General features: G+C 41.9%; 1 protein-coding gene across 1 annotated transcript; it reads right to left on the reverse strand.

Annotated features, from left to right (window-relative positions):
- Positions 1 to 20,052: 20,052 nt before the first annotated feature.
- On the reverse strand, positions 20,053 to 50,143 carry mvb12bb (multivesicular body subunit 12Bb). The gene is given in 13 exon segments (XM_088993872.1): positions 20,053 to 20,118; positions 20,350 to 20,519; positions 29,466 to 29,527; positions 32,145 to 32,188; positions 36,014 to 36,122; positions 36,646 to 36,685; positions 36,688 to 36,774; positions 37,704 to 37,754; positions 37,861 to 37,902; positions 40,238 to 40,331; positions 47,596 to 47,697; positions 48,700 to 48,774; positions 50,121 to 50,143. Coding segments are annotated over 12 exon segments (918 nt in total). The 5' UTR covers positions 48,751 to 48,774; positions 50,121 to 50,143.
- Positions 50,144 to 72,089: the final 21,946 nt, after the last annotated feature.

The following is a 72,089-nucleotide window of genomic DNA, read 5'->3' on the forward strand; positions in this document are numbered from 1 at the left end:
CTCGAGGCTGGGCAGGTCTATTGTAGAAGGCTTGCTGCTGTCGTTGGGCCGCTTCCATGTGTTCTCGCACTATGGGGTAAATGGCCTTCATCCTTTCCCGCATGTCCCCCACATGCTCGATGAGGGTATGTTGTCGGCACGGCTGCTCTTCCCAAGCCTCTTTGGAGATATCCAGCAGTCCCCGGGGCCTGTAAGAGTACAACAACTCAAAGGGTGAGAAACTGGTAGAAGACTGTGGTACCTCCCTCACGGCAAACAGCAAGTATGGGAGCAGTTGATCCCAGTTTCGGCCATCTTCTTTGATAACTTTCCTCATCATGGCCTTGAGTGTTTTGTTGAATCGCTCTACCAATCCATCTGTCTGTGGGTGGTAGATGGAGGTTCTCAGCTACTTGACCTTGAGCAGGGCACACAGGTCTTTCATGACCTTGGACATAAAGGGGGTTCCCTGGTCGGTCAGTATCTCCTTTGGGATCCCTACCCGGCTGGCGAGAGCAAACAGTTCCTTTGCGATCTGCTTTGTGGTAGCCTTTCTGAGGGGGACAGCTTCTGGGAACCGGGTGGCATAATCCATCATTACTAAAATATACTGGTGTCCCCTAGCACTTTTTGGTAGGGGTCCGACTATGTCCAGCCCAAGCCTCTGAAAAGGGGTCTCAATGATGGGTAAGGGAATTAGCGGGTTTCTGTATGTGGGCTTGGGCGCCACCTGTTGGCACTCGGGGCAAGAACGACAATAGTTATCCACATCCTTGTGCACCCCTGGCCAGAAGAACCGTTGCAAGATTCTCTCTTTTGTCTTTTCCACCACTAGGTGTCCCCCTAGCAGGTGTGTGTGTGCCAAGTCCAGTACTGTAGCTCGGTGTGGTTGTGGTACAAGAAGTAGTTCGCGTACTTCATCATTTTGCTTCGTAACCTGGTATAATAGCCTCCGATCAACCGCAAAATGGGGGTATGTGGGGCTTGTCCTTTCCCCCAGTACTACACCCTCTAAAACCTGCACATTCTTCATGGCGTTAGCAAGGGTAGGATCTTGTAACTGGGCTGTACCATACCGGCCTGTTAGAGGAAGCAGCTTCTGGGTCCCTGGGTTCTCATCACCACTGGAAGCCGGGAGATTTTCTGGCGCTGGAGTTTCCTCGTCGGTCTCTGGGCCAGACTCCGTCTCCGGTGGTGCATTTGCTGTCCCTAGGAGGGCACAGGCTGGGGAGAGTGAATTAGAGGGGTAGGCTTGAGTATTCACTGCACGCGTCTGACCTCTCCCCTTCCGAGGTAGTTGGGCCAGTCTTTCCTGTGTTTCTCTCCACAGGGGGTGAAAGGCCGGGCAGTCGCGTCCAATCAGGAGGCGGACAGGGAGAGAGTCAACCACACCAGCTACCGTGCGGATGATTCCCTTGGTTGTGGTCATGGTGAGTTCCGTAGTGTGGTACTCTCTGGTGTCTCTGTGGACGCAGGAGACTGGAAGGGTTTTCTCCGGAGATAACCTGGTTGGATCGACCAGCGTTTGGCACACCAAGGTGACCAGGCTTCCGGAGTCCAGCAGGGCTTCAACATCCTGTTGATTCACTGTCACCGGACAGGTGGGGGGCCTTGTTAGTGAGCTTTCACTACCCCCCGGGAGGGAGGCATAGTGAGCAGGGTGGGCACTGGAAGAGTCAGCGGTCGGCATGGACTCTTCCGCTGGTTTTCCACACTGCCATGAGATGTGTCCCGTCTCTCCGCATCTGTAGCATCGTCTGGTTTCGGTGCCACTGGGCGTCCGCCACTGCCTGGGTGGACTTCTGACGCTACCTGGAGCAATCTTGGAGGGCTTGGGCAACTTTGGGCGGACCATTTCAGTCCGGGATGGGGGTGTGTTGCCGGTTTCCCTCTTGGTCGTTCGCAGCATCTCCGCTGTGGCCTGGTACTGCTCCACCGCTGCCACTGTTTGACCCGCAGTAGTCAGCGACTGCTGACTGATTATCCTTTTTGCCTCATAGGGCAGGGCTCGTAACTAGCGATCCACGACAATGGCCTCGACCACCTCAGCTGCCGTGCTCCTTTCCGGTTCCAGCCACTTCCGTGCGATGCGGGCCAATTCGTGCATCTGTGCCCGTGGAGGTTGGTCTGGCTGGAAAGTCCAGGTGTGGAAGCGCTGTGCCATCCCGAACTTGGTGAGCCCATGTCTGCTGAGAATTTCAGCTTTTAAATAGTCGTAGTCTTCTGCTCTGTCTGCGGTCAAGTCCAGGACAGCATTCAGCGATTCCCCTGTCAGGAAGGGTGCAAGCAATCCCACCCACTGCTGCTTGGGCCACTTTTCTCGAGTGGCGGTTGCTTCAAACGTATGCAAGTACGCCTCAACATCATCCGTCGCCCCCATCTTGGCTAAAAAAAATATATATATATATATATATATATATATATATATATATATATATATATATATACAGTAAAGTCTCGTTATATCGATATCGGATATATCGATAGTCCGAGTTATATCGATACTATTTCTATGCACGCATGGAGAAAATTACATGCACACAGGGTCGGATATATCGATAGTCCCGGTTATATCGATATTTTTTCGGACTCCCTTGAATATCGATATAACGAGACTTTACTATACAGTAAAGTCTCGTTATGTCGATATCGGTTATATCGATAGTACCGCTTATTACGATACTATTTCTATGAACGCAAGGAGAAAATTACATGCGCGCAGGGTCGGATATATCGATAGTCCCGGTTATATCGATATAACGAGACTTTACTGTACATATATATATATATATATATATATATATATATATATATATATATATATATATATATATATATATATATATATATATATATATATATATATATATATATATTATATATATATATATATATATATATTTCCATGAGTATGTTGCATGCATAATAATTCAGTTCATATACAAAGTGGAAATGTTATTCTTACCAAATGTCATTAAAAAACATTCTCATTTGTTTGTAAAACAGAGATTTTGATATGCCATGAGGTGAGTCAGTGTTGTGTAAATGCTTGGATCCGTGGTAATGGCTTATTTTGGTCTTGTCACCAACAGTTTCTGTGGGACTGTGGGCAGAGGTGTGCAGTGTATCAGAACTGACATGTTTTAATATTCAAATGATTTTCTTTCTGCGCTGACTTAGTTGAAGTATCATGGTAGTGAAATGTGGGCGTCTGGAGTAAAGGCTCAGTGCCTTGATCGTTTTGCACACTGCATGATGAACTTTGAGATGGAAATATTTTTTTTCGAGAGCATGCATATCCACAAGATCTGTCTGATTGTCATGCTTTTTGGTCCCTCAGAGGCAACCAATTGATGTCAAATGTCAACGTCTCCATCAACTTAAGAAAATACACATATTGATTGCATATTAATTGCCTTTATTTTTCATATTTCACTGCAGTCTCCTCTCAAAAAACAAAAAAAGAACAAATACATACATCGGTATAGTATATTTACATATTTTACATGCCTTACATATTAACATATTTGAATCGAAACAATTTCAACGCAGTAAAAAAGCCAAGCGTTTACAAAAACAACTTAGCATGTAATGTTTTTTAATATGTAGCCACTTTTTGCCACTGCATTTGTCCACCAGTATGGTCCATCATGTTGGAGGAATCCACAGTGGTGTTATGCAACAATGCTTCGTTCTGTGCCAAAGTTGTATTGAAACTGTATGAGGAGGAAAGACACATTTGTAATGAAAAAGTTTGGTTGAAGAGATCTCATGCACGTTTCCATTATAATCTTAAGTGCAAAATACTGTACGCAACTATAATAGCAGAGAAGATTTCTATTTTTATTGACACTTCAGCCATTTCAACAGGACATCATTTCGAATATCCAATGTGATGAAAAACGTTTTATCGCCCCCTTCTGGTGATTATACCACACCGAGTACTGTACAGTATCTCCCAAATTTATCTGAGCCATGATCCGCAGAGACTCTATTTCCACTAGAAAAAAAAAACACCAAACACAACTGTCACAAAAGAGTAGGCCCAACGTCATCTTGTCTCAATTCACTTGGAAGTTGATGCACTCAATATTGGATACAAAGCTGATGATGTACTTCCTGGAGGTTATGTCGCAGTCATGGCAACACAAATGAAAGGAAGATAGAATTGTTTGAAATTGGACTGAGTGAAATAATGCACAACGGAATTGATTACATGCCACAGCACAATAGATGATAATATATAAACGTGTAGTCCTTTAAGTCAAAATTGCAATAATTTAACATAAAAAAAAACACACATTTGGAAACAAATATACAAGTCACACAATTCCCATAAACATGTAAAATATAAAATCTGAACTAGCATTATTAAAATTAAACATGCTGCAGTGCTTGACCGCTGCGGTGAACGTTGCCTAAACAGTTGTACTACCGCATTTAAACAGTAGAGAGTGGTATAAGATCACTGGAATAAACGGTCCAGCACTCAGAAAAATAAACGTGCACATTGGATCATATAATGCAGGTTCCCCCAAAACAGGTCATATTGTGATTTTCATCTACTTGACGGATTTGTCAAATATCACAACCCTCTTAGTGAGGTCATGCAGTTCCCCGCCACAGGAGAATTCGGTTTCAACAGCTGGCACACCGAATAAACAATTCCAGTAAATATATGTATGTATGTATGTATGTATGTATGTATGTATGTATGTATGTATGTATGTATGTATGTATGTATGTATGTATGTATGTATGTATGTATGTATGTATGTATGTATGGAGTCCATGGAGTCCATGTATTCAGATGTGGGTGAGTGTGTGTGGATGATGGATGGGGGAATGGGGTGTTATCAGGGCGAGCATGTATCAATGTCTGCCAGTTTTACACATGGGCTGACAGGACAGTGACACACTAGAACATGGGCGGCAGTCACCCAGACGAGCCCAGCTTCATTTCCTGTTTCTGCTCAACTGCCAAAAATATGTGACATGTTGTCTTCATTAATTCCATCTCTATTTGGAGCACTCCCTCTCACACCACGGGCACACTCTGAACCTCACTGCCTCTTCTCAGCAACCACACATTGGAAGAAACACACTTAAACACGCACGCGCTAAATCCCAAAGCAATGCTGAAAATGCTGAAAGGCCATCATGTATATGTGCTAATGAAAATTCTGTCATGTGAGCACAAACACACACACATTCACACACTCCCTATACTAAAATCATTAAGCCAGCTACCACAAACATCTTTCAGCAGAGCCAACCACATAAAGACATCACTTTAAATTGTGTACTAATTAACACTTAAAAAGACACAAATTAGATATGCGTGGCTAAGAGCAATTATAATATCCGCAAGTTTTGCCAGTCATTTGGGAAATGAAAATACTGCCTAATTGCTGGAACCAACAACATTGTAGGTATAGCTTAAATTATGCCTGTTAGCAAATGGTCTTATCTCCAACTGAAGTCTTCGAAATGATGTCAGAGATCACATTATTTTTAAGCATCCATAACTTCAATTGGGGTAGAGATCAGGCAGCCAGAGGCAACATGCTACTTGTTTTGATGTATACATGATGTATCAACAGTATAACAACTTGTGGATGAAAAAAGACTACTGAACATTCTGACACAACAGTGGGTTTTCCAGTCAAATAGTTTTTTTCTCATGGATTCATACATGACAACAATATAATGACACATATCTGAAAACAAGTATTGAATGTACTTGATTGGAAGTGAACAAAATGCTCATTACCATTTGATCATTAACACAATTACCTCCATCAAACAGGAGATTTTGTCTACCGCTGTATGTCTGAAACATTCTTTAGTCCAAATTCATCGAACATTTTGGAGAGGAGAACAAGTCCAGGCATATAATGCTAAATGGTGTTTATTCTCGTGTGAGGGCATTTTAATATAGTTTATATAATCTTGCTGTGAATAATGGCTGCAGGTTATTGAAGGAAATCAGTCATATTAAGGTTTGGATTTTGAAGCCAGTGATCATGATTGTTTGGCCTTCGTGGATGTTTGTGCTCTTCTGATGCTATTCTAGTTTCTTATGATAAGCACCATTTGTGTTATGTTATGTAAAAGTTTCACAAATGGGTAAATGCTTGGGTAAATATTAGCTGGGGTAACAAGAAGAGAGAGAAGTAAAAATAACAAAATTGTGAGGGACGCTTCCACTTGCAAACTAATTATCAAGCTAAGCTGCGACTTCATCCTCATCAGCCAGGCCCCACCATTAATCTTGTGCTGTCGTCCACTTCACTAAATCCAGCGTGTTACACTATCTCACATTTACTTCATCAGCTCTAGTGCGGCTATAATTAATGATTTCTCATGCCCTTCCCTTCCCCAGCTCAGCTCACCGTGTGTCCGCCTGCTAATCACACCCGCTGAACAGCAAAGAAGGAGGCAAGGGAGTGACGAATATAGAGGAAGGAGAGGATGGAGCAGACAGGATGAGCAACCAGGTTGGCCTCACAAGCATGCACAAACACACGTGCACACATGCAGGCACAGTTATAGCCTACTTTGACATTGAGTTTCAATCAGATGACCGTATGACAGCATTGCGACTGTATGATTTGGATACTTTGTGACACAGACAAAGGCAGAGTGCAGAACAGACACCTGGTTTGATGAGGGAGTGTTTGCTCCGTAACACATCTCAAACCCAACAGCACCTGTTCTTTTTACAGTGGTCTGCCACTTCTTGGCACTTCAGATACCACGGCACCGTGTTAACGAGAGAGAAGGGGGGCTACCATCCCACCATTTAAAGCACACCCATATACTGCACAACACACACACACACACACACACACACACACACACACACACACACACACACGCACGCACGCACGCACACACACACACACACACACACACACACACACGCACGCACGCACACACACACACACACACACACACACACACACACACACACACACGCACACACGCACGCACACACACACACGCGCACACACACACACAGACACGCACACACGCATACATACACACACACACAAACACACACACGCACACACACACACACACACACACACACACACACACACACACACGCACACACGCATACATACACACACACACAAACACACACACGCACACACACGCACGCGCGCACACACACACACACACACACACACACACACACACACACACACACACACACACACACACACACACACACACACACACGCAGGATCTTGAGTCCTGCAGGCGACAACGTTGTAAAGAGGAAATTGAGCTTGTTCTCTGTGCGAGCTCACGTTTTAGTGGGCGCTGATTGGGAATTAAAAGAAGATCAAAACATCAAAAACCTACAACATGCAGAGCGATGCTTGATTGAACTGTTTGGTAGAAGAATTAGGGAATAAAAGTCAAGGGCCTTGGAATAATAGACAAAGCTTTTAAGAGGGAATGGCCGCCGAGCCAGGGCATGCTTTTATTCAATTGGGGCTTAGTGGAGCCAACAGGGTCTCGTTGTCTCAGACACTTAATTACAAGCCAAAGACTGTTTGCTTTGCATCCTGGGCCAGCGGCGGCAGCTGCAGCCGAGCGTTGCAGCCTCTACTCACATCGTCCTCGATCCCTGCCAGGGATTCGATTGCAATGCCCAATAAATTGACTTGCTGCATCTGAAATCAAAAGTATGGAGAGGAGGGAGAAAGGAAGTCAAAGAAAAAAAAAAGAACACGGCAGTTAGGCTCATCGCTAAGTAAGCATGTTTAAAATCTTTAATCCTCTCCCTCTATGTCAATACGAACCGGCTATGGTGACAACCGACGCCAGGCAGCCAAATGGACTGCATTGAGCCAGTGATGCCTGAGTGCATGCATTCATCACTCAGGGTGAGCGAAAGGAAAGAACAGCGGATAAAGGGATAGCCGGAGAAAGAAATGTGAAATGAAGGGGTATGGATGAGAAGAATTTAAAGGGCACTGGAGGAATGGGGGAGAGAAAAAGTCAATCTCGAGGCAAAGAAAGCTTAGGAAAGTAGGAGAAAACAGCAACGACAAGTCTGAAAAGAGTAGTGGAGAGATGAAAGTGAACGGGAAAGCGAAGGAAAGTGTTTGTAAAAGAGATGAAAAGTACATTTAGTGGACAAAATGGAATGAGCCCCCCTGTTTTGAAAATGACGTTTCTAAAACGTTTCTATTCGTGGGTTTATGTCTGTACGAATGGACAAAGAGTTGCATAATGCAACAAAAAAGTGATACAGAGTGAAGTATAACTGTAGTCCGTATCAATGTGACCATGATTGCACTGCCAGCTAATTCCTCACTTCTACCGACCTGTCACAATTTAGCATTTTACTGACCACAGAACAAGGATGTACGGATTAAGATACTGTATTTTGTGGTGTATATGGCACGGCCAAAAGCCTTGATTTTCTTCAAAACATGACCCTAATTATTAATATTGTAATATTTAGCCACAACAGGTCTCGCAACGACTGTGAGCAGCCGCCGACTCTATTCCCCCCTCCCGCATCTTGAATATGTAGTGCGTAACGCCCGCCTCTACTGTAACGCCTTATAAGGTGGTGTGCCTTATTTGGACAACTTTTATATATTCTATTTGTAAAACCTTTTTTCATTCATGAAAGTTAGCCTTATAGTCCGCTATAGTCCTTATATATGGAAAAAACTTGAAAATATACCATTCATCGGGGGTGTACTTTATACTTCGGTGTCCCTTATACACCGGAAAATACGGTACATGAAGTTGTTTTCAATCTTTTTTCCACCTCCAGTCACTTAAATTCTTGTTCAGTACAAATAATAAGAAATAAGGTTCGTTATTTAAAAAAATAAGTTACACAACTTTGAACTTTGCAAGGTGGTGATGGCGGCTGTGCATCCCAAAAAGCAGGCAGGAGGGAGCAGGAGGTTGTGTGTGACAAATTGTATTAAAATACAGTCAGCAGGAACAAAATGTAAAACATCAAAATCATCTGAATAGAAAAAATACAAAGTATCAAAAGAAAACCAAGATTAAACAAACAAGGTGAAACAAATACAAGCACGGCATACAATGCATACACAGTGCATACAACTGCATACAATTACATACAAAGCATACAACAATGACCCGACTACGAATGGTCGTGCCGGGAGTCCTTTTGAGTGTCACTGATTGGGAACAACCAGCACCCGCGAGGCAGCAGGCAGGGCTGACAGCGCTACCCGTTGGTCGCCAATCCGAACGTGGCAGTCCGCCACTGATCGGGACGACCAGTACCTGTGCAGGTGCAGGCGGGGCCGACAGCGCCATCCGTTGGTCGCCAACTAGATCATAACTGGCTCCGGTTATCTTTGTATTTGTACTCCATATTCTCGATTTTTAACACAAGTCTGGTATGATTTTACCTCTTTCGATGCATCTGCGAATCGGTGAGTGATCCCAAAGGGATCATCCATGGCTGTAAAAAAATAAGAAAAATATACTTTTGAAATGTGACTTTTTACAGCTAAATTGACCAGGTTTCTGATCATTATTTTGAGAATTTGACTAAAACCATATGTGGCATAATGAAGCAACAAAGCTATCAACATCTCCAGGCTCCTCAGCACATCCCCTCCCACCAGACAAGATAAAAGCCTTTTCTTAGTCTTTGCTTCTCTCATCCAACCCTGCCCTTCCCAACACTCTTCCACTTTAATTACTCTTGATTATTCCTGATTTTGTCTTGTCAGATAGATGCTCACCTCCCAAACAAAGACACACTTACAGCTGGCATAAAAAAAAATGAAAGACAAAACGGCGGATATAAAATTTGCATGAAAATAAGCCACAGCAGTCAGACCACAAAAAAGGTAGATTGAAATAAGGACTTGCCAAAAGCACGATGGTATAATTAGCATTTGACCAAACAAACGAGCTTCAACAGAGCTATAATTAAACAGGCCTGTAATTAAGTGTATGCCCTTTATCATAATGATCGTGGTTAAAATGGTGTGATGGCTGCCAGTTGATTATTAATGGTGCAACCCACTACTGCTTGTGCCCTGCACTGGAATCAAGGTGTCACCACTGTCAAACTAGAGTGCAGGACTTTGTTGATATGAAAAAAAAAACAAAGAAATAAAAAATAAGGGCACAAATTAACATGAGGTGACATGACATACAATGCTTTCAGGCTTAAGGAAAAACCACAGCTGCTTGGCCTCATTAAAAAAAATGGGGCTTCCAACACTTGCCGCAAAGTGCTTTGACAGGGGCCCCAAACATCAGAGGGCTGAACTTCCAACTGCGGTTCTTTACGCACTTGGCATGGTAAAATATATTGGTAAAATACATTTAAAAGTGTAAAGTGAAACTGCTCCTGATTTATGGTTTTGAAGCTAGTGGTTGGTTTTTGGAAATTCCAAATTATGCGTCTCTTTGACAGTGAAATCACTTGCTTTGGGTCTTTGGTCGTGGTCTTTGTAATCTAAGAACGACCCTGGCCAGCTCATTTGTGGGTACACTTGTTTATATTTTGAGTTGAACTGTAATAATACATAAAAAAAGAACCTAGAATGAAAAAAACGGAACCATCATACAGCTGGGGTTCACATCATGAATTTGGGGCAATCTTTATAATGTTTAATCTCCTCCACGTCTTACATTTACAACACACAACAAATTAATGAATAACAATATTATAATAATATAATAATATATAATAATAATAGTTTCCAAATCTGAAGTCAATAATAATGCCTGTTATTGTGGTTTACATATGACAATTTCAATTATGGAATTTCTCAAGTTTGATTTACTTTCGCAGGCCGAATAAAATGACGTGGTGAGCCAGATTTGACCCCTTGGCCTTGAATTTGACACATGTGGTGCATGACATTCATGGCCAATATTTGTGATGGAGTTTGTGTAAATATGTAATACAGTGAGACCTCAACTTACGATCGCCTTATAATACAAACTTTTCATCATACAAACCTCAACTTTATTAATATTAAGCCTCATAATAAGAACTATTTTCATCTTACGCACTTCGGTGGAAGTGTGTATACGTAAATACATAATCTTCTGCGGAAGAACACGAAAGCACACGACCTTCGGCTCTGGCGGAGTGATCTTCGGCAACCGAACAGCGCTCCAGCCGACGCTACTTTGCACACCCCCTCTCATTGAATGCACACGTCCATCGCCTCCTTGCAGCTTTTTGCTTATACTTTTACGATTATGGCACCGAAAAAAACCCACCACTGGCTCGTGTTCAGCCCAAGAAGAAACACAATAAAATCACTGTCGCTGAGAAGAAGGAGATAATTGAAAAACACGAACGACGTGTGCGTTTGTGTGATTTAGCGACAGAGCGCGGCTATGCTAAGTCTACCATCGCTACCATCCTTCGCATCAAAGAAGCTATCAAAGGTGCGTCTGTTGCAAAAGGTGTTTCCATGCTCTTAAAGCGACGGTCTCGGGCAATCGAAGAAGTTGAAAAAGTTCTGTTAATTTGGATTCACGAAAAGCAGTTCGGCGACAGCGTGAGTAAAGCTATTTTATGCGAGAAAGCATGGCTAATTCACGCCGATATCGCCATGCGCTAACCTGGAAGTTCGGCGCTTATTCAGGATTTTAAAGCCCGCAACGGATGGTTCGAGAACATCTGAGGGCGAGGAGGAGAAGGCAATGTTGGCAAAGTGGAATGATGTGCAGGCTTTTACCGAAGAGTTCCATCCAGAAAAGACTGGCTATGACAATCATCAACATGATGAACGATAATGTGATGCCTCAGCCTCGTAACACCTTACAAGTCAGAAAGCAACAGGTGTCAATTAAGAGGTTTTTAATCAGCAAAAAGGATGAGGAGTCTCCAAAGAAGCAAAGAGAAGCCACACCAGAGGTTAAGTTACCAACAGTCATTCTGTGACTCTCCTTCCATAAACCATCAATGACCATCAAAAAGGTAAATACAGCTTTATTTTACAGCACAGTGTATTTCTTTAATTACAGTCCTCATGTAATGTGCCTCTCTTTCCAAACAGCAAGTCCCTTTGACCTTCGACCTCCAACGCCATTCCATCAAGTCATCAATGACCATCACAAATGTAAATAAAGTGACTTTACGATACAATGCAGTGTATTTCCTTAATTATAATACCATAGCACATTTATTATGCATAGGATAAGGTATGTTGTGTGTAGTTTTAAGGCTTATTTAGTTGAAAAGTATATTTTATGGAAACCCGGGAACGGATTATTCCCATTTTAATGGTTTCCTATGGGATTTTTTTTTTCGAGATACACACTTTTCACCTTATACACTCTGTCTGGGAACCAATTAAGTTCGTAAGTTGAGGTCTCACTGTACTATTTTGACTTTGGAAATAAATATTTGCAATACGAAATGATTGGTCTTTCTATTGGTATGGTGTCGCTGAAATTGCAAGAGAACGTGTTGGTACCGTATCAAATGCAAAATATTTGGTAGATCCCATCCCAGGTCGGTATGATGACTGTTCAACAAAAAGAACATTAAACCAAGCAAATACTGGATACAGCACTACTACTGTCAATGGGAGCAGAGAGGGGGAGGGAATATATTTGAATCAATAGATGACCACGGAGTACTGAGATTGCACCGGTTGATGGAGCTGTGTGATGTGAACAGATGGTTACCGGGCACCAAAGGCCAGAGACTTTCCTTATTGCATTTAACCCAGCTTTCACTTTGTATTCCACCGCCATCCATGCTAGTGGGTCTATCCTACATCCAGATGAATGAGAGGGTGCCGAAGATGACTTGGTGTTAAGAAATGCGTATCTGCACCACGGTGAAATCAAACACAAAGGGCAAAAGTAATGTAAATACAATCTTCTGGCCAGAAACTCCATTATAAAGCATGTTGGAGCCACTCAAGTGGCCAGGCTGTGGTCCATTAGCTCATGTTTATCGCAAGATGGAAGGATTGGGTGGTTACTTGGCATGTGGAGTATGTGAGGGCAGTCAATAGGAAAATGTCAGTTCAGATTTTTGGTGCAGTGACGTGATGATGGTGAGGATCATGGCGGTGAGTGCAGAGGTGGCGTTAAGTAAGGAGGACCCCGTGGCTTGAGTGATTGTGGTGCAAAGAACGAAGTCAGCACAGGCCCCGTGTGGATCATTGCCTTATTAATAGTTCCGTCAGGTGCGATGAGCAATGGCCGCATTGTCATCTCCAATCCCTGGGTACAGATGAATGGCTGTTTCAGGGCGGGAAAGGCTCCCTCGTATGCCAGGTGGAGCACTAATCCTTCACCCTTCAGTTGTTGGATGCTCTGTCGCCCAGGACTCTAGTAACACCACACATTGCCTTCTTGGGACTCCCGTAAACACAGCCATAGACACTTGCAAGAATACACACTTTAATGTGTTACATTCAGACACTGACTGATGGGAAAATGGGTGTGCTTGATCGAGCATGAACCATATAACCTGCACCGCTTCTTATGGGTAAAGCTTTACGAATGTTGATGAACTTTTATTTTACACTTCACTAATCCAGCTCAACTGCATGGATTTCCGTCTCGTAGCATTTCCACAGTAATTCTGATGTGGTTTTCTGAATGTTTTTTCATTCTCTTGAGGCAAGGCCAAAACAAACCACACTTAAATGGGTGTTGAAAATGGACCTTGCATTCCTCGGCAACTGAATTATGTACTTCCTCCCTGTTAGAAAAAACAAAAACAAATCAAATATAGTGGCTTGACATTGAATGAATGGTAATGCCATTAATCTGTTACATCCTCTCATAAAAACAGATAAATTGGCAGATAAATAGGTCCACAATAGTATCTATTAGAAAAGCATAGACTGGCAACATGATTAAATGGAATTGAAAATAATTCTATCTTTTTTTCCTCACAATTTCTCCTTTCATGCATGTATTGCAAAGCTCCGGGTAGTTTCCGCCTTGACAACCTGGGATCAGAAAGTAATTTGGATACACTACACTGGAGAACCAGCTCCTCTCTCAGCTTCTATTATTTATCCAATATCAGTCATTCTTCTCAGAGAAATAAAAATATACAACTGTGAATACATTATTGTTGTTTTTTTATCTTTCATGGTTTGTGTTCATATATCAACACCGTCACATGATGCTAATTCTTAGCTGATGGTCCTCCGGTGTTTCCAAATTTATGTTATCATTAACTCATTCGCGGGAAAAATGTGTCCAGTGTCGTGCCAGGTTTTTGTCATTGCCACTCGAGTTGCAGAACCAAAAAGAATATTGAGTGTAAGGAGTATGTAAACATTCAATGCAGGGTAAGAAACCTCAGACTCGCTTCTTTCATCAGGAAGAAATAGTTAATTCCCAAATTATATGGGTTTGGAGTTATATGAGCTTGAAATGAGGGCGGCTGTCCAAAATACAATTCAATACATACATATTGATGAAAATGTTTCTTCAGGTATCTTCAGTCTTCTTTGGAAGAAGTACAGATGACGGCTGAAGAAACCTTTTCATCGATGGACCACTCCAGTATGACTGAGAGCTTACATAGACGTAATAAATACATATTGGTTAATTAACAACAGCTTAAGCTGGAACAAAGCGCTAACATGTACAAAAGGGAAATGCGACCCCCTTGTGAAAGGGAAAAAACATTGCCAGAGGTCTAGTCAGCGCTTTATCGGCACCCAAGCAAGAAAAAAACAAACCCGAACTAATTAATATTTTCAATTCCGGGATGAACTTGTCAATGGCAATGAATGAGTCAAACTACCTAAGGCTGTGCCGCTGTGCCATTGTGAAAATACTGTACAGTACATGTCTTTGTTTGATTTGTAGTTTGGCAATAGATTTTGCATTACAATGGTAAAAAACAGTTGTTTTTTTAAACAAAGTTACCCAATGTGTATACTTTTGGTTTGGAATACACCCTTTTACTGATGTATGTGCAATTTTGTTTTTAAATCCCCATTTTTTCCCATCTCGTGACCCAACATAACCCCTCAACCAATCTTAGCCATTTTTCTGAAAACAATATATTAAAGGTCCAATTGTTTATTGGATTGGATTGGATTTGCCTTTATTAGTCTCGCAGTGGAGAAATTTACATTTCACAGCAGCAAAATATTATTATCTATTATTAAGTACAGTAAAGTCTCGTAATATCGATATAACTGGACTATCGATATATCCGAACCTGCGCGCATGTAATTTTCTCCTTGCGTTCATAGAAATAGTATCGTAATAAGCGGTACTATCGATATAACCGATATCGATATAACGAGACTTTACTGTAATTACAGTAAAGTCTCGTTATATCGATATTCAAGGGAGGCCGAAAAAATATCGATATAACCGGGACTATCGATATATCCGATCATGCGCCGAACTGCATTAAACAAAAGCCGCCAAAAGAGGGCAGCCAAGCGCCATATAAGAAACGGAGCTGGCCATTAGCTCCCTTTTTTATGGGTGAGATATGTTCCCCCAATGTTGCCTCAAAATGGCACATATAATTCTTTAATGATTGTAAACATGTATGCTTTAATCTTCAGAACTACAGTGTATTTGAAACTTATTAATAACTGGATGTGTAACAAGAAAGCATATTATCCGAATCTGAAGCCATTGTTTGGATTTACAAGCAATGCAAGACGTCTTGGCGTGAAGTCATTTTTATTTGCATTTGAATAAAAAGTGACATCGGCTGTCCTTTAATACACAGTATGGAATGTTAATAATTTTCAAAATCATCGCACTTCAGCAGACAAAACAAGAAACATTGTTGCAAAAAACGATTGCATTCATATACAGTACAGTGGGCATGTACATAACACAACAGGGAAACTGCAACGCTTAGATCTTACTGTATTATGTATGCAATTTAAAAAAGTCATCAATCTTCTTCTGCTTCCCATTTTTACCTTTTAACACAAACACTTCAATCTCGTCTGCTACACACGAGCTAGCGTCTGAAAATGAAAATGGCTCTGCTACACGGGTGCTGGGCACATAACCAAGTCACCTGACCAAGTCGACCAATGGCGCGACTGATGGCGTGACACGTAACCAAGACACGTGACCAAGTTGACCAATGGCGCGACCGATGGCGTGTCACGTGACAAAGTCACACGGCCAAGTCGACCAATAGCGCGACCGATGGCGGCTCATGTGACCAAGTCGACCAATGGCGCGACCGATGGCGGCTCACGTAACAAGACACGTGACCAAGTTGACCAATGGCGCGACGGATATATCGATATAAACAACAAAAATGGCCGGCGGGGGATGAAAAGGAGCACCGTAATAACCGGATTATCGTAATAACCGGGTATCGTACTAAACGGTACTAATTATACATAAAAAGACTAGAAATGTGCAAGGGAAATGAAAATAGTATCGTAATAAGCGGTACTATCGATATAACCGATATCGATATAACGAGACTTTACTGGACTTTTGCGAGGTGATTTACTTCACCTGTCAGAGAAAGATATCGGCCAAATGACAGCTCGTATCTTGGGCAACTTGAAAGTGGAGTCGTTCTTTACTAAAGACACATCTTGAATGGCAAATGTTCATGCACTATTGTTAGCATACTAGTTATAGTACTATGTTGGTATAAGATTGGGACAATGTCTCAAAGTGAAAATAAAAGTAGCTTCAACATAATAAAATACCCTATAAAGTATTGTCATGTATGTTACATGAGAAAAAAATTACAAGTTAAGCTACTCAGAAAACATACAGTATTTTTTTTTAAATTCAAAAAGCATGATGTAGATTGCTTTCCATTGCTTCCATGGTTTCAGTAGCCTGGCTAGACACTGCACTATGCCTCATGTCAGTCTAACCTTCAAATTGAGGTGGCTTCTTTATGCAGACCATTGAAATTCTATTTTAGTTGCAGAGCAGACTCTCTGTCACTTTGCAGATAATGGTGAATAGAGGCAAAGTAAGCTGGAAGAGGACCTCCCCATGCCCACTCACAGTCCTTAGCTGCACTCTGACATGAGAAATAGTCCCCAGGCCTGACAGCATCTCGGAGACATATTGTAGTTTATTTTGTCGCCCGAGCATGCCATCTGTGCCATTCCAATGGAGGGTGTGGGCGCAGGCTGTTGAGAAAGGGAAAGGGTGCCAGGCTTTGGGTCCCTCAGTAGCTCCACAGCCACGGCAGGTCATTAGTCAAATTACCTAATGAGAGAGAATACAAATGGCGCTCTACCCTGACAGGAGGAATTTTGGAAGTGTCAGAGCTCCTGACCCATACTACAAGAACAGATGATAGCTCACTGCTATTTTCAGAATCTTTTAATAACTATATGGCTCCATGCAATCCATTATTTCTATTGGCTCACTTCACTGTTTTCATTTTGGCAGAATAGTGTGGCATTGTTGTTCACAATTGGAAGTCTACCTAGTGAATGAATTATTCATTTTACTCAATATTATTTATTTGTTTGTTTGGAGCATCACTCATTATTTTAAAATTCATATTGTTGTGGTCCAATTAATATTATTTTCTTTTCTGGAGGCTTTGGTTTGTTCTGACTTTTTTTTCTTTTTTAGGGTACACACTGAAAATACATATTTTGTCTAGTTGCTGAACTCAATATAAGTGTCTGGATTAAGTTAAATGTTTAATTAAATGTATTGTCTATACCAAGGGTGTCAAACTCATTTCACGTGGTGGGCCGCTTATGGCCTGGGTAGATCTCAAGTGGGCCGGACCATTAAAATGATAGTATACATGATATGAATAACCAAAATATCATGTATTTCATTAGTTTTTGGTGTAAAGAAGCACAAGAACATTAGGAAAATGATCATATTTAATGAACATTCCTTTTACACAACATTTCATTTCATGAACAAATGTGCAATTTACTTTTATCATTGACATACAGTGGGACCTTGGGTTACGAACTTAATTGGTTCCCAGACAGAGTGTGTAAGGTGAAAAGTGTGTATCCCAAAAATTAATTTCCCATAGGAAACCATTAAAATGAGAACAATCCGTTCCCAGCTCGCCATAACACATTATATTCTACTTTCTAATTTTCTAAGCCTTAAAACTACACAAAATATACCTTTTTTATGTATAATACATGTGCTATAGTATTATGATTAAATAAATAAACTGTACTATACAATAAAGTCATTTTATTTACCTTTGTAATGGTCGTTAATGGCTTGATGGAATGGAGTGTCCGGTTTACTCAGCATTAAACACTTGATGAGGAACATAGGCTTCTTTCACCATCTTGAGGAATGATCCCTTACAGGTGTTTTCTCTGTGATAATTGTATCTAGTTCTTCATCAATTGTGATCTGTTTAGCTGGGTTGATAGCTTTTTGCATCAAGTGTACAGATGACTTGTGCGGGTTATTTGTGGAGCCTGATTAACGGGATATTTTAACTGTTTTCTATCCATATTCTGACTATTCTCACACTCTCACACTTGTTTTTTTGTTTCAAGCTCTGTCATCACCCTTCCGTGTGTGTGTTTTCTCACCCTCTCTCTGTCTGCCTGTCTCTTTAATGTTTAACCCCCCCCCCCCACTGCTGGGTTCTTGACCAATCACATGGCTTTAACCGAAGACGCCATTTTGTTTTTTGGAGAATGGCCTCACACTCTCTCTCTGTCTGTAACCCCATCCCCCACTGCTGCGTTCTTGACTAATCACGTCGCTTTAACCGCAGACTGGGGGCGGGGAATAGAGGGCAAAAACAGTGGCCACCATTTTCTTGTTAGGAGAACGGGCTCATTCGCGAACGACACATCACTCATTGTGGCAGCTCCGTGTGTATCCCGAAAAATAGTTCGTATGCCAAGGTAAAATTTTCATAAATGTAACGTTCGTTAACCGAAAGGTTCATAAGCGATGGGGTTCGAACACCGAGGTTTCACTCTATATGCATTAGAACTGATCCCAATGATTCGACAACGGCATAAAACTTTAACAATAAATTGGTATCTAAAAATATAGTAATGCTCTTCAAGATTAAATGAGATTTGTAAAGAAAGGAATTTTTAAACCATTGTTTTTATTCCTTATATTTGGCATCTTTTGGCCTGTACAAGTGCATCAATACCAGGTGTCATGTCCTGACCAGCAGGCACTTTCAGAATGTCATTTAGGTGCTTCTTTGTGAGCTTTGAACACATTTTTGTTTCATTGATATTCATTGCTGAGAAGATTTGTTCCAAACATGCACAAAACTGTAGCAGCCAGGGATGTTAATTTGGGGTACCCTGGTAGTATATACGGATACAATTTGTCCAGACCTACAGAGGCAAATTTGCCCTTCAAATCTGCATCACATTGCAAATCAACTATTTCTAGCTGGATTTCGACTGGTAGATAATGACATTTTGGCTAATGAGGGTGTTGAAACCGCAGTTGAAAAAAAGGACCGCGGTTGAAAAAAACCACAGCTGTTTTCTTCTACGTTGATCAAAAGAGCACCACTGTGTCCCCTAGTGGACAATTAGTAGACCTAGTGGACTTTGAATTGCACCTCATTATATTATGAATTCCATGTCGTCTGTGCTTTTTTCCACTTTTAAATTATCCTGCGGGCCTGATTAAACCTCCTTGGGGCCGGTTCCGGCCCGCAGGCCGTATGTTTGACACCACTGGTCTATACTCAGATAATGTGATGGGGCTCCAAATTATTTTAGTTTACGCAGCCACTTGACAAAATTAAATTGAGTAAATTCAACACACCATATTTTTCTGTGTATAATTTTTGTCTTTGGTGTTTGAACGTAATGCTACACTTTAGGCTTGATGAAAAGGAAACATTGGGAGACACTGGGTAACACTAACGCTGTAAAATAAATGAGTTTTACTATTTGTACTTTAATTAATTCAACTTCTTATCATGGTATTTAGTTTTGATCAATGGGTAATGAAGTAAAAAAATAACATTATAGGCACTAACACTTTACACTAACCATCTAAGTCAGAAATTAAAATTTCCAAATGAGAATTTTAACTTGCTACCTTAGATATGCAAAGTTATTTCCGATGTAGAACTTACTTTGCCATCTGAGACACACATTTCTAAAAATTGGCATGCAGGAAGCGAGCCAGGAAGCAGACCCAGTTGAACTCTGGCCCATCAATCTTCTAGAAAGTGGGCAGAGCCACAAATACCGATGGTGAATTTAATGCTTATTGCTCAGAGGATATGGTAAATTTTGAAACTTGAAAAGCACATAACTAATTATGTTTAAAATAATATTGATGAAAATGCATTCATATCGGGGCGGCCCGGTAGTCGAGTGGTTAGCACACCGGCTGCACAGTGCAGAGGTCGCCGGTTAGCGTCCCGGTCCGGCCTCCCTGTGTGGAGCCTACATGTTTTCCCCGGTTTCCTCCCACACTCCAAAAACATGCATGGCAGGCAGATTGGCCACTCCAAATTGTCCCTAGGTGTGAGTGTGAGAGTGAGGCTGGCAACCAATTCTGGGTGTTCCCCGCCTCATGCCCAAAGACAGCTGAGATAGGCTCCAGCACCCGCCGCAACCCTAATGAGGAATAAGCGGTACAGAAAATGGATGGATGGATGCATTCATATCACAGAAAAAAGCAGAATAATACCAGTGTTTGAAATAACATCTGCCCAGAGGCCTGGGGAATACAACTTTCAAAACGTCTCGGCCCAGGTGGCCGACAATCTATTCAAGAAAAAAAAATAAAAAAATAAAGCAAAAGCTACAGGCAAGCCGCTAAAAGCCACGTGGACTCCTCTTTCTAAGCGCCTTTCCCCTCTCCCGGCAAATTGGCGTTTTCATGTTTATTATGTTTGTTAAAGTCATGATAAGTAAGTGCCTAGCATGCTGGGTCCGAGAGGACAGTAATTTCATCTGTGCTGTACGTCATGCATATTAGCATATTTGACAATAAAGCTGACTTTGACTTTCAAAACTTTCAAGTGCAGTTTTGAAAGGCGCTTAGAAAGAGCAGTCCACGTAGCTTTTAGCAGACAACGCAACGCAAACATTGCATTGTGCACCATGACGACAAACGACAACTGGGGCAAAATTAAGCAAGGGAGCATTTGTGAAGATACTTCCTTAATTTTAAAAAATCCTTTATACTTCGCAACAATGGGTTTTTTTTTTTTGCGATTAGTCGTCTTATTGTGTTACAAGTTATGAAAAATCGTGCAGGCAACTTTATGGCCGGGCAGGCAACTTTTCTGAGTTGTCTGCCCTGGTGTCCGGTAACTTTTTGTCATGAGTTTCAGACACTGATAATACAATTGGAAACATTGTTCAATTTGGGGGATAGACTGTCCCTGGCTCGCTGTTGTCCCATTAAACGGACTACGAGACGTTAATCAGCAATCAGCAACACCATGTCTGTTCCGACACTGCCGTGGCACTGCACCGATACCCAGCTGTGGCTGCTGGTAAATATGCAGCTGAATGTCGATGTAAATGGCCGGCGCCTCTCTGGACAAGTGTAAAAGCTGGCAGAGGACTGACAGTAAATTGCATGTGCCGGATGGGACACAGCAGAAGGCACAATTACACATATTCCTCTTAATTAGCAGTTTTGGGGTAACCTAACCAGTGATGATTCAAGGAATGTGGCGGTCTCCAGAAAGCCTAACAAGAAAGGCCTTCTAATGGTGAACAATTGCTTATGTGGCTCCGGTTCCCCTGAATGAGCGTATGGTACGTGAGCCTTTTTTGATAGCCGGTTTGGCTTGCTTTCGACAATTCCATGCTCTCAGTGAGCAACTTGCCCTCTGTACTGTGGAACAGCAGGACCTGCATGCTTATGGTTGGCATTATTAAGTTCACCGTGCTCATGCTCATAGTACCAGGCAATGTAATGTGGCATCTCATGCGGTGCGTAATGAACGATGCCAGCGTGGTGGTAGGAGGGATGACGGGACGGCCAAAGTCGCCTCCTTGGCAGCCACAAAACTGGGCATGCACTGATTTATCATCCCACAGAACTGATCCACCAATGCCGCGCTGTCATTTATCATTAATTACGCTAATAAGAACATGTTTTTTTCCCAGAATAAACTGGTATTATTATTAATATTAATAGACAATTACGTTTTCTTAACACATTGTTCATTAAAAGCTGGAGTCGAACAATATTTTGATAGAGGATTCGCAGTGTCTTTAGCTGTGTTTGAACTTCCTGACTGCAGATTTTGACATCTGCCGAAGAACTCCTGAGATTGTCATTCGTTCCACATTTAACAGGTCAGCAGAACCAATAACATATCATTAGGGCATATTTGATCCTAAATCTTTAACTCTAATTAATGACTTGACTTTGCAAAATATTTTTTATCAAGTTCTAATTAGATCTGTGATTACAAACGCTACTGTATACGCAGCAAATGACGAAACCACGACAGGCTCATTCATTGAGGCTGTCCATGACTGAACATCACAACTACGCTTAAAGGACAACCGACGGCTCCGGACAAGTTGTGTCCATAATTTGTAAAATGGCTTCAAATGACTTCTACTGGGTGCATTTTAATAAGATTCCACCGCATATAGCTATATTTTACGTTTTACGACTCGCACTGAACATTCAGGAAGTCTTGTTTTTGAGTTGGTGACGACTACGTACGTGACGTCAGAAAAGGACCGCCTCCTCACCGTAAAAAAGACGCATTGTAGCGTCTTTCGATCACGTCAATGTATTTTGCTGTACTGTTTTTTTAAACCATGTCTTACACCCAAAAGCCGCCAGCAGAGGGAGGCAAACTCCATGGAAAGATAGTATCAGCCTGTGGAAACGAGCTGATTCATTCCTCACCGGAGCTGGTCGCCGTTTTTCTGCCTCTTCTTGGGTGAGACATTACCCCCCCGCCCGTTTGCCTCAAAATGGCCCAAATAAATTCTTTAATCGATTGCAAACATGTATGCTTTGCTCATCAGGTCTATTTGAATCATATGCATAACTGCATGTGTAACAAGAAAGCATATTCTCAGAATCTGAAGCCATTGTTTTGATTCACAAGCAACGACGTCACGAAAAAAAAAAGGGGGGGGGGGCTTTCTGAAAATGCCCAATTCGCAGCTCAAGTTTTTGCAGATTTTGGACACTTTAAGTCATTTTTATTGGTGTTTTGCATTTGACTAAAAATATCATACTGCATGTTTTGGGTATTTTAGATGCTATAAAACAGGGGTCGGGAACCTATGGCTCGCGAGCCATATATGGCTCTTTTGATGATTGCATATGGCTCGCCGATAAAACTATATACATATTCTCGTTTTTTTCGCCGTTGATTTCCCGTTGGGGCTGCAGTTGGCGGAAAGCGCAATTTTGATTGGATGACACTGGCCGTCAGTCGAAACAGGTAAACGCCCCTTTATGAGCCCCACGAGTGCACTTCAGCTTGAATTCACCGAAGGATTCATTAGCCTTTGAGGAGAGAAAATGTGCGGATTCGAATTTGCAATGAAACAACACCATTGATGAAACAGTCGAATGTCAGTGACATTTTAACAAGCCCCGTGTTAACGTTAGCATCAACATACGGCTGCGAGAAGTAGATTGCAGATAGCAAGTGTGGAAGCTTATGAGCCGTGCGCAGGCTAGCTAGCAGTAACTCCGCCTCCGGACCGGCAAGTTGAATTTCATTCCGATCGTTTGCCTGGATTTTTACTCATCACGAGTAACGGAAAAACATTCATGTTAACGGTGAGTACTATCACAAAGTTATTTTAAATAATCTATTCTGATATTTTGTTGAAAAGTGACCGCGCGTGTTTGCGTGTGTGTGCGCGCGCGCCCGTGTGTGTGTGCGCACGCCCGTGTGTGTGTGTGTGTGTGTGCGCGGGCCCGTGTGTGTGTGTGTGTGTGTGTGTGTGTGTGGGTGCGCGTGCCCGCGTGTGTGTGCGCGCGCGCGCGTGGCTCTCGCTGAAGAACATTTCTAAATATTTTACTTTTATGGCTCTCTTAGTCAAAAAGGTTCCCGACCCCTGCTATAAAACGTTTTTCTGGTGTCAGTTAAAAAACAAAAAAGTGACGTCGGTTGTCCTTTAATGGAGCTCTGCTTCTATCTCTGGGAGGGATGCAAAGCAGTGGGGTATGAGGCTTTGGAGTCCATCAAGGTCTGCAAACCTTTGAGGCATTTCAACGTTAAATACCAGTTGACTGTTAAATGGGACCTACATGCTTGAGACTATGGTCGATTACTTCCGAATGAGCAAGAAAAAAAAAATGCGGAAACTGAGAACATTAACTTAAAATTGTTCAGGTTTTTCATTAAATTTACTGTCCTAAGTTGTGGTGCATAACTAATCTGTTATAAAATGGCCGACAACTGTAAAGTATACTACCGTATTAACATTTATAGATCCTACATGAACATCTTAATTACAAATACGGACATAAAAAAAAGATATAATACACACACCTGCAGCGTTCCTACTTCCCCTCTAAAAAAACATTGTATGCAAATGAAAATGGCCTCTTCGCTTCCACGATTTACTTTCAATTTGTTCATCTCAAAATCTGCCATGACTTTGTTGCCATTGCGGGTGATTGTCCAAATTGTTGACTTTTCCAATTGGTGGTCATGGCTGAGCTACCTTTCATAAATAAGAAACAATTTCAGCCTTCACACAAAGCGAGATTTGCTTTTTTTCACGTTTTTAGACCACATGCTTAGGACTGTGACATGCGTCTGTGAGTTACGGCAGAAAGTGCATCAATCTACAGAGTCATTCAGAAGTGTTATTAAGCAACAGTGGGGAATCCCACGCTGCATATTTTGTTCATAATCAAAGTCGCGGCGGCAGTTAGCCCCCCATCGGTTTGTTGTCATGAAGGCATTTTCACAATTTTGTGGGAAAACTGGTTGGGATCATGAATTTTAAGTTTTAAGATGTTTGTGAAATGAAAATTCGCCAAATGTCAAAGGAATCAGAACTTTGAAATGTGAATGTTTCAGATAAAATGTAAACTAGGTATTTTTTAAACAATAAAGGAAAACATGTCATACAATCGAGTTATTTTTTTACAATATAAAAACAATTCTTTCCTTTTTTGGAACAAGTGTAATTTCAGCGTGCATCAAATTTCATCCAGCCATCACACTCAATGCTGATTGGTGATGTAAGTGCTAACGTAACATTGCTAAGTGCTAACGTGACAGTTATACTGAGTAGGTTCACCAACATTGTAAAGTCACAGAACTGTGCGACTCGCAGATAGTGCAATGTTCATCTCCTCATAACAGGGGCTTCAAGAAAAATGTTGCCATTTCAGTGCAGAAAGATTCAATGATAATCCATGATTTTGTAAATCAGTGTTGTGCGTCACCATTCATCCAATGCAAGCGCTATTGTCCAGCTGAATGACTCCCGGCTTTGCCTTTTGCTGACCAGGGAAATTAAGAGGCACAAGTTGGAGATTTCTTTTCATGTCTTGATGTAAGCTCTGGCTTGACTTCAGACACCAAGACTGGTTTCATCTGAATCCCATTCCATCGAGACGGAAAGCGCAGCTGTAAATCTACCCATACCTCACCTATAACACTTCCATAAATGATTCATTCAGTCCAGTTGAACTGATGCAAAACAGAAAGTCAGTGAGATGTGGCTGCCCGAGTCATGTCATGAAAAGGATGACAAAAGACAAGGAAGAGAATGACATTCACTAATAAGAGGTTTTCTGGCCTGAGCGATCAAGGATGTATTTCTTCCCTCATCCCTCAGATTAAATACACTAATTGTGATGAAAAGGTTTCTTCAGCCGTCATCTGTACTTCTTTGAAGGTGTCAGATATATATCAGAATCAGAATCAGAAAACCTTTATTCGTCCCACAATGGGGAAATTTGCAGTCCACAGCAGCAATTGAAAAGGGATGGGGTTGGGGTGGGGGTGAAAGGATAGAAAACAAGATATTCTAAAAAGAATATTATATTATATATATAAAAAAAAAATCCGCGTCTCACCCACCATGGGTGGTGTCTGTCCCCCATTTTTTTTGATTGATTGATTGATTGATTGATTGATTGGATTTGCCTTTATTAGTCTCACAGAGGATACGGGATAAGAAACCTCTTGTCAAAATGCTACGCCAAAATATTTTTTTTTTCTCCAAGTTAGTCAATCAAGCCATGATGTAGTCCGGTAGAGGGTGTGGGATGGAGGAGGAGAAAGGAAGTAATTTTGCTTAATCAGTATGCACCATCTGGAACAATTAACCAAATTCCACAGAACTCAGAGCATCAGTCATATTGATTTATTAAAGATCCAGAATTATACAAGTTATAAATCCTTGAGAAAACGGAGGCTGCGCCTGCCTGTCATGACTATTTTAACTTCACATACAGTAGAATATTTGATAAGGCTGGAAAGAGGAGATTAATATATGCAAATTATGTTGAGCATTTAAAAGCCCCCCCAACAACTGTCTTGCATTTTTTTCTGTCTCTTATTACCGGGCTTTATGTTTTATTCATACTCCAACTTAGCTGTCATTCCATAAGCTTGAATATTAGGAGGGTGTTATTAAACAGCATAAAGTGGAGCTTTAATTGGAAAGCGCCATTGCATTTTCCAATTATTTCCTGCAAATTAAATGAAAATGCACACAGTTCAATACAAATTCTGATATTGTTTCCTGAGACTCAAAAATCACTGTCACCCTGTCAAGATATTTTGCAAACCCGGGTTAATTTTGAACCTTCTATTTTTTCTCCTTCCTTTCTCCCTGAAGGAAGAATTGTCTTATGTCTGTTAATTGAACTTCCCCTAATGGATCGAGAAATAATGGCACTCCATATTACTTTAGATGAGGGCCAATGTCAGGATTTATTTTTGATTAATGGAACAGATATGCAAAGACATGACTTTTTTTCCTATCTTTTTTTTTATCAGGTGGATGTTTACTGAATACTTACTTTTACGGTTATCCATTTTTTAATTTGTTGTTGTTTTATTTATACAGTACAGTGAGACCTCAATTTACAAACACCTTATCTTACAAACTTTTCGTCTTACAAACGTCAAATTTCTGAAAATTAAACCTTATTATAAGCACTATTTTCACAATACACACCCACCACAGCTGGCGGAGTGATCTTCGGTGGAAGCACACGACCGAACAGCATCAGAGGTTAAATTACCAACAGTCCTTATAACTCTCCTTCCATAAGCCATCAACAACCATCAAAAAGGTAAATAAAACTTTATTTTACAGCACAGTTTATTTCTTTAATTACAGTCCTCATGTAATGCGCCTCTCTTTCCAAACAGCAATTCCCTTTGACCTTCGACCTCCAACGCCATTCCATCAAGCCATAAAATGACCATCACAAATGTAAATAAAGTGACTTTATGATACAATGCAGTGTATTTCTTTCATTACAATACAATAGCACATTTATTATACATAGAATAAGGTATGCTGTGTGTAGTTTTAAGGCTTATTTAGTTGAAAAGTATTTTTTATGGAAACCCAGGAACGGATTATTCCCATTTTAATGGTGTCCTATGGGATTTTTTTTTTGAGATACACACTTTTCGCCTTACACACTCTGTCTGGGAACCAATTAAGTTCGTACGTTGAGGTCTCACTGTATTTTAACATTCATGTTTTGTTCAGCGTATAATTCATTGAAATATTTCAAGGAGGCTAGTTGGATTGTTTCATTGTATATCATTTTTAATCATAGCAAACTTAATTGGGAAGTTAAGGATCAAAGTGACATGGATACAGAGAAAAAGAACATTTATATGAAAACGTCATAACTTCTGAAATAAACTTTAACTGTCAAGTGAAAAGGGGTATCAAACTGAATGTGAATAGGTTTTAATATTCTGGTAATAAATGTCAAAATGCCTGCACATCACATCCGTACATAATGTGACTGCAGATGACACATTTCACAGACATGGTACCTCTCCTCCCCACAACTCGATTTTTCTTTCATGTGTTGGGTTTTTTGTTTAGTTGGGAAGTGACGGAGGGTTTAATCAAGAGAGCAGGCAATTCATCAATCCAAAAGTAGGCGCCTGTATGAGCCTGACAGAGCGCACATGGTTTTAGAGCAACACGAACCTGGCCAGCTGTCAGCCTGCACATAGAGACTCCCACGCGCCCACACAAACTCACACACTCACACAAACACACACACTCACACTCACACTCACACACACACACGCACACGCACACGCACACACACACACACACACACGCACACAGACACACACACACACACACACACACACACACACACACACACACACACACACACACACACACACACACGTGCACACGCACAGCAGAGCTACTATCACACAGAGTTAACAATTAAATAGGGTGTTGTCTGGAAGGTCATCCAAGGTCTGCAAGGAATCACATTTTTAATGAAGCTAAGTTTTTTTGCCAGTCACATATTGATACGGGGCAAAAGACCTGCTTCTTTTGTCCAATGACACATCGCGTCGGGTTGTGTTAATTAATTCCTGTCACTCACATCCCTTTATAACCAGACTTATTCTTTCTCATTCCTATGCCACAAGTTGTGATTTATTTTCTTAAGTCCAATTCTTTAACAAACATGGCTTTGCGTCCTAGAAGATTGTCCCTGTAAACTGCGGACACTGTACTATGTTTCAAAATTCGATAAATGTGTGCTATTGAATTTAGGACAATAAATGTCTCGAGCATTTTTATTTATTCTTCAAAATATTTTCATCAGGTTTGGTAAAACTACCTCAAGCTCAGGTGTGCCTGTTCTTGAGCAGCAGGAGAAATCCTCACCACATGGTGTCTCTCTCCAGCTGGATAAAAACACACCTTGTTCATTCAGCTCATGTCTTCACACAATCAGGCAGAAGCACAGACTATACAAGGTTCCTGTATTGCTTAAACTCAACCTCTTAAATGCAATAGCCTCACCGTGATTTAAGTCAAAATGTTTCTTTGTCAAGTAATTGAATTCGGGATAAATCATACACCAGCGATGTGATTATTTTTACATATGTTGAGGTTTCTCAGATGCAGATTGTTAGATTTAAAAATTGCACCAAATCCTAACGCAGCTACAAACTGGTGAGAGGGTGGGGGGGATCATTCTTAGATTGGTTACCTCCATAACCCCACATTCTCAAATTATAATTCCTGGTTATTGAATATGAACTTTTGCTCAGGTCACCTGCCCAAACCTAAAAAATGTTTGAAACTGTTCACAATGCTTTTGAGCAAAGTTTTGAGATTTTTTTTCTTCAGGTTACCTTCGATGTTCAGCCAATGTACAATGCATATACCTCTTCTTTTCATGCACCGCTAAGTATTCCCATTCCTGCAATACCACAAGGGTAAATTCCCAATCGTTTTCTTTCCCCCCGCAAAAAAAACAATGATAACTTGTTTGCTGCCAGTTTGACTTTCCATCAAAATGCCATTGTTGACTTCAGTGACAGCAAAATAATTTACATGTGTAAGCCTGAAGCGCAAGAAAGGCGATACCTGTCATGGTATAGCTGACACTGCTCTGGTGCTCGTAGTGAGGACTGCTGATAGTCCTCCTGCTGTCAGAGAGAAAGAAATAATGTCGGTCCATCAATATGATACAGTAAAGTCTCGTTATATCGATATCGGTTATATCAATAGTACCGCTTATTATGATACTATTTTCATTTCCCTTGCACATTTCTAGTCTCTCATCTCATCTCATTTTCCGTACCGCTTATTCCTCATTAGGGTCGCGGGGGTTGCTGGAGCCTATCTCAGCTGTCTTCGGGCACGAGGCGGGGTACACCCTGAATTGGTTGCCAGCCAATCGCAGGGCACACAAAGACATACAACAGTCACTCTCACACTCACACCTAGGGACAATTTGGAGTGGTCAATCTGCCTGCCATGCATGTTTTTGGAGTGTGGGAGAAAACCGGAGGACCCGGAGAAAACCCACGCGGGTCCGGGGAGAACATGCAAACTCCACACAGGGAGGCCGGACCGGGATGCGAACCGGCGACCTCTGCACTGTGAAGCCGGTGTGCTAACCACTCGACTACCGGGCCGCCATTTCTAGTCTTTTTATGTATAATTAGTACCGTTTAGTACGATACCCGGTTATTGCGATAATCCGGTTATTACGGTGCTCCTTTTCATCCCCCGCCGGCCATTTTTGTTGTTTATATCGATATATCCGTCGCGCCATTGGTCAACTTGGTCACGTGTCTTGTTATGAGCCGCCATCGGTCGCGCCATTGGTCGATTTGGTCACATGAGCCGCCATCGGTCGCGCTATTGGTCGACTTGGCCGTGTGACTTTGTCACGTGTCACGCCATCAGTCGCGCCATTGGTCGACTTGGTCAGGTGACTTGGTTACGTGCCCAGCACCCGTGTAGCAGAGCCCTTTTCATTTTCAGACGCTAGCTCGTGTGTAGCAGACGAGATTGAAGTGTTTGTGTTAAAAGGTAAAAATGGGAAGCAGAAGAAGATTGATGACTTTTTTAAATTGTATACATAATACAGTAAGATGTAAGCGTTGCAGTTTCCCTGTTGTGTTATGTACATGCCCACTGTACTGTATATGAATGCAATCGTTTTTTGCAACAATGTTTCTTGTTTTGTCTGCTGAAGCGCGATGATTTTGAAAATTATTAACATTCTATACTGTGTATTAAAGGACAGCCGATGTCACTTTTTATTCAAATGCAAATAAAAATGACTTCACGCCAAGACGTCTTGCATTGCTTGTGAATCCAAACAATGGCTTCAGATTCGGATAATATGCTTTCTTGTTACACATCCAGTTATGAATATGTTTCAAATACACTGTAGTTCTGAAGATTAAAGCATACATGTTTACAATCATTAAAGAATTATATGTGCCATTTTGAGGCAACATTGGGGAAACATCTCTCACCCAAAAAAAAGGGAGCTAATGGCCAGCTCCATTTCTTATATGGCGCTTGGCTGCCCTCTTTTGGCGGCTTTTGTTTAATGCAGTTCGGCGCAGGATCGGATATATCGATAGTCCCGGTTATATCGATATTTTTTCGGACTCCCTTGAATATCGATATAACGAGACTTTACTGTACTTCAATGAGTTCCATATTGAATGGAAGCTTGCCATGTGTGTGAAATTTATATTCTTATAGCACATGTTTATGTGTAACAGTGGCGCGGAGCATCTCCGTTATAAGAGTGTCTCAGTCTAAAAGACAGACTGGGACTGTGAAATCAAAGTTTGAGTCTAAACAGGGAAAATAAGGCAAAAGTTAAGCCCGCATCAGTCGCCTGCGGGCTTGCAAAGACCTTCAATGAGGCTTCCGAGCAGGATCTTGTTAAGTCTGTAGGGCCTGCATGATTCCATTATTCAAGGGAAGTCTGCTTTTACCGTTTCATGGCCGTGTATTACAGAAAACAGCACTGAATGCACTTTGTGGCCAGTTGAAGTTAACAAACCATATAAGATTGAAATCCTCATCAATCAAGCTATCACAAATTACACCCCCTGCTTCACCCCAACGGATCGATAAATCCACAGCTAGTGAGGAGGAGAGGGAAAAAAAACTGCTTCTAGAGAGCTGCAAAACATGATGTGCCCCGGAGGTAGCTAAAGAATACAACAGTTATAAAACAAAATATCTCATAACGATGACGCAAAGTAGCCAGTAATATCATTAAAATGGGAATTGCTATGATTAGAATACACACACGTTACACAAGATCAGGTTAGAAAGATTGTGAAGAAATCACCGTTGTGCTAATGATATGGAGCTGTTTGTTTGTTTATTAATATACTATATATGTTCAGTCTGTATAGTGCACACTGACTGTTCTATTCGTGGATAGCAGTCTCATGCTAGTTGGGTGGGATATAAACAATATATTTTTCTGTCGAAGGCGTAGGCTCTACACAAATTGCACCTGTGGAAGACTTATCTCATCCAAGGAGAAAAAAATACATTGAATAATTTCTACCACGGGCAATAACACCATACTTCTGGCTGGCCGGGGTATTCATAAGTTGAAACCTGCAACTCAGATGTCTTTGCAATGAAAGGGTGGACTTTTTCCCCCACCTCATTTACATAAGCATTTGGCCTTGTTGAATGCAGACCGATGGCGAATTTTTAAAAGGTTGGCATCAATCCTGTGGGGACGATTGACATATTCGTTACAGACTTCTTTACCTTGCAAAGGTTGGTTTCACAGCTGAAAGGAAAGCTGCACACCTGTCAAATCACACAGACACCAGGCACATAGATGAAGTGGTGGTGAAGGTGTTTGTTTTAGGACACATGTTTTGATTCAGTCAATCGATTGTCAGAGACACCATCAGAAAGTAAAATATGAGTGGAAAAGTGACCAGTTTGCTTTACATTAGGAAATGAAGTCATTACACCATGGAAACATTCATGTATTCACATGGAGCTTTTCTAAAATAAATCTCAAGGGTGGCTTTTGCCATCTGCTCGTCTTACACCAAATTGAAATTTTCTAAATACGATTTTCAGAGCGTTAGAGAGGCCGGCATATGGCAAATCAATTAGACAACTCATGCCCAAAACAAAAACACAGAAAGTGCATTTGCACAATCAACACCAGTGTTGGGACTCTCGTTATGGTAGCCGTTGGAATTTCGACAACAATTAATCCTCATTTCAGTCCAGGAGAGCCATATTGACACATATTCCTAATTCATTCGAGTATTCAATTACAGTGTAGCGCCTCATCAAATTATTGCAATACTGGGAACACAGCCTGGAAGATTTGCACAATTAGAGCACCAATACGGAAATGTTTCCTCCGATGGAATATGTCCAGGTTAAAATTATATTAGCCCTGCAAAGCTTACTACACTTGTTATGTTCACGTCAATGTACAGTAAAGTCTCGTTATATCGATATTCAAGGGAGTCTGAAAAAATATCGATATAACCGGGACTATCGATATATCCGATCCTGCGCCGAACTGCATTAAACAAAAGCCGCCAAAAGAGGGCAGCCAAGCGCCATATAAGAAACGGAGCTGGCCATTAGCTCCCTTTTTTTTTGGGTGAGAGATGTTCCCCCAATGTTGCCTCAAAATGGCACATATAATTCTTTAATGATTGTAAACATGTATGCTTTAATCTTCAGAACTACAGTGTATTTGAAACATATTCATAACTGGATGTGTAACAAGAAAGCATATTATCCGAATCTGAAGCCATTGTTTGGATTCACAAGCAATGCAAGACGTCTTGGCGTGAAGTCATTTTTATTTGCATTTGAATAAAAAGTGACATCGGCTGTCCTTTAATACACAGTATGGAATGTTAATAATTTTCAAAATCATCGCGCTTCAGCAGACAAAACAAGAAACATTGTTGCAAAAAACGATTGCAGTCATATACAGTACAGTGGGCATGTACATAACACAACAGGGAAACTGCAACGCTTACATCTTACTGTATTATGTATACAATTTAAAAAAGTCATCAATCTTCTTCTGCTTCCCATTTTTACCTTTTAACACAAACACTTCAATCTCGTCTGCTACACACGAGCTAGCGTCTGAAAATGAAAATGGGTCTGCTACACGGGTGCTGGGCACGTAACCAAGTCACCTGACCAAGTCGACCAATGGCGCGACTGATGGCGTGACACGTAACCAAGACACGTGACCAAGTTGACCAATGGCGCGACCGATGGCGTGTCACGTGACAAAGTCACACGGCCAAGTCGACCAATAGCGCGACCGATGGCGGCTCATGTGACCAAGTCGACCAATGGCGCGACCGATGGCGGTCACGTAACAAGACACGTGACCAAGTTGACCAATGGCGCGACGGATATATCGATATAAACAACAAAAATGGCCGGCGGGGGATGAAAAGGAGCACCGTAATAACCGGATTATCGTAATAACCGGGTATCGTACTAAACGGTACTAATTATACATAAAAAGACTATAAATGTGCAAGGGAAATGAAAATAGTATCGTAATAAGCGGTACTATCGATATAACCGATATCGATATAACGAGACTTTACTGTATTTGTAATTGCCATTCAAATCTTTCGTACAATGTTCTTCATTTTGCTGAGTTGTCAATGTCAGACAAATAAGGCAGGAGAAAATAAATTGAAAGCCAATGGTTCCAGAAGTGATCGTCAGCATAGAGACAAGATGAAGGAAGTGGTATCAGTGAAAACCTGGAGTTATGATTCAGAAAAAAAGAAGACTCCTGTTTTGATGCACATCCAGCCTCTCCTGTGACAACACTTCCACACCTTCCGCTGTGTGCTGACTGCTGCTTTCATAGATGCTGCTGTCTCAGCCATCATTTTCCTCCTTTAAGCTCAGTGTCAGAGGCTGAAAAGAAGCACTAGGAATTTGGTGGATGAAAAGCCTGAGATCATCAGATCTTCACCAATCATTCATCGTTGGCAGTGTTTTGAGACATTGCACCAAACTTTTCAGAATAGAGCAAATTTACGTGAAAAATGAGGTTGGAATAGATTGCATCAACTTCAATGGAATGGTTGTCTGGAAACACACGCAGCCACCCAGTCTGTATGTCTTTTTCTCTCAACACTAAGAAGTCTTCACGAAGCACTATGTAACATAAACTGATAGAATCTTCCGCAGAAGTGCGTCAATGTGAGTGTGAGAGCCAGAAGGCTGCCGTACCCAGAATGCATTGCGTTCCCAATTTTGAAATGGATAACTCTTCACGTGTCATGAGTACCAAAGTTAGCTTTGCAATCGAAAGAAAAGGAGATTCCTACCTGACATTTTTATCACACTCAATTTAATTTAAAAGATGCCTGTGTGTACATTGGGCTAAAATTGGAATAGAAATGTCAAAAACTGTGATCCAAGTGAGGCACAATCAATGGTAATATTACGACAAGGCAAATTTATGCTAGCAGTCGTCAGAGGGGTCAGATATGAACCTTTCCAATGACAGTTTTATCAGGAGAACAAGTGGAAATGTGGCCTTAAGAATGATGAGTGAAAGAGGATGGAGGGCATCTTTATTGGACACATTTCAAGGTTGCTTACATTGTGCAGTCAGTGGCTGTGGGTTGTGATTTTCACACTAGCTGTTGTGACATGTGATATTTTAAATGCTCGCCATATACCGATCGCATTTAATATGGGGCAATATGAGAACCAGTTCAAGCCTAAGGACATTTGTCTACAGTGATTTAATGAAAGCAGAAATGAGGACTGGGTTACATAAGTCTGATTTCATATATATATATATATATATATATATATATATATATATATATATATATATATATATATATATATATATATATATATATATATATATATATATATATATAATACATCCTACCTTCTGATCCTCACCATCTTGAAAGTGGGCTTCAGAAGAGTAGAGAATTACAGGTAAGCACTGGCTCAGAATGCGTGGCCTTAATTTAAACATCTTTATTTGTTCTCATTTAAATATATGGCCACGTGAACAGTTTCTGACAATGTTCAGCTTTTATGTGGCTTTTAACTCAGCTCAGCAAATGATGGCAAAATGCCTTATGCCTTGGCAAACATACTAGGAATCTTGCCCAAGCTCACTGTGACAACGTCTCAGCTATTTATTTACAATTTGCCGTGGAAATCCCCAGATGTTCATTGTGATAAATAATTGAGTTTATCCGCCTTGGAGCTCACTATGAAGCCCGAGGCAGAGGATGCTGCAGCAGTCTAAGCAGAGAGCAGACACGCAAACTCCAGCGTGCCAAAGATCTTGGAGCACTCCTCCCTTCCTCTGCAGCTGTTTCTCCTTCTCCAAGCTACTTCTCCTGCTGTTTGTGTGCACAAAATTGCTGTCGCCCAAGTCAGAAAGTGGCTTGTCTCAGCCTTTCAGGAAGTATTTGAATTCACACTAGCCTTCATTGAAGAGACTCCCACTGCAGTTGTGTTCAGCCACCTGTCCTTTGATTATTGCAAGTGACATTTCCTGATTGTGTATTGCACCGGTGAACACACAACAACGTGATCGCAAATAAAACAATAATAAACACGATCACATAGAAATATTTACCTTCAGCGCAGGAGGAGGCACCATTGTTTACTCTGCCGGAACTCTCCTGAGATGATTGTTGATGAGGAACCTTTCCCATTCGATACCATATCCCCATGTTATTGATCTCACTGTAAATTGGACAGAGAACAATAGCAGCATTGCGTCATTGGTGTGAAGCCATGTCATGTTTTTGTCATGGTGACGGTCAGCTGAAAATGTGAATGCATCATATCACTGGCAAAAAGTACAAAGATAAGAGAAGTCGTCAAATTTGTGGTTAGGGACAAAAAATAGTCCACTTGGGAGTCATGTTTTACAAACCAAACTGGAAGATTTAACCTCATCACATGACCACATCAATTGTGTTTGTCTTTGAATAAAGTTGCTCCAAACATACAGATGCTGTGATATTCATATTGTTTTATATTTTATTCGTGTTGTAACAAAAGTGTAAGGAAAAGGCCGCCAATATATGATTGAATCTAACATTGCTTCATCATCTGTCGTAGCCCATATTTGGTCCCACGGCCGTTGTCAGTCAGTTCAATGCTGGTCATGATCCTTTTACTTTTGCACAACTTCTGAGTTATCAAAGCTTTTTTTCTTCTTCTTTTTTTGTCACCTTATTGTTTGCAATGGTCAGCAACGTACCCCAGACTGGTGTAGTGAACAAGATGATGTTTGGATTGGAAATGATCTGGAGGTCAAAGACAGCCATTTCCGCAGCTGCATGTGGGCTCATTTTCACACAAAGCCTCCTCTTCCTCATGGCAAGCTCCTCTGATCAGGGACATATGAATGTATGAGGCAGAAGTGGTTACCATACATTATCTTTTTTATGCCAAAAACAACTTGAGGTTTTTTTCATCACCTCAAAATTCCATTTGTCTTAAATAGCTGACATACATTTGACAAGAAGTCATTTACAATGGTATAAAGAATCAAATTAAGAATTCCTCACGAACAACTAGTGCATTATAGTATCAGTTTGTAGGTCAAAACAAACAGGAACAAATCCATGCGCTGCAAGCGCATCATTTCAGAGCTTAGAAGCAATGGAATCTTCCTTCAACATTACTGCACCACAGGGATTTCAAGTTACGCCACATGTACAGTGAATTAAACATAGATTCACATCAAGCAATTAAATATTAAATAACACCATAGACAAAGAGAAAGTAATGTATTTTCTTATTTCCCGTGAAAAATGTGCCATCCCTCTGTATATTGCTTCTATGCTTTTCTCATTTGTTTCCCCAGAAAAACCGTGAGTGCAGCATAAATGGAACGATAATAAAAATAATAAACAAGCTGTCCACACACCAAAATATTATTACATTTGCTAGGCTTGGACGGTGAAGGGGAAATACATAGCACTCAAAAAGCACTACAGCATTGGGGAATGCATTTCATTAATATTATATAACCCCCATCCAGTCGCTCTCTTCCAAAATAAATACATAAATAAATAAGGCCCTCATAAAGAAAAGCACAGCTCCAGCTTAGATAAACAATGACTCACGATTCTCTTGTGTTGTACCTCTGGGGCAAAATGTTTATTTGATTTCAACAGTCTACCATAAACTAAGGTAACTTCCACCCATAAAACATTCACAATCTCCAGCAAAACTGCCCCCTTCCATTTGAGCTGGTCAGGGAATAAAATAGTGGTTAACTACACTGGGGATTAGTATTGTCTGTTTTCTTACTTGTGTCCATTGTTTCTTATACTGCAATGAAGTCCTCTGGCAGAGCATCTTATGCACATTGTTATTGTCATGTGCTTTGTTTTATTGTTTTTATTGTAAAGTGTCCTTGGGTGTTTTGAAAGGCGCTTGAAATAAAATGTATTATTATTATTATCTTTAATATCAGTCAACTTTACATCCACAAATACTTCAGGGCCCGACAACAGACAGAAGTCAATGATGCAAAGTCAGTTTTCTTAATGATGTGGAGCAAGGAATTGAACAGGTTGACTTACTTTGGAGAGAAAATGTCACACTGAGTTTACTGAAAATAAAGACCCCGACCTGGACACTTTTGGGTTAAAGTCAGAAGAATAGCCGAGTTATAAACACTCGCGATGGAATTCCTTTTCCATGTTTTTGGGGATCTTTTGCAATAGAATCCAATTAACACACTATGAAATGATCACAAATCATTTTTTTCATCTTCCTGTCTGACATGAAACAAATAGATGGATATTTCACATATGTGATTTAACTTTCTTTTAATGTGTAATATTTGGGTCGAGAAAAAGTGTTGTCTTGGAAAGGAAGGTGGTTTAAGAGCATTGGGGAACTGTATCAACTGACAATGTCAGGCATGACTTTTCCATGACTCTTTAACATATTCATTTTGCTGCCTAATAAATTGCAATCATACAACACTGTAGAAGAAAGTGGGCTTAATCAGGCATGACTCGATGGCTTGATTCCTCTGCAGTAGTTGCCTGACAGTCAGTGCCAGGAGATATGTATATTTTTAGTCATAGTTTTTAAACTTAATTAAGGAGAAATGTGGATACATTGTATTACTATGCATGGGAGCCTTTTTGTATTTGCCTCTTTTGCTTGGGACGGGGTCCCCCCCTGCCCCCAAATCAGAAATTGACAAAGGTGATTCATCTAGTTTCAACCACAGTTTGATACATCACAAACTATCCACATCCCACCCATGCAAGTCACGGGATCATTTTACAGAATCTGTTTTGGTCATACATAATTATAGAGGCGGTTCCTTTGACTGGCAGACAAAATAGGCCATGTTGATAGCTCCGTCATGTTTTATTTGTGTCAAAGTATTTAAAACAAAGTAGACACACATTTAAAGATAATAAACGGGAACAAGGGCAGCGCTATTGGTATACTATACACAAGCCAGCCATCCAAATTGAACACAGGTCCTTTAACATTGAGACAGCTGCTACCACGTTGTCTCAATGTTAAAGGACATTCTGCACATAAAAAAAATCATGTCAAAACAGTATATATATATATATATATATATATATATATATATATATATATATATATATATATATATATATATATATATATATATATATATTTTGTGTAGAGTGTGTCATAATTTACAAATTCAGTGGGTGCTTTCTAAAGAGAAACCTGTAGAAAAAATAATTTAATCCCCATGATTATTTTTGGTAGTGATTGTGCAAAATAAGAATCAATCTGTGTCCTGCAGTTTCTTGAGATTGGCAATAAAGGGGATGTGAATGGACCACAGAGCAGTTATTTTAGAAAATAGAAATTGAATTATATGCAACATTCAACATTTATAATAATAAATAAATAAACTAAACAAACAGGGTATCCATTTTAGCATTTTAGTGGGATATTATGTGGTGTAATTTTAATTTGTAAAATGATCATTTTCTGTCATCATACATTTTCTCTCTGCAAACATTTTGAATAAATAACAGTGGATATTTAAAATATAGCTCATCATTGTGTCATCAAATAATCTTAGTGTCACATCTCGTCGCCGCCCGGGGCGCGCCCCGCCCCTCCTGTCACCTCCTCCGCTGCTCCATGGAGACGGCCCCTCCCATCATCACGCACCTGGGTTCCCACAGCTGGTTGTCATTGATTGTGCCTTCTGACTATATTTACCGATCGCGCAATACCGTCTTTGTCGGAGTATTCCTAAAGCCACCATTACTACTTCCATGCCGTCACCGATCTCTCACTTACCTCTCCCTGCTGTTATTTTTGCATGCGTGCCTCAGTAAAGACTTTTTGTTCACGAGTATCTGTCTCGCCGTGTATTTTGGATCCAACCTCCCCGCTTTCCTTTCGTCACTCGAGCCCTGCCCTCAAGCCTCGAGTGCCTTGACACTTAGGAGGACCAAGATTCTGACAAATGTTGCAATGAGGTATTGCACATTTTGAATACACATGTAGATCCATTTCTTGCAAAAAAAAAAATCTAAATTTCACTGTCAGTACTGGCCTTCCAAAAATTGGATTAATCAGAGCTCAAAGCAGGGTGAGCTAAGTCATGTCAGCTTAATTGTTAAATATGCTCTATGTGCATAGAGCACATATGAAATCCCTTTCAACGCAACCACAGTGCAAACATGCACTGCATACAAAACAAGCATTCCGAACAGTGACCTAAAAAAAAACAAAAAAACAAAAGCAGCGGACAGACAAAATGGTGGACAGACGAAATGCAGAATGCATGTGGAAAGTGATACTTTTCATTCCACCACTTACAGGTTTCCTGGTGAAACAGAGGTAGCGAGTGACCTTGGATTTGAATAAGCCATCCTTCCATAGGTCGGCATCAGAGCCATCTGTTGTTTGTGCAACCTACATCGGGAAAAAAAATGAGTGAGAAAAAAATCAGGAGGTGGGATAAAGTTAATGTATGTATGCCATGAGCATGTTGCTATTGTCTCTTCTGCGCACACTTGCCTTAATTAATGCTTGGCTACACTTGCGCAACATCTCATTAGCGCTTTGCATGGGTAAAGGAGTCTTCGCCTCCAAAAAGCTGGCTAAAAATATCATCCCTTGGGAGAAGGCTGATTAAAGATGCTCTGACAACAATCCGCTCTAATAAGGAAGCCATACTTTTGTGGGCTTCCATGGCAAAATAAGCATAAAATATCGAGATTTGAAAATGTAGTAACTCCGTATCGAGGTATGGGTAAGATGAGAAAATGGCACCTTGAAGTTTGACGGCTCCGTACCGTTTGTGAATTATTCCTAGTGTTTAATGAGATAAATATTCTTAACGCTGTATTGCTGAGGAAAGAATGCAGTTTTACAAGTGTGCAGGAATGAAACTACACCCCAATAAAGGTGCATCTTGTCCTTGGGTAATAGGCTCATTCATAGTTATAAAAGATTGAGGCATGCAGTAAGAATAATAGATTGCATCATATTGACAGCATTTGGGCGCCACAAGTCAAACTCAAGGTCCAAAACAACATTGCCGTGTGCTGTGCGGAATAAAATGTAACCTGCAGACTCCTCTATGGCGGAAGCAAATATGCTTGGTTGAGGCGTCATGTTCCATCGACTCCAATGTGGGAATCACCTAAATAACTGCCAGGGTTATTTTCTAAAAGGATCCTTTACAAAGAAGAGTCAATCTAATGAGGTTCATTCAAATGAAGAAGTCATAGATCTCTGCACCCACCCACACGCATTACCCCCCTTGACAATAATGATGAATGACCCCAGTGACTGGGTGGGGGAACCATGGCACAGGAAGATTCATGCAAAACCACCACAGACAAGATGGGGTGAGAGTGGGCTATGGGGGAGGGCAACTTGATGCAAAGAGGAGAGATAGTGAGGTAAGAACGACACAGCTCGCATTAGATGAGCAGCCAGCTCTTCCCTGACTGGGCGTCACCAACAACACTTCAAGTAAAAGTCCCTGAAGGACCCTATACATCACAAACCCTTCCTCTTCTTTACAAGACAAGCCGCATTGGCCAGTTTTTCCAGGTCAGTAGTCACAGCATTCTGTCAGCATAAGCAAAGGTCTAGTTTTGTGAAGCCCAAAGTCAAGTTGAAGAGTAATGAGGGCACGGTCCTCTTAGGAGGCACCTCAGGCATCATCCTGCCAACAGGCGGGGGCAGCTCGAGAACGACGCAGCTTGAATATGAAAGACCAACTGCTTAGCCATGGCAGAAACAATGTGTTGTGGTTCTCCTACGCTTGCTTCCGACTGCTCTGTGCTTGCAAATAGATCAGTCAATGAAAAAATATTTGTGAGCACCAACAGATGTCCATGCTCTTTTGATTTAAAAAGCAATGACAATTTCTAATGCGACATCCCAAAAATATTACGAACAAGAACAACACATGTAAACAGGTGCTGAATTGTCAAATGAAAGATCTCAGGAGACAACAGGACAGCACTGAGACTCACACTTGTGCATCAGGGTACTCTGCAAACATAACCCACCCACCCATAACACCGAGTCAACGTGATGGCAAAACGGATTCAAGTCTCTATTTTTGTTTTAAGTGGAGAAGAGAAGCTAAGTCTGAAAATTGTAATAATTTAGATCATTGCACATCTTAATAGATTCATATTTTATGTCTGAATCCTGAAATCAAACTTGATGCCTCCCTGTGATGATTAATGGCACATATTTATTAAAATGACCATTCATTAATTACAAACAGGATATCGTCATTGTTCTATTCATACCAGCAACGTATAATGACAAGGGGGTTATTTTAATCACCTTTCATATCAACCCGTGTAGCCATTTGTTGCACTTCACACTAAGTAGATTTAGACAACATCGTCAGTCATCAATTCACAAAATACACTTCAAAATTTACATATGGATTTTTCCATGATGGTAAAAATACTAATCATAAAAATGTATGGTAATATTAATTAAAAACAAAGATAAAACAGCCATTGTTGTTACATCTCATGATCAATTCCTCCTCTCTCATATACTTCTTCCTGATTTTATACAGGATCATTTCTTGCTCTCAACCTAAACAAGAGAATAACAATAGCAATAATTTGGATCAGGTGCCTTGAAGGGGGGAAACATGCAAAACAAGCTTGTTAGAGGATCTCGAGAACCAGACGTCGCCACCCCTGATATAGGTTGATTACCAAAACCTATTGCTTCACCGTCTTCCTTCAAAACTGACACGGACTGGTGTTTCTTCACCTCAGCTGTCCCAGGAAATGCAAAGACAATGTGATACTTCTGGAAATGAATGCAAATTTTAGTAATGAGTTTAGGAGACGAACAAGTCAAATGCTTGCAAATTTAAAACACAGTCCTCTCCCCCTCTTGAGTCCTCGCAAAGTCAAAGTACAGAGCGTGCATGCAGCGTTTGATGTTGGGTGGCTGCTCGTAGCTGAGCAAAGCTGCAGATCCCAGTGGAACAGTGTTTGATCTGGGCGTGTGCTCTCTGGTGTTGGAACGATCTGCTGAGGTTCAGAGATGAGAACACACAGCACACAATTGAATCAGAGAGCAAAATAGTTAATCAGTCCTTTGATTTGCTCTATACGAAGAGTAAAGGAATGGTGCATTTATTTATTTTTTTCAAGCAGCCTTGCACTGAAGGCTAAAAATCAGCACATCACGCCAGTAGTGCACAATTCTTAGACTTTCCCCCTTACATTACACAAACTAATGATATGTTTGCATTCTAAATTTAGCATAGAAAAATCTGTATCACATTAAAATACTGTATTCTTTTGAACACCATAAAAGTTAATTTTCATGCAATGCTCACATTATAAAATACACATGAATATGAAATAAATGACACAGCGTATTTCCCTTGAAGTTTGTTTTTCTTTTTACCGGTGGTGATGTGTCCAAATCGAGAACACTTTACCAAGTCGAACATATTTATGTAAAGCTCATTGCCTTTCACTTAAATGTGACATCCAGCGGTCTGGAAAATATGTATACATGTATACAAATATGAATAAATGTGAAAAATACATATAAAAACATGACTTAAAGGTGATATAAAAAATGAATTTTTGAGGCTGGTTTAGAATGCAATGTGTGTGTGTGTGTGTGTGTGTGTGTGTGTGTGCGTAGAGAGACAGAGAGAGAGAGAGAGAGAGAGAGAGAGAGAGAGAGAGAGAGAGAGAGAGAGAGAGAGAAATGTCACAAGTGGTGGTGTAGGATTTGTCTCATTATCAAACAATGAGAAAACCAAATCCCAAAAACAAAGTTCTGAAAACAAGAATTCAAAGCAACAATAAAACCCATTGAAAAAGCAAAAAAATAAAGTAATAAAAACAACAGGGACAGCAACAGAAACAAACACCAGACACGAAGTGGCGAGCCTGGGAGTCCTTTTAACACAAAACCGACATGAGGGCCAACAGGTGTGACGCTGTAGGAGGAGTCTTAGAGAGCCCGCTGAAGTTTCCCAAACACACACACACACACACACACACACACACACACACACACACACACACACACACACACACACACACACACACACACACACACACACACACACACACACACACACACGTGCACACACGCACGCACGCACACACAGATGTACACGCGCACACACATACACACACCAGCAGTGTTATCTTATGCAATGTACAGTACTATATTTTTAATTTGTGGAGTTTGTTTACTTGCACACAAAAATTATTGTATTCTGAATCAAAACAATTCAGTATAACAAAACTTTGGTGTACATGTAAGGCTGCCTGCAAACAATAACAAGCAAGTGAATCGACCAATTCATAAAAGTAAACTTCATGTCCTTCCGCAAAGCTTATCGTGGCACCAGCCAAAACAGGTGGAGGAGGAGAGCCATCTAAAATAGCACAGTGGAAGCACAGAACTCTCCTATGGTGCAATATAGTTAGATCAGGGGTGGGCAAACTTTTTGACTCGCGGGCCGCATTGGGTTCTAAAATTTGACAGAGGGGCCAGGCCAGGAGCATTTGGAGGGAGTGTTTGGGCCGGAAATACTAAACCTAAAGCATTAAAGGACAACCGACAAGTTATGTCCATAATTTGTAAAATCACTTCAAATAACTTCGACTGAGCGTATTTTACAAAGATTCCACAGCATATTGCTATGGTTTACGTTATAAGACTTGCGCTGAATATTCATGAAGTCTTGTTTTCGAGTTGATGACGATCCCCATGTGACGTCACGTTTGGACCGCCCCTGACCGAGAAAGCGACACACAATGCATTTTGCGGTACTTTGTTTATTCTGAAAAGTTCGTGTTGATCCGTGTGGATGGCGAAATTAGAAGGAAAACACATAAATAACGCGATGGTGAATCGTTGTGTGTTGCACCAAGACAACTATTTGATATTCGCTGACACAAATTCCCAGCTGACAAATCCGCCCATTTCCAACGGAGCTTGGGCGCAATCTTCTGCATTTTCTGGGTGATATATTGCTGTCATTGGCGGCTCGAATTGATATGGGAGGACTCCTTGAATCAATTGCAAACATTTATGCTTTCCTCTTCAGAACTATTTGAATCATATTCATAACTGGATGAGTAGCAAGAAAACATCTTCTCCGAATCTGAAGCCATTGTTTTGATTCTCGAGCAAGGCAAGACGTCTTGGTGTGACGTCACAAACAAGGGGTGAGACCTTCTGAAACTGGCCATTTCCGGATTCATTTTGAAGTCATTTTTATTGTTTTTTTTCATTTAACTAAAAATATCAGCCTGCCTGTTTTGGGTATTTTAGATGCTGTAAAAGGTTTTTCTAATGTCAGTGGGAAACACAAAAAAAATGGTGCCGGTTGTCCTTTAAATGTAGTGTGCACAAAACTCATAGCACAGTAAGAACCCAATTTATTAACTGTCTTTCAAATGTGAAAAATATCCCTGATCAGTTAATAAATTTGTCGCAAGGAATATGACGTTTACATACTATTTCGCAGATACTTGGAAATAGATTAAAATAACATATGGACTGTGATTTATCAAGATTGCGTCTGTTTTTAATAAGTTTCCATCGAAGGGGCAAAGTTAAAGAATAAAACATTTATTGAAAAATTGAATCACTTTCAACATTCAAAACATGTTATTACACAACGAAATATCCAAGCTCAATAATACCTACTTGTGTTAAATTCCGCAAAATCATGGATGGTTTGTCCTGACCGCGCGCTCTACAATCTCTCCACTGACGCCCTCGCCTTCACGCGCAAACAATACAAGTGTACCGTCGCCGAGCACACCGACATAGGCTACCTGCAGTTGAAATTTGCATACTCGGCACGGCAGCCAATCAGAAGCTTGCTTCTTTCTTCCGGACTTTCGCAAGCGTTATAAGGTCGAGCATTTGCATATCATTTTCCAAAATAGATGCACAGAAGAAAGATTCAAAAGAAGCTAACAACATAGGTGACGCTACAAAACGTAAATTTACATTAAACCGTGACTGTAAAGTGTACGTGAGACTTATGCAAGGGGCTTAGTGGCTTGTAGCAAGCAATGCAAACGTTGCATTGTGCACCATAATGACAAATGACCACTGCAGCAAAACCTACACTGTAGATTTGTCGTACATTATACTCTTTCATAACTGCCACAGTTATAGTGCAGATCAAACAGACACACTTCCCCTTGAATTATTTGAAGAAATATTCACTCTCCCACCGTGTCTGAAATTTTCTGCACTCACTTTCCATGTTTGGTAACGGGTAAATTTCTTCTGGGATTGGCCTTTTTAGTGGAGCAACGGCCTTGATCAACAGTAGCTCCCCCTGGTGTTAAAACTTAGAAGTGCGGACAAAATTTTAAGTGTGGGCCATATTCCATTCTGTTTATAAAATGTCTTGCGGGTCAATTAAAAATGGACTGCGGGCCGCAGTTGGCCTGCGGGCCGTACTTTGGACACCCCTGAGTTAGATGATCAGGCTAAGGCTCAGGCCTGATCAACCTCAGCTGAGTCGCCTGTGTGAAGGTGTCTTATGTTCAAAAACATGAAGCACTTGGTTGAACTGTGTTAGGTTAGGTACCGATAAAGATTTGTCTTAAAGGACAACCGACGTCACTTTTTTGTTTCTTAACTGACATCAGAAAAACGTTTTATAGCATCTAAAATACCCAAAACACCCAGTATGATATTTTTAGTCAAATGCAAAAGACCAATAAAAATGACTTAAAGTGTCCAAAATCTGCAAAAAAATTGAGCTGCGAATTGGGCATTTTTAGAAAGTCCGCCCCCAGTTCGTGACATCACGCCAAGACGTCTAGCATTGCATTGTTAATCAAAACTTAAGATTCGGAGACTATGCTTTCTTGTTACACATCTAGTTATGAATATCATTCAAATAGTTCTGAAGAGGAAAGCATACACATTTGCAATCAATTAAATAATTTATTTGTGCCATTTTGAGGCAACATTGGGGGGAAATCTCTCAACCAAAAAAAGAGGCACAAAATGGCGACCTCCTGTGGCCACCTCAGTTTCCACAGGCTGATAAATTCCTTATATGGCACTTGGACGCCCTCTTCTGGCCTTCTGCCGGCTTTTTTCTGCAACACGAGGTCCCGAGACCAAACAAGTACAGCATAATACATTGACGTGATGGAAGGACCGCTACAATGCGTCTTTTTTACGGTCCTTTAGTGACGTCACGTACGGACTCGTCACCAACTCAAAAACAAGACTTCCGAAGTATTCAGCGCGAGTCTTAAAACGTAAAATATAGCTACATGCGATGGAATCTTTGTAAAATACACTCAGTAGAAGTCATTTAAAGCCATTTTATAAATTATGGACACAACTTGTCCAGAGACATCGGTTGTCCTTTAAAGGAGTCACCCCAATGCTCAAACAAAATAATACATTATCACATCATAGATGGATTCTATACTGTGCAAAAATAAAAGCAGTCATACACTAGTCCATCAATGGGATTTCTCCCTTAATTTTGATTGTTCCTTCATTGCTTTCGGTATTTGAAGTTGAAAGCAATATACTTGGATACATTACATTTCTGTTTCACAGTTCATGAAGCAAGGTCAAGAAAGATATGTTTGAATGTGTTTGCCGTTGGAGAACTTCACTTGACCAGAAGTAAATCATAATTGTACATGTCATTACTTACAACATAGTAGTTATTTGGAGCCTTGCTGTGTGAGGAGAGGCAGCCGACTGCAGTGATAGGCTCTATTGGCATTTGTTCGCTCGCCTCAGACATGATAAGGTTCTGACAAAAAAACAGGGGGAAATCACACACAGTCATTGTTTTCTCTCTATGTATGCTTACGTGGAATATGATTAAAATTTACTTCATGCTTTACGTGTACAATTTAGTAGAAAAAAAAGCATAAAAAGACCGACAGTTTGCACAAATTGACACCTGCATCATTAAGTTTCATTACACAGCGAATGGGCTCCCGGACTGAAAGGTCCAAAACGCCACACTATTGACTTCTCAATGAGGCTTATTGGGATGTAATAGAAAAAGCGTCCTTCTCATGGAGGATCAAATGACAACTGAGACCAAAACGCATTTGGAGACCACCCAATTACTTCAACACGTCACAAATTAGACAGAACAATCACATATTTTCAAGGAAGTCCCTATCAATTGCTATTTATCCTTGTCTAAGGGAATTTCGTCCTAATGGGTCTACGTGCTATGCAAGCCTTTTACAGCCTAAGTGGCTTAGCAAAGGTTTCTGATGCAACTTTATTCAATTACCTTTAAAGCATTGTTGTACTAACTGACAAACTTAGTGCGTTCAATCTTGATGTTTACAGAATCCATCCCAATTACCTTGATCAAATTAAATGAATCACTTCAGAAACAGCTGTCCCCCAACAAATGTTAGATTGCTGCTGTTATTCAAATGAAACCGGTTAACCGGTTGACTAATCTAAACACAAATTCCTTTGTAACATGAATTGGAGCCTATAGTTCAGAACCTCGACACCTTAACTGATGTGATTCTGAAAAGCTAATTGAGCACCCCGAGAAAGTTATTGCTCATAGTGGGGAATTAATATGAAACTAACTTTGTCATAGAAGCTGTCTGCCATGAAGAATACTCACTAATTTAGAAATCCTGGAATAGTAACTGATTAAATGTGTTGTGCAAGCAGACAGGGTGAAACAGTTTATGTCGAAGTTGTCTGAATTACTCGTTTCCAAAAAGGACCAAGCTTTTATTTATTTGAGACTTATCCATCCATCCATTTTCCAGACCGTTTCGTCCTCATTAGGGTCACGAGGGTTGCTGGACCCCATCCCAGACATCTTCGGACACTCGACGGGGACACCCTGAATTGATTTCCAGCCATTCACAGGGCACACAGAGAAAAACAACCAGTCACACTCATACTCACACCTCGGGACAATTTCAAGTCTGCAATCAGCCTGCCATGCATGCTTTTGGAATGTGGAAGGAAAACGGAAGACAATACCCACGCAGGCCCGGGGAGAACATGCAAACTCCACACAGAGAGGCTGGAGCGGGACCTGAACTCGCAACCTCTACAATCTAAAGTGCGTGCTAACCACCTGACTAGGTGGCCGCCTTCATGAGAATTAAAGACAATTATTTTTTTTTGTTACACATTGTGTGTGGTCACAGTGGGGTACCCTTTTCCAATCCGAATACTGGGTCATGTATTGTAAACCTCATGGCATTGGTTCATGGTGTCCACATGCTCCTGTTTTATTCGCAAGGAATCGTGGAATTGGAATTGTATACGTAGCATCCTCTGTGTAGCGACTCTCACTTGCACAATGTTTTTTCTCTGTTATAGTAAACTTTTGTCATTATGGTAAAAATGTCATAGAGTCAATCTAGACACATGTTTATGTTTGTGAAAATCTTTACATCTGGTGTGGACTTTTGTTGTATACACCACCACGTTATAAAAAAAATGGTGGAAAAACTCAGACGCAGCACATGAACACGCTTTTTGAGCGTGGAGGAAATCAAATGCATTATTCCTGTTACAGATAACATGAATATGACCAATTATGTATACAATTGCATTGGATTTATTGTTAGCCTCCAAAATATTGAATAAGTGAGGAGAAAAGACCAATGAGCATGTTCAATGAAAAATAGCAATATGTTTTTAAAATATTTCCAAACACTTGAGGTGTACTAAAACATAGTTCCAAACTGCGGCTATGTGGGTGTCCACTCAACAGCTGCTCATGCTGATTCAAAAGACAATGAGCTTTAGTTTGATTTACCAGATGTGAACTAAACTATCACCTTTAAATGTCTAATCCTTAAAATATTTTTTGTGACCCCCAGCATGTAACCCAAAAAACGAATGGGCAAGTCCGTAAGGACTTGTTAGATGCATCCGGTTTGTGTAATTGGAGAGCTACATGACTGGAATCTTTCGCCAAAGAGTTCAGGCAAAAGTTGGACAACACCCTGGACTGGTTCTTTTCAGCCATGGGGCACATTTTGTGACACAGCCAATCATTCTCACAATTTCACCTTCAATGAGTAGTAACTGAATCTACCCTGCCAGCAACAGTATGGCATGTGCATCAGCGATTTCCACACATACATTTAGATACAGAACTTAAATAAATCACAAGTCGCCATCTGAAAAAAAATAAAATACAATATGCTCTAAAGTTGGGTTTTTATTTACCTGACTGGAGCTTCTTTGTACCCTCAGCTCTGTTCCTTGGTACTTTGTACTTCCAACCTGCAGGAAGTTGAAGACTTCAGCGTCTGTTAACAAATCATTAACTACTACCAGGCAATCTTTAATTTTATGCAGTTGCCCCAAGTTTATTCAGTCAAACAATACTACGACTACTACCCCTACTACTACTACTCCTAGTCCTACTACTAACAATAAATCATGTTTAGACAATAGTTGGGGGGATGGGTGGAGGAAAACAAGGAAAATCTAAACATTTTGTCCTGGTGTTGTTTATATTTTCTTTTGTTGACTATTCATTGTACAGTTGAACCAAAAATCTTTGGAAATACATCTCATTGTATATCAGTGGTTCTTCACCTTTTTAGAGGTACCAACACAAGCAGTTAATATGCACATCTCCCAAACCCTGAATGAGTGAAACAAAAAAAAAAATCCTCACAAAGTTCTCTGCATATGCTGGAGCCTATCCCAGCTATTTTCGGGCAGTAAGCGAGAGAAACCCTGAACCAGTTGCCAGCCAATCGCAGGGAATTCAGAAACGAACGCCCATCCACGCTTATACTCACATCTATGGACAATTTTAGAGTGTTTAATCAGCCCGCCATGCATGTTTTTGGAATGTGGTAGGAAACCGTAGTACCCGGAGAGACCCGCGCATGTCTGGGGAGAAACATGCAAAGTCCACACAGGGAGGCCAGAGCATGCATGATAGGCTGTTTGAATACTCCAAAATTTACTTTAGGTGTGAGTGTAAGCGATATAAAAATGAGAAGTATTTCACAAGAAATGTAGTTGTTTGTTTTTGTGTGCCCTGCGATTGGCTGGCATCCAAGCCTCGCGACCCTTGTGACAATTAAATGGATCAGAAAACGGATGGAAGGATAATAATTGGTTGCTACTACTATTTGTAAAAGTAGTAGCAGACAAATGTGGACGTCATTTTACCTGAAAGCAAGTCCATCTCATGGTGCAGGTGGCATAATGCAATTGTGATGCATTTGATTGAGGCGCAGGCATACAAATTTGGGGCTCCACGGATGCGTGAAATGAAAGTCATCATATTTCAATCGGAAGTGTGACAATGTGTGACACATTATAGCAACAAGTTCCAATTGTAATCATGTATAAATATATATTAATATATATGTTCCATCCTATTCTACCTCTGGAAAGTCCAGCAAAAAGAAAGACAACTCCATCCATCCACACAACTAAAATAAATTTTGCACTAGACTTGCTTTGGTTCATTAACAAGGTGTATTTTAATTATTTATTTTTGTAAGCACGCACCCACCCACTACTCCTTTTCCTCCTCATCATCACCACGTCCTTCATTTTAACACTCACCAATTTCACAGTTCATTGTTTCAGTCCAAAGTGGTGAGATCTTTTCTAAAATAGGTGCTCTCATTTAGAATTTCTCAAGGTAATGCTGAAGTTGCGATCATAACATGTCAGGTGTCGAGACAGAAGGACAAAACATGCTGAAGAAAAGATGCAGCTGGTAGAGTGTTTGTCTAATTACAGAAAATGTGATAAAACAGTCCTGATATACATTACTGTTCGGTTCAAATTCTTGTTTCTCTTCTGGTTCGGTGTTCAACGAAGTTCAGTGATAAAAATATCAGTGACGATGATAGATGGTGAACAAAAAATTACTTTATTATAGTGAGACAGAAAAAGCACCTCTATCGTCTAGGCAGGAGAGAAGTCAGAGCACACGAACAAAGATATGAACAAAGAGGATGAGCTCCCGCTCTGACTAGTTTTTGAACGTCCACAGCAGCGATCTGTGGTCCAATCAGCTACGGACAACTCGGTGTTGGCTGGACCTAGACTGAAACTCGATACGCGTTACATCCTGCTCTCGTACGGTTCGACTGATACTTTATTCCATGTAGTATAAATTGAACATGAAATAACATAATATGTACTAAACTAACATGGGATAACATAATACGTTTACTAATGTGCATAAACACTCTATCAAGTACCAAGAAAAAAAGTACTCATTTTTGCCATCAACTACCAATGTGTCACATCCTTCGTGGTGGCAGGTGACACGCCCCTCCCCTCCCTGTTCCTCCGGCTTGCACACCTCTGTCCCATTCACTGATGTGCCTTCTGACTATAAGAGTTACCCGGTTTCCCTCTGTATTTGCCAGTGTATTTCCCATTGTGACTTTATCGCCTCAGCCGTATGCCACTATGCCAGGTTGGTCTCGCTCTGTATTGCGCCCGTTCTGTTTAGGTTTTTCCCTTGCGTGTCTCAGTAAAGCCCTTTTGAACTCATCTACTGACTCCATCATGTATTTTGGATCCACCTCCTTTTTGTACGACGAGGTCGATTGCATTTTCCTCGGACGGACGTGACAAAATACACCAGCCAATATGGATCCCGCCGATGGACACAAGCTTTTGTCCGCACTAGCTCATCAGACGCAGCGTTCGTGCCAGCGACTTTGACGCCCCCTGTAAGCAGTAGCGATCTCCCCTTGCTGCACCCCTTCCCTTGCCGCGCCCAATTTCTTATGCAGTGCTTGTTGGTGTTCGACCAACAACCCTCTGCATACACCAGCAACGACGCTAAGGTTACGTTTGTCACCAGCCTACTCACCGACCAGGCAGCTTCCTGGGTGTTGGCGGTCCGGGTGTCGCAACCCGAACTCTGTGCCTCTTACCCAGACTTCATGGCCGAGTTACCCCAGGTGTTTTATCACCCAGTAACAGAGAATGAAGCAGAGGGACAGCTCTCCTTCAACAGGGCATTCGTTCGGCCGCCGCGCTGTCTTCGGTCGGCCACTGCCGGGTGCAACCTCTCCCGCGGCGGTCCGCCTGAGGAGATTTGCCTCGAGGGCGTGCCGCAATGTTACCACAACGTGCGGGAGGCGTTCACTAAAGACCGTGCGCAATCCCTGTCACCTCACCGAATGTATGACTGTGCCATAGACTTAAAACCCGGGGGTCCACTGCCGGACTTTCGACTGTATCGCATTTGCACTGACCAACACTCCCGCCATATTCCAAGGCCTTATCAATGATGTGCTCAGGGACTTCCTCAATGTCTTTGGCTTTGTGTATTTGGACTACATTTCGATTTTTTCCAAATCCGCAGAAGAACATCGGCAGCATGTCTGGAGGGTGCTGCCGCGGCTCCTGCAAAACCATCAACCCGCCAGTGTTCCGCCAGTTCCGCCAGTGTTGCGCCATCCTGACCTAGACCACGCATTCTCAGTTGAGGTTGACACCTCGGAGTCCGGGGTGGGGTGGTATTATCACAGCGCTCTCCAGTTGACCAGAATCTCCACCCTTGCGCCTTTTTCTCCCCTCGTCTGAGCCCCGTGGAGGCCAATTACGACGTGGGAAACCGTGAGCTGCTGGCAGTCAACCTGGCCCTGCATAAGTGGAGACACTGGCTCGAGGGGGCGAAACATCCCTTCACTGTGATCACCGACCACAGGAACCTGGCGGCCATTCGGTCGGCCAAGAGACTCAACTCGCGCTAGGCTCGGTGGGCACTGTTCCTGACCCGCTTCAACTTCACCCTCACCTACTGCCCGAATCTCAAAATACCAAACCGGACGCCCTGTCGCGCATCCATGAGCCGGCAGAGAAGGAGGAGGTTGCGACCAGCATCCTGCCGGCGCAACACATTCTGGTATCCCTAAGGTGGGAGGTGGGGAAGAATGTTCAGGAGGCGCAGGGTGTTAACCAAGCACCGAAGTGGTGTCCGGTGGATCGATTATTCATCCCCCCCCGCACTACGCGCTGAGGTGCTGCACTGGGGACATGCCTCCACGGTCATGGGCCCTCCACTTGCCGTGGGTGGAGTACGCGCACAACACCCTGGTCTCTTCAGCCACAGGTCGATCTCCATTCATGTCTGCCTGTGGTTATCAGCCTCCACTATTCCCCACCCAGGAGAGCCAAATGGAGGTCTCGTCCATGCAACATCACCTCAGACGGGCCCATCGGGTGTGGAAGGAGACCAGAACTGCCCCGTCGCGCATGGCGTCCCGGAACCAGCGCATAGCGGATCGTCATCTACCAGGTCGGGCAGGAGGTGTGGCTGTCCATGCGGGATCTCCGGCTGGCGGTTTGCGGGTCCATTCTCCATTGAGGCCATCCTCAGCCCGGTTTTGGTCAGGCTCCGACTGCCCCCCACTATGAATGTCCATCCGGTATTCCACGTTTCCCTCCTCAAGCCTGTGCCAACCAGCCCCCTAGCCCCGGCGCCCGTCGCCCCCCCCCACCCACTCCGCGTATGGTTGACGGCGACCCGGTGTACACCGTGCGGGAGATCTTCGACTTGCGGAGCAAGGGCAGGGGCTTGCAGTATCTGGTCGACTGGGAGGGCTACGGGCCGAAAGAACGTCAGTGGGTCCCCCGCTCCTGGATCCTCGACCCAGCACTTACCCGAGCGTTACACTCGGCTCATCCCTCTAAACTAGGTGGGCCGCCAGGGGGCGTCCGTTGAGGGGGACAGGGGGGGCACTGTCACATCCTTAGTGGCAACAGGTGCACGGCCCTACCCTCCTTGTTCCTCCGGATCGCACACCTGTTTCCCATTCACTGATGTGCCTTCTGACTATAAGAGTCACCCAGTTTCCCTCTGTATTTGCCGGTGTATTTCCCGTTGTGACTTTACCGCGTCAGCCGTATGCCAGGTTGGTTTCGCTCTGTATTGCGGCCTGTTCTGTTTTGTTTTTTCCCTTGCGTGTCTCAGTAAAGCCCTGTTGAACTCATCTACTGTCTCCATCATGTATTTTGGATCCAGCTACTTTTTGTCCGACAAAGTCGTTTGCATTTTCCTCGTGCGGACGTGACACAATGAAATTAATGTGATGTTTCTGTGAGGAGCAGCTGTTTGATTATTCATAGCATTGAATATTGTAACGACGAGACCCTGGATCACATTTTATTTTAAGTATAATTTTTTGGGGCACTTAAAGATTAATAACGATCGTAAATGCACAGAATCCTTCTGAGTACAAAATACTGCACACAGTGTAGAGAAGCATGTTGAGTAAGTGGGCTGTCGGTGACCCTGCGCTACGCTCAGTGAATGACTGCGCCTAAATGATTTTAAAACAGTAATAATCTCCTTTTCCTCTTTAAAGGTCACCGGCTGCGTTTTGTAATTTGCTGACACTCATCTTGAAGGTAGAGATGGAGATTTCTGTGTTCCTCGAGAGTACCTGAAATAATATTTTTATATCACTTTGGGAAATATCCTATGTCCCAAGTGTCACTGTCACCCGTATGAAAGCATTATGCACTGGGTAGAAATGTGCAGGGCTCATTTCAGATATGACCCTCACCCCTCCTCTCTTCATGACGTAGCCGCTATCCTATACTGTATGTATATATATATATATATATATATATATATATATATATATATATATATATATATATATATATATATTATACCATTTTCTTAAGCTTTTTCCTTCATCACTTTCACCGACTTTGGATCCATGTTGCGTCACACGTATGATTTTGAAGTGCGCCTTTCAACCCTTTCATGTCTTTCAGTATATCCTTGATGTGCGTATATGTACATTTGCTCGACTATCAAGCTCTGCGCGTCACCTGCCTGGGAGATCTGACAACGAACCTATACAAATAAAGAGAAACATCAAACTCTTTATTTTTATTTATTTATATCCTGGAGGAAAATGCTTAGACTGCACTGATTGGAGCGTCTTTGAAACTTCAACGGGCACATTGGATGAATACACAGACACTGTAACATCATACATCAGTTTCTGTGAGGACATGTGTGTACCAACAAAGTCCTTCCGCTCATTCAACAACAACAAGCCATGGTTCACTCCCAAACTCAGGCAGCTTAGGAAAGAGAAAGAATCCGCATTTAAAAGCGGTGATCGAGCAATTTACAAACTCGCCCGAAACAGGCTGACGAAGGAAATTAACATTGCAAAGAAACGTTATGCGGAGAGGCTTAACAAACAGTTCTCCGCTAACGACTCTGCATCGGTGTGGAATGGCCTGAAAGCAATAACAAATTATCGTTTACCTTCCCCCCAAGCAGTGTACAACAATGGTATGGCTGATGAGTTAAATACATACTTTTGCCGATTTGAAAAAGACACCCCCATTTCCCCGGTCTGCCCACCATTACCAGAAACTACCGTATCTCCGCCCTCTGCCCTACAGATCCACGAACTGGACGTTAGATGGCTCTTCAAGCACCAGAAGATCAAGAAAGCTGCAGGATCTGACAGAGTGTCCCCCTCCTGCCTGAGAGTCTGCGCTGACCAGCTGGCTCCGGTCTTCACACAAATCTTCAACAGATCCCTGGAGCAGTGTGAAGTCCCATCCTGCTTCAAACAGTCTACTATCATCCCAGTTCCAAAGAAACCAGCACCCTCAGGATTGAACGACTATAGACCTGTTGCTCTGACGTCTGTGGTCATGAAGTCCTTTGAACGCCTCGTGCTGAACCACCTAAAGAACATCACCGGACCTCTGCTAGATCCTCTTCAGTTTGCCTACCGGGCAAACATGTCTGTGGAGGATGCAGTCAACATCGGACTGCACCACATCCTCGACCACCTTGACAACACAGGAACCTACGCAAGGATCCTGTTTGTGGACTACAGCTCTGCGTTCAATACCATCATCCCAGAACTCCTCATCCCCAAACTTCTCCAGCTTGGTGTGTCCCCCACGATCTGCCAGTGGACCCTCAGCTTCCTGACAGGACGGACACAACAGGTCAGACTGGGAAATATATCATCCACAACACGAACCACGAGCACTGGAGCCCCGCAGGGATGCGTCCTCTCTCCATTGCTCTTCTCTCTCTACACGAACGACTGCACCTCAACGCACCCAGCTGTCAAATTCATAAAGTTCGCAGACGACACCACGGTCATCGGTCTCATCAAAGACGGCGACGAGTCTGCGTACCGACAACAAGTGGAGCAGCTGGAGCTCTGGTGCAGCCGTCACAACCTGGAGCTGAACACGCTGAAGACAGTTGAGATGATCGTGGACTTCAGGAAACATCCATCACCACAGCTACCCCTCACACTACCCAACTGCCTTGTGTCAGCCGTTAAGACCTTCAAGTTCCTGGGAATCACAGTCTCCCAGGACATGAAGTGGGAGGTCAACACCAACTCTATCCTGAAAAAGGCCCAACAGAGAATGTACTTCCTGAGGCTGCTAAAGAAGCATGGCCTGCCACAGGAGGTGCTGCAACATTTCTACACGGCTGTCATCGAATCCATCCTGTGTTCTTCCATCACCGTTTGGTTCGGGGCCGCCACAAAAATTGACAAAATCCGACTTCAACGGACAGTTAGGACGGCGGACAAAATCATTGGCACCGCCCTACCCACTCTCGAGGACTTGCACACTGCAAGAATCCAAACTAGGGCGCGGAAAATCCTACTGGACCCTCCGCACCCTGCCCACCACCTTTTCCAGCTACTCCCCTCAGGCAGGCGCTACCGATCCATGCGCACCAAATCCAGCAGACATTTAAACAGCTTCTTCCCCCAAGCCATTAACTCTTTGAACTCTTTGAACTCTTTCAACAGTAGCCAAAATGGAACTGTATAGTGCCACTTAGCAGTTTTTTTTTGACGACGATACTCGTGCAGCGTGTTCTACCGGAAACAAATTCCTTGTGTGTTCTACATACTTGGCAATAAAGATGATTCTGATTCTGATTCTGATTCTGATTCTGATATATATAGATATCCGATGTTGTTCCCAGGATCTGTTACAACCACTCGTCGAGTTTGGGGGTCACTGCCCCGAGTGCTCCGACCACCACAGGCACGACTGTCACCTTTACCTTCCAGGCTCTCTCCAGCTCCTCTCTGAGCCCTTGGTATTTCTCGATTTTTTCATGTTCCTTCTTTCTGATGTTTCCATCACTCGGGACCGCTACATCCACGACAACGGCTTTCCTTTCCCCTTTATCTATGACCACGGTATCTGGTTGGTTGGCCATTACCATCTTGTCAGTCTGTATCTGGAAGTCCCACAGGATCTTTTGCTCGGTCATTCTCTACCACCTTTGGAGATGTTTACCATTTTGACATTGGGGTTTCCAGTCCATACCCCGCACAGATGTTTCGGTAGATTATGCCAGCAACCTAGTTATGGCGCTCCATGTAAGCTTTCGCTGCCAGCATCTTACACCCTGTAGTTATGTGTTGGATTGTTTCACGTGCCTCTTTGCACAACCTACACCTTGGGTCTTGTCTGGTGTGGTATATCTGGGCCTCTACGGTGCATCATCCGTTGGAGCCTTTTCTTTGATGTATTCATGGAGCTTGGATGTTTTTGGACAATTTTTCATCAGTCTACAAAATGTTTCACCATTTTGCTTTAGGCAGTTGATGTGTTCTTTGGTGAATTGTAACCTCTTTTGCACATGCATTTCTTGTAATAAAGGGACTTTATTAAATTTGCTTAGCACAGATGTATTCTGACTGTCACAGGACTTACAAGTAACTGCAGACCATGATTGACCATCATGGAACTGATCATTGGCTGAGCCTTTGGCATTCTGGTTACATGTGTTCTCCAGTTCATTTTAATAGTTGTCTTCCATTTTCTTCCACGTGTCACTGGTTTTTCTACCCATTTTAAGGCATTTGAGATATTTTTAGCTGAAAAGCCAACAATTTGTGTACCTCTTTATCGGTTCCTCATATCTCCAATTCACCTTTTTAAACAAAGAACACTGGTCTTTGGAGCAGTGTCTTGAACGACCCATTTTCCTCAAATTCATGCAAAACCTGCGCTGGTTTCATCATCCTTAAATAATTCACACCTGTTTTTTTTCTTCCCCAAAATTGTTGAATTCAGGTATTGGTTGCCATACTGCTGTTTTTTAACACACCCCTTTGAACTATAGGCCCAATTGCAACCCCCTTCGGAGCATGCTTATTATGAAAGCCTGGTCTTCCACTGCACCTACTTGTAACTCGTCTGGCATACAAATATAAGAAATACCGGTCACCAGGGATATTCTGGTTAATCACATTGTACTACTATTGTTTTGAAAAGCACTGTATACCTACTTTACTGTAATAAAGTTGGCTGTGTACCTCATAGTCGACTTCATATTGAATTGGTCGTGGGTTTAAGAAATGGCCAGTTTTATATTTATTTTTATATAATTCTATAAGAATCCGATGATTTATATTGACATTATACCATCCCGGCCTATACACCCACACTTGCATGCTCACCACACATATTCTCAAACACATGCACACTTCTCTCCGTCTGTTGGGGAGTCTGGACTACTCCGACTGACTGCACCTCACTGCCCTTGTGCAGTGGTGTGCCAGTTGTGCCTTCCTCCATTGCTGTGAATGCCACCATCTGGCGTGCCACGTGGACATCATAATCTCTCCTTAATTACATTAGCAGTGCAATCAGTTACTGCATTACCAGGCCGGGCAAAGCACTTTTAAATCTTGGAGGAAATCGTAAATAATTGCATTAACTACCTAGCGCCAGATGTGTGTGCCAACTTGGCTTCGATGAGATCAATATTAGCCTGAAAACCAGTGATTTAAACAATAACAACAACAAAAACAAAGATGTCCGGGTATGTTGATTCTTACCACTAAGTTACATCTCCATACTTTATCTTTGCATTTCTTAATTTTTTGGGTTTCCTTACAGAGAGGTTCATTGGTTGTACAGTCACCTACATGTTGCTGCTGCTTTTCTACAGTGTAGTGACTGATGACATCCAGCAAACAATGTGGATGTGGTGTTTCTTGACATTCATTCCATTACTCCTCTCAGTCATATTGCTGTCATGAAATTAAATGTAAAAAAAAATGAAATCCAACTATTCTCCACTGTTGGATTGAAGTGTGTGAATGCATGTGTGCAGCGTAACAAGACATTGCACATTATGAGATGCTATCACCGCCTCTCCTTGGAGGGGATGTCGCCTTGTATTGCTTGATACTTTTCACTCATCTTCCTGTCATGTTCTCAGCTCCCAGGGCTGCTCGCACTGTCACACTTTTCAGTCAGCTCGTTGCCAGCTTGGAGCACTTCTTCGTAATACTACTATGAAGTGGCTCGGCTCCTTAATATAGTAGAGATAGTAAAAAAATGTTTTAGAAGCACAGTATCACTGAAAAACACTTTTTATCAACGCTTTCCACTGCACTGATTAATAAAAGGTATTTCCATCAGAATCAGAATCAGAATACCTTTATTCGTCCCACAATGGGGAAATTTGCAGTCCACAGCAGCAATTGAAAAGGGATGGGGTAGGGGTGGGGGTGAAAGGATAGAAAACAAGATATTCTAAGCATATTAGAAGCATAAGCATAACAAAATAAAGTGTCAACCGTATACTGTGCAGATGTAAATGTGCAAAACCGTTCCATAAGAAAAACTGTACATAGTGCAGAATCAAGAAATGCATTTTGATATATTGCAACAACCCATATTTACAGTGTCCAGTTTTTTTTTTTTTCTTTTTTCACATGTGATCATTGAGAATTGTGAAGCCTGACAGCAGTCGGTAGGAACGAGCGGCGGTACCTCTCCTTCCTGCAGCGCGGGTGTAATAGTCTCTGGCTAAAGGAGCTACCCAGTACTGTCAGGGTGGGCAGGAGGGGGTGGGAGGGGCTGTCCATCATAGCACAGAGAATGCATTTTATATTACGTGCCCTTGGCACACCTGACAATTTTGGGACAGAAAGAAGACAAGACTTGACACTTGTTAAACTAGGTATAAGTTGTGGTGCAGGTGATGTAAAACAAAATTGGTGGTTTTGATCCAGGCACAGTAGAGAATTTTGGTGCTCCACTGACATGTGTGGTGATGTCATCACATTTCATTGAAAAATATAAAATACTATATAAACAATCTTCACCAAATCTATGTCGAAAACAAATCATGGAATGTATTATTTTTCTTCCTCTCCTCCTCCTCCTCCTTCTCCTGGGCAATCAGCCCATCAAGGACTTTGCCACCTGTCCCCACCTCCTTCCGCACCGACTGGTGGGCATTTACTTCTGTAAGGGACCCAAGAGATTTCTGGCGTTGCACCACTCAAAGGTGTCACGCCACGCAAGTATGATGTTTTCCTTCTATTATTATTATTATTATTATTATTATTATTATTATTATTATTATTATTATTATTATTATTATTATTATTATTATTATTAATGTCATCCTCTTCAGCGCCACAAGGGGGCACAAGCCAGTGTTTTATTGTGCCGGTCCCAAGCCCGGATAAATACAGAAGGTTATGTCAGGAAGGGCATCCGACGTAAAAAAATTGACAAAACAAATATGCGAATCAAACCTCTGAACCCCATACCGGATCGGTCGAGGCCCAGGTTAACAACGGCCGCCATTGGTACTGTTGACCTTCAGGGTCCAAGTGGAAAATTGACTACTGTTGGTCGAAGAAGGAGAGGAGGGAGGTGTGCCCGGAGGAAAAAAGAGAAATGGAACGCCAAGAGTATAGAACTAAGAGTAGGAACTTTGAATGTAGGAACAATGACAGGTAAAGGTAGAGAGCTGGTTGACATGATGCAGAGAAGGAAGGTAGACATACTGTGTGTCCAGGAGATCAGATGGAAAGGGAGCAAGGCTAGAAGCTTACGGTCAGGGTTTAAGTTGTTCTATCATGGTGAAGACAGAAAGAGAAATGGAGTTGGGGTTATCTTAAAAGAGGAGTTTGTTAGGAATGTCTTAGAAGTAAAAAGAGTATCAGATAGAATGATGAGTCTGAAGCTATAAATTGAAGGTGTGATGTTCAATGTTGTTTGTGGGTATGCTCCACAAGTAGGATGTGAGCTGGCGGAGGAGGAGAAATTTTGGTTGGACTTTGATGAAGTCATACAGAACATCCTGAGAAGTGAGAGGGTTGTAATTGGTGGAGACTTCAATGGACATGTTTGCACAGGAAACAAAGATGATGAGGAGATGATGCGCAGGTTTGGACTACAGATGAGGAACGCTGAAGGACAGATGGTGGTTGACTTTGCTAAGAGAATGGAAATGCCTATTGTGAATACTTTCTTTCAGAAGAGACAGGAACATAGGGTGACCTATACGAGTGGAGGCAGAGGTACACAGGTAGACTACATTTTGTGTCAACGGCATCATCTAAAGGAAATCAGTGACTGCAAATTAGTGGTTGGTGAGAGTGTAGCCAGACAGCATAGGTTGGTGGTGTGTAGGATGACGCTGACAGTGAGGAAGATGAAGAAACCAAAGGCTGAAGTGAGGACAAAATGGTGGAATTTGAAAAAGGAAGAATGTTGCATGACATTTAGGAAGGAGGTAAGACGAGCACTGGGTGGGCAAGAGGTCCTTCCAGATGACTGGAAAACTACAGCAAACATAATCTGAGACTCAGGTCGGAAAGTACTTGGTGTATTGAGTATATATAATACATTACGATAACGATAAGGAGACTTGGTGGTGGAATGGGGAGGTGCAGGAGTGTATACAGAGAAAGAGGTTAGCAAAGAAGAAGTGGGACACTGAGAGGACGGACGACAGTAGACAGCAGTACAAGGAGATGCACGGTTAAAGTAAAGGTGGCAAAGGCCAAACAAGAGGCCTACTTGTATGCTCGGCTGGACAGCAAGGAAGGCGAGACTGATCTTTACAGGCTGGCGAGACAGAGAGACAAAGATGGTAAGGACCTGCATCAGGTTCGGGTGATTAAAGAAAGAGATGGCAATGTATTACCAGGTGCCAGTAGTGTGATCGCAAGATGGAAAGAGTACTTTGAAGAATTGATGAATGAGGAAAATGAGAAGGAACAAAGAGTAGAAGACGTGACTGTTGTTGACCAAGACGTAGCAAGCATTAGTAAGGATGAAGTGAGGAGGGCGCTGAAGAGGATGAAGGGGGGAAAGGCACTCGGGCCTGATGATTTACCAATCGAGTTATGGACGTGTCTTGGAGAGGTGGCGGTGGTGTTCCTGACTGGGTTATTTAACAAGATCTTAGATGGTGAACAGATGCCTGAAGAATGTAGACGAAGTGTACTCATGGCCATTTTTAAGAACAAAGGAGATGTCCAGATTTGTACTAACTACAGAGGAATAAAGTTGATGAGCCATACAATGAAATGCTGCAAAAGAGTAGTTGAAGCTAGACTAAGAGCAGAAGTGAACATTTGTGAGCAGCAGTATGGCTTCATGTAAAAAAAAGAGTACGGCAGATGCATTGTTTGCTTTAAGAATGCTGATAGAGTAGTACAGAGAAGGTCAGAAGGAATTGCATTGTGTCTTTGTAGATCTGGAGAAAGCATATGACAGAGTGCCCAGAGAAGAGCTGTGGTATTGCATGAGGAAGTCTGGAGTGACAGAAAAGTATGTCAGAGCGGTGCAAGACATGTATCATAACTGTAAGACAGTTGTGAAGTGTGCTGTCGGTGTGATGGAGGAATTCAAGGTGAAGGTGGCACTTCACCAGGGGTCAGCTCTGAGCCCCTTCTTATTTGCTATAGTGATAGACAGGCTGACAGACGATGTTAGACAAGAATCTCCTTGGACCATGATGTTTGCAGATGACATTGTGATCTGTAGTGAGAATGGGAAACAGGCGGCGGAGAAACTAGAGAGGTGGAGATATGCCCTCGAAAGGAATGAAGATCAGTCGCAGCAAGACGGAATATATGTGTGTGAATGAGAGGGATCTAAGTGCAAGAGTGGTGCTCCAGGGAGAAGAGATAAAGAAGGTGGAGGATTTTAAGTACGTACTTGGTGTCAACTGTCCAGAGCAATGGAGAATGTGGAAAAGAGGTGAAGAAGCGTGTCCGGGCAGGCTGGAGCGGCTGGTGAAAAATGTCAGATGTGATGTGTTGCAGAAGGGTTTCAGCTAGGATGAAAGGAAAAGTGTATAAAACGGTGGTGAGACCAGCCATGATGTTTGGACTGGAGACAGTGCCACAGAAGAAAAGACAGGAAGCAGAGCTGGAGGTAGTAGAGCTGAAGATGTTCAGGTTTTCTTTGGGAGTGACCAGATTGGATAGGATCAGGAATGAGTACATTAGAGGGACAACTCATATAAGAGGCTTTGGAGAGAAAGTCAGAGAGGCCAGACTGAGATGGTTTGGACATGTCCAGAGGAGAGAGAGTGACTGTGTCGGGAGAAGGATGCTGAGCCTTGAACTGCCAGGCAGGAGACCGAGAGGAAGACCGAAGAGGAGGTTCATGGATGTGGTCCAAGAGGACATGAAGGTAGCTGGTGTGAGAGAAGAGGATGCACAAAACCGGGTTAGATGGAGGACATTGATTCGCTGTGGCGACCCCTGAATGGAAAGGTCGAAAGGAAAAGAAGAGGAGGAGATTATTATTATTATTATTATTATCTTTAATATCATTTTAAAAGCAAAGGAGAGTAAATGACAGAGAAGTGTCAAGTTGTCAGCAGCTAACTTTCATTCAAAAATGGAGATCTTCCTGCAATTCCTTAAAAATGCACTTTGCATTCAGCAATCTTCTGCATGGACTACAATGACACCATGATTCTGCCATCTAGAACATGCACCTCTCCTCTGCTGAATTTTGAGGGGATGAAGTGAACTGCTTCGATTGGCTGTGAATCAAGTCAGTCAAATGAAGAAAAATTCACTCAGGCACACGATTAGGCTGCATTTTTCGCAAGACTCACAGTGGGCTAAATAAATAAATAAATAAATAAATAAGGCCCGCCATGTTAAGTTCAACAATATTCTTGTTTTGGGGATTATTTTTAGGAAAGAAAAAACATTAGTAGTAGTATTTAGGTGCAGATAATTATCCTATCAGTTGAAGTTGTGAAAATGTACATCATAACAATGCTACAAGTAGCTGAAGTAGTGCATCGTTGTTTTTAAAAGTCAAGTTGAAAAGAAAAAAAAACAATCTGACTGGCCTCCATATATTCTTTTACATGTACATAAATAAGATACAAATTCCAAAAACAGCACTTTGACAATTTATCTCAGAGGGAGATATTGATATTAACAGGGGTAATTCCCATTTCAATTTGATCGCAATCTGGCCTTCCAAGTGCTTTTTAAATGAAAGGGTGTCATTTAAGGTCCATATTGCGAGGCAACAAGCAGCAAAGTGATGAAAGAGAACTGCAATATCGACTAAATGTGTCTTATCATTTATCATAATTTATCCATCCACTTTGTCAGAACTTCAACATTTAAAGAAGATAAATGACACACAATGTTGTCTTCTGTTTCATCTTTCTGTGTTCTGGGAAGTGTGTACAATATGGACTCACTTTTTTTCTTTTAAACCAACATTGGCTTGTGTGTGTCATGTTTGTCCCCTGCCATTTTATCCCTCAAGGTTATTATGACACATTTGGCATGAGGACGTTCAAACTGTGTGACAAAATAGTTTACAAAGTTTACTGTTTTTGTGTTGAGCGCGAGTCACGCACTGCGTGTAGACCAATTGCAAGTATAAGTGCAAAATAAAGCGTCAGTTGGAAAATTGAAGGATGAATATTAATTAGAATATGTGCATTTAATTGATTTCTAAACTGGCTCAGGCAGATTGTCCCATGGTAGTGTCCTATTTCGGAATTAAATTAAATGACATCTACCATGTAGGTCAACTGTGACAAATCTGCCTGTACCTCTATCAAATACTGTACAGTGATACCTTGGCTTACGAACTTTATTTGGTTCCCAGAAAGTGTGTCCAATATAAAACCAATACAATCAGAATAATGAGTTCCCAGGTGCCAATAAAACATAATTTTCTACTAAATACGCCTTAAAACTACACAAAATATACTTTATTTTATCTAAAATAAATGTGCTATCGTATTGTAATTAAATAAATAAACTGTAATGTATATTGATGAAAAGGTTTCTTCAGCCATCATTTGTACTTCTTTGAAGGTGTCGTACATTTCGCTTCTTATCCAAGAAACTTCGTCAGCAAACAAAAGTCTTACTGGTAGTTTAGGCCCTATATATATATATATATATATATATATATATATATATATATATATATATATATATATATATATATATATATATATATATATATATATATATCGACCAATAACCTGTCTCTCCACAACATGGAAGGTCATGTCAGGCATCATTGCGGCTAAGATAAGTGGACACATGGATCAATACATGAGCAAATCACAGAAAGGCATTAGTAGAGATACTAGAGGTGCCACACATCAGCTGCTGGTTGACAGAACAGTCGCATCGCACAAGACTGCAGGTCCCGACATACCAACCTGTGCACAGAATGGATTGATTACAAGAAAGCATATGACTCGATGCCACACACATGGATCACTGAATGCTTGGAGTTGTATAAGGTCAACAGGACCATGAGGGCCTTCGTTGCAAACTCGATGAGGATGTGGAAAACCACACTTGAAGCCAATGGCAAGCCACTAACGCAAGTGTCCATCAAATGTGGCATATACCAAGGTGATGCACTCTCCCCACTGCTGTTCTGCATAGGACTGAACCCCCTCAGCCAGATAATCGCCAAGACAGGCTATGGATACCACCTCAGAAATGGAGCTACGGTCAGTCACCTCCTCTACATGGATGACATAAAGCTGTATGCTAAGAGCGAAAGGGACATAGACTCCCTGATCCACACAACCAGGCTCTACAGCAGTGATATCGAATGTCATTCGGGCTGGAGAAATGTAGTCGGATGGTGACTAAGAGGGGCATGGTAGTCCACACTGAAGGGGTCTCACTCCCTGAAGGAACAATAGCAGACATTGAAAACAGCTGAAAATGGCAACCCCGAACTACAACAAGGAATAAGGTGGCCAAAGGAAGAGATTCAGACCACGGATGTTAAGACCCGAAAACTCCTCACCATGCACGGAGGGTTCCATCCCAAGTCCAGCACCCTGAGACTGTACACAAGCCGTAAGGAAGGAGGCCGGGGACTAGTGAGTGTGAGAGCTACTGTCCAGGATGAAACATCCAAGCTCCATGAACATCAAAAGCTCACCTTTACCTTCCAGGCTCTCTCCAGCTTCTCTCTGAGCCCTTGGTATTTCTCGATTTTCTCATGTTCCTTCTTTCTGATGTTTCCATCACTCGACCGCAACATCCACGACAACGGCTTTCCTTTCCCCTTTATCTATGACACGATATCTGGTTGGTTGGCCATTACCATCTTGTCAGTCTGTATCTGGAAGTCCCACAGGATCTTTGCTCGGTCATTCTCTACTATCTTGCGAGATACTTCCCATTTTGACCTTGGGGTTTCCAGTCCATACTCCGCACAGATGTTTCGATAGACTATGCCATCCACCTGGTTATGGCGCTCCATGTAGGCTTTCCCTGCCAGCATCTTACACCCTGCATTTATGTGTTGGATTGTCTCAGGTGCCTCTTTGCACAACCTACACCTTGGGTCTTGTCTGGGGTGGTATATCCCTGCCTCTATGGCTCTGGTGTTCAGGGCCTGCTCTTGAGCAGCCAGGATGAGTGCCTCTGTGCTGTCCTTTAGGCCAGCCCTCTCTAGCCACTGATATGACTTCTTGAGATCAGCCACTTCTGCTATGGTTCGGTGGTACATCCCGTGAAGGGGCTTTTTCTCCCATGATATATATATATATAAAATTATATAATATTTACATTATTATCGTTGTTCTTCTTATTTATCTTCATATTATCAAGAGTCAGCTTTATTCTCAAATATGCTAATATGCATGACATACAGCACGTATGAAATGACAGTCCTATCGGACCCAGCATTATTATTATTATCATCATCATCATAATAATTCCCCATTGTGGGCGAATTAAAGGCTTTCTTATTATGATTGGAGCTGGGCTGATTTGCATGTCTGCCTCACAGTCTCCTCCCACATTCAAAAAAACATTCAATGGAAGACTCTAAATTGTTTATCAGTATGCCTGTGAGTGCAAATGGTTGTTCTATGTAGGGCCTACATACACATCTTACGGCCGACATTGTAGGCCAAAAGATTGACTGGCAACCACCCCGGGCCCGCTTGGGTTTTCTCCGGGTCCTCCCGTTTCCTCCCACACTCCAAAAACATGCATGGCAGGCAGATTGACCACTCCAAATTGTCCCTAGGTGTGAGTGTGAGAGTGACTGTCTGTGTGCCCTGTGATTGGCTGGCAAGCAATTCAGTGCCCGCCTCATGCCCGAAGACAGCTGAGATAGGCTCCAGCACCCCCCCGCGCGACCCTAATGAGGAATAAGCGGTACAGAAAATGGATGGATGGATTTGTGCGTGTGCGTGTCTGTTTGTGTGTGTTTGTGTCCGTGTGTGTGTCTGTATATGTATGTGTGTTTGTGTGTGTGCGTGCGCGTGCGCGTGCGTGTGTGCATGCGTGCGTGTGCGTGCGTGTGTGCGTGTGTGCATGTGTGCGTGTGCGCGTGTGCGCGCGTGTGTGTGCGTGTGTGCGCATGTGCGTGTGTGCGTGTGTGCGCGTGTGCGCGTGTGTGCGTGCGTGTGTGTGCGTGTGTGTGTGTGTGTGTGTGCGTGCGCGCGCGCGCGCGCGTGTGTGTGTGTGTGTGTGTGTGTGTGCGTGTGTGCGTGTGTGTGTGTGTGTGTGTGTGTGTGTGTGTGGTGAGGGCCGCCCCAACAGCAAAACTTTGTCTTTGATATGGTACATTGGTATGGTCTCTTCTGCAAACAACACACAGTTTTACCCCTGCCTCTATCTAACCCATGATTCAATCTTCGCATAATTATTAATATCTGTCCATTTAATTTTCAGCTCTGTCATAATATGTTGGCCTAAACGACAAGAGACAATCTCTTATTGATTACGTTCCCAGCAGCCCTGGTACATGCCTCAGCTGATCACACCTCTCACGCAGAGACATCTTATGCATTTCAGATAATAAGCCTTTGCTCTTGAGTTGCAATGAATAGGATGTGCAGTCAGTCACTGTCCAAGTGAATCATGTAGCAGTCTGTCAGTGGGACTGCGCTTGGATTGTCATCTTACCCAAGGGAAGCCCAAATAAAGTGAAGGAAAAATGCCAGGAGCCCCTGCTTTGATAAGACAATACAGTACGTGAACATGATGGTTACAATGGGGCTTTGTACATTATCAGCCTGGACAGTGTTTACTGTTCAACACTTTTTTGGGCAGACAAACAAACATTTTCAAAGAATTTTTAATAATTTCGAATACACATTAAAATAAGATACATTCAACATTTGGATGTGTTATTGAAACAATACCACATTACTACTTGTGCCTCGTAGATGTGAGTAGTTCTCAGTCAGTAAAAAAATGTTGCCATAATACTTTCATTCAGAAATATATGGTAAAACCACATAACTGACATTTCTTATTTATGGACAATATTTTCAGATCAGTCTGCATCTCTGTCTCGAGAGATGGCATGCAGCGCTTGTGAACTTAGAAGACTGAATGCAAAACTCAATGCACATGCTACACAGTACATTGACAAGGCAGACACAGAGCCATAACAAGAATGTCCAATAACCAACAATACAGCCATTGTTGTTGACTCACTTGGGAGTGTGTAACAGGAAGAAAAATAAAGCACCCTGTCATGCTGGACTAGGCTCACTTTCAAATTGTGTGCATTCCCACAAATCTAAAATGGACATTTTTGGGAGTTTTATGGGGAGGAAGTGATTAATAATACATCCAGATTATAGAGCACAGACTGTGCTGCACGGACTTTAATGAGTCCACGGAGGGAAAACAAACCCAGAAAAAAAACAACTGCACACACATCCTTAAAAACATCTGCATTTAAACCCTGCTAAATCTATCCCTTCCTGCCCAAGGCAGAGCAATTTCCTATTTGATGATATCATATTGATGCAAGTTGTATGAAATATGCAATGGTTCTGTTTGGAAAGTACACCTGATGTGGTTTGCTGCAAATACTGAAAAGTACAATAATTGGCACCCCAGTGTAAGCCTCACCCTGTTTGGTGCCAGCTCTTTAAAATATGGATGATACTGTTTTCATTGTTTGGCTTTTATTGAGTTTCTTGAGCCTGTGGTATGTCCTCAGAATCTGACCTTTTCTGGCATGTGGAATAAGAATATCAACGAGACGCTGATGTATTCCCTTGTTTACTCGTTCAGATGAGTAACAGGTTTGGATTCAAACATATTCAGGTGTCCGGAATGCGATCCGGATGCCTAAGCCGGATGCATGAACAGAAGTTGGTGGATTTAGGCAAAGGAAACCTCATAGTCGAAGTGATTTTGATGCGTGTTTCATTTACCTGCATTTGGAGATGCTTAGATCATTCTAGTGTGTTCATTGTACACTACAGTGTGTATTTCTAAGATAAAATACGTTATGTCTTATTGGTCACAACATCAACAACAGCAACTGCAACAACAACCAATAATAACAATAACAATAACAATAACAATAACAATAACACTAATACTACTACTACTACTACTACTACTACTACTACTACTACTACTACTACTAATAATAATAATAATAATAATAATAATAATTTTAATATGAATATGAATATGAATAGTGATAATAATTAGGGATGGCGCGGTAGTCGTGTGGTTAGCATGCCGGCTTCACAGTGCAGAGGTTCAAGACCCGGTCCAGCCTCCCTGTGTGGTGTTTGCATGTTCTACTGGGCCCATGTGGGTTTTCTGGAAAATGGATAATAATAATAATAATAATAATAATAATAATAATAATAATAATAATAATAATAATAATAATAAAACTGTAAGCTGTCTTGTTTCAGTCTAATATAATATTCTTAAGTGTATTTCGCAGATGATAGGTCCTTTTTGAAATGACATCATTCCTGGGGTTTATATCTGCTGGAGACAGCTCTCTCTCTCTCTCTCTCTCTCTCTCTCTCTCTCTCTCTCTCTCTCTCTCTCTCTCTCTCTCTCTCTCTCTCTCTCTCCCTCTCTCTCCCTGGCTTTCTTCCCCCTGCCGCGAAGAGCATTCTCTACCTGCCTGAGACATAAATAATATTCTTTGTATATCACCTTGCTTCCTGCTGATTGAATGCTGTATTTCGACCAACACAAGTGAAGAACTGAACCAGGAGAAGAACTTCATTATTCACCTAACACTGACAATCCAAAAAAAGCCATTGTTCTACTTTATTGAACCCAGAATTATGTAATGTAAGTGTGGGCTTTCTGAGAAATCAAATAGCACATCTTACAGTGTTTGTGTAATGTAGGCATCCCTTTATTGACAACCAGTGTTAATGCTCACATGAATACATATGTAACGGAGTTGTGCGCTTAGATTATTAAATTATGAAGGAAGTGACGCAACGGCGCACAGTGTGGCACTATGTCCCGCCCATAGTTTGCAGAACAATCTCGAGGAGATTCAGGTTAATCACAAGACGAAACCCATGCGACTTCACCCATCCCTTCTGCCATACTGTGTTGCAGAAATAAAAGAAATAAAAAGACACATCCACGCGTCTCGTCTTCATTAATACGGCAGCATCGTGGAGATGAAGACAGTCACTGTTGTGACACCCGTCACATTGGTGCCGTGACCCGGATTCACAAGTGACTCTCCACTTCGGACCGGGACCGCGATGCTGCACAATGAAGACGCTGTGCAGTCCCATCACTCGGTGGACGGTGTGTCGACCCCCGTTTTGGAAATACATGTAGAGTGTTAATTGTCTACCTGCTGTTTTGCAATTGGTGTACTTTTTTTTCATGTACGTGTTTTTGTGTGTTAAGTCTAAGAATGAGCTCCTTAGAAGTAACAAGTAGCACACCGTTGAATGAGTGTGTTGGTAGAGGTAGAGGCTTCCCAACCGTGTAACAGTTGTATAGTGCAATCCAGAGTGGTGTAGGTTGTACAGAGGGGAATGGGCAGGTTCAAGCTGAGGCCACTTATGTTAGTGGGGACAGAGTTCCTTCCCAGACCCAGTGCAGTGCATCTACGACGAGCGCACAGACA

Source organism: Hippocampus bargibanti, linkage group LG04 (assembly GCF_051943395.1).
Source record: "Hippocampus bargibanti isolate YZ-2025 linkage group LG04, ASM5194339v1, whole genome shotgun sequence".
Taxonomy (NCBI): Eukaryota; Metazoa; Chordata; class Actinopteri; order Syngnathiformes; family Syngnathidae; genus Hippocampus; species Hippocampus bargibanti.